Below are 72085 nucleotides of genomic sequence, written 5' to 3'. Positions count from 1 at the left end.
ACGTTCAGAGATACAGTTGTCCCAGGTTATCAACTACGGAACTCCATACAAGCTTTCTGAAGTGAATCATGTCTTGAATCAAGTGAAAATTTTGCATGGTGGAGCTGATGGGCTCTACTATTACTGCTGCAACCGTGGACTGAACTTTCTCAGAGGTCTCCTTGATAAATTGAAGCAACATCACAGTGTTTGGTGGAAACGTCATCTAAATGATGCAAAGAAAGAAGAAGAATAGTGAATAGGTGCACTGTTCTCATATCATTGAAAGCTTTGGCGTTCTCTCAAGGGAGAACGTGGTTCTCATCTCCCGCAGTTAATCACGCCTTTTTCAAATGACACTTCTCCATTCCATGCATAATCGCCTGTCAGTTGTGGGGCCGGGGTTTCTGAATTAGAAAAGGTGTCCAGCAACACATGCTTGTCACCCGAGGTGACTAAATGCATAGGCCGTCAGGTTCGGCGACTTGGTTGATCGCTTGTCATCGTACTCGACGTTTCGTAATAACAATCACTGGTTTGTCTGGTCCAGAATATTTACTGGACGCCGTCATGTGGCTCTAATGTTTCTAAGTGCAGCGATAAGCAACAAACAATGGGCAGTAGAAAATTAACACTGACATGAAACATCTTTCCTTTAGTAATCTTCGCGAGTGCCCACTGGTCAATATCAACCCGTTGTCTTCAGTAGACTTTGATAAAACCTAGTGCACACTTTTGCCTCGGGAAGAAACCTATGGTATGATTTCGAGAGTAAAACTTCACTCGTTAAAATGAGTGAATGAATTTATGTCTTCTCCCGCGGTCATATATGGTGCAGCTATATAACGAGTGAATGTATTTACCCAAATTGGGTCCAGACACACAGCAATGCTGGAGCTGCGCTCAGTCGGGCCATTGTAACCGCCCGACAAGCAAATATTCAACATAGACGTTCGAACTCAAGGGATTGTCACGCATCAATAACACAAGTCCGGCAGAGGGCCCACAATGTTTATTTCGACAAACGCCTGTAGTGTATAAGGCGCAGAAAAAGTCTTAACTGAACTCAGCTGTCAGTTCTCTTTCGTCAATAAATGGAGGGATCTCTCACCCACTATCTTTCATCAGAAAATGTAAGAAACAACACGAAACATGATAAACACATTGAAGGGAGAGAATAATGAAGACTATATGTGGTTATGGTGGGTTGCTTGCATTATAATTACTACTAATTATTTGTCAACCGGTTTTAGCCTCGTACAGAGAACATGCTGGATGTTCTTAAACATATTATGCTGTGGGTACAAGAAAATGTTTTGGCGCCTTTCAGAAAATTGGGTTTGTCTTGCTGACAGAAAGAAATAATCTAAAAAAATCCCCACACCTCGCTTGATAACATTAACTGTAAAGAACGTTTAAAGGGAGGCTAGGCTCCGCGGTTTGGTGCCCGGTTCAAGCATGGATCCGAACACTGTAACCATGTGTCAAACTGGGACATTGATTCTGTGTTAATAGAGTAACCACTAGACTGATATACATTGTGACATTTAAGTTTACGAGCAACCAATATAGGTTTTGATTACTTGAATCAAACACGCTGCCACTGTCAACTGACCCGACCGATGTCCCCGTTTAGAGTTTTGTGTTGAGAGAACGAGTAATAAAACGTTCACATAAAGATGACATTTAGCCAGGAATTTGTTTGTGGGTGACATAGGCACCCTCAGAGTTGACATAGTAGATAAAGATGAAGTATTCTCAACAACAAAAGTTCCTGTGACACCAATATTTTAGTGTATTTTTCAAACACGTAAAGTTTGGTTTTCAATATTGTAGTACATCTATGAAATGTTCTGGAATGTATGGAATGGGTATAAAAAACTTGTGGGTTAACGGGATTCCATATGCATTGTTTAGCATTGTGCTGACAACAACCACTCAGAAAAACAACAAAATTACGAAATGCCACGCCTGTCCGAAAATGAGCGTCTGCGAGCCATTGGTATGCTTGAAGCAGGATCGCGTCAACGTGATTTTGCAAGACAATTTAACGTCCACAGAAACATCATTTGGAGTGGCAGGCCACGCGTAACCAATAATCGACAAGACAACTGGATTCGAACAACACACCTACGAAATCGATTCCAGCCAGCAACAGTGATTCCAAGAAGCATCCCTGGCCTTCGACGAATATCTTCACAAACCGTACGTCGTCGCCTCAGACGTGCAGGGATTGTCGCCAGAAGACCCGCCAGACGTCCCGTTTTGACAGGAAACCACCGTCAAGCACGTCTACAGTGGTGTAGACAGCGTCTCCGCTGGACGGCCATGTGGCGGCCAAGTTCTATTCACTGACGAGTCTCGTTTTCACCTCAGCCACAGCGATGGACGGATTCGAGTGTACCAACGTCGAGGTGAACGTTACGTCAATCACTGTGTCATGGAAGAAGATCGGTTCGGGGCGGCAGCGTCATGGTATGGGGTAGGATTACAGCAAGACAGAGGACCCGTTTGATAGTGGTAGAGGGAAATCTCAATGGACAGCGCTACCGCGACGAGATCATCAGCCCTGTTGTTCTATCGTTTTTGCGTCGTCATGGCCCAGGCATTACCTTTCAACATGACAACGCCCGGCCTCATATTGCTCGACTTGTTCAGGATTCTCTTCAACAAAACAACGTATGTCATCCCCTGGCCGGCTCGCTCACCAATCGAGCACATGTGGGATGAGATGAATCCGCGCCTTCGACGTCAACCACGTGTTCCACAGACACTCCAGGAACTTCGAAACATGCTCCAGCAGATATGGACAGATATCCCACAGGACTTTATGCGACGCCTGGTCCATTCCATGAGACGAAGATGTGTTGCATGCATCGCAACCAGAGGTGGACACACACGCTATTGATTTGTAAATTGACATTATCGCATGTTCATGTTTTTTTATTATTAATTAACGCATTTTCTGAAGTCAGTATGGGAAATTAAACACTTGAAAACCATTAAAACTTTTTAAACCATTTGAACACTTACAGGAGTCTTTTATCTGTTGCAAACCGAAATAGTTTTAGATTTGGTAAAAAATATGACTTTGCATTAAATCTTATTCAATGTCAGAGGAACTTTTGTTGTTCAGTATATATGCAGCTCTCGTCGTACTTGCAGGACAGAGCACAATCCTCCACAGTGTCAACGTTTTTATAATAGAGTATCAGCCCACTGACCCAACGCCTTTCAAAGACACATTCTGGGTAGCCATCTGAAGACATACAATATGTAAAGTCACTTTGGCTACTATGTTACGTGTTGGAAAACGAATTTGTCATGATGTGCCAGTAATATTTACTTATTAAAGTACATTTTGACAACAACGTACACAAACTTCGTGGAATACTGGATTTTCAGCTCCGTTTTGTGATCACGTGACTAAGGACACGCCAAGGGACAAAATGGCTCGCGTCGAGTTCCCTGTTTCCATGGTTCCGTATATCAAGACGGCATCTGGATAAGTATTCGAAATAAACATCTCCCAATTACCAGATGGTTACTGAGAATGTTACAGAGAATGGGAGTCAAGTGGTGTGCAGACGGCTTGGAAGTCTCTTGCTGGATAGAGTGTCCTGAGTCACATGGTTGGCAAGTTAGAATCGTGGGAGATGTCGTACACCTGAACATGGACTATAACGGATTATCTGCCCCGATTGAATAAATGTTGTTAGTTCCGAGAAATATGAAATCTAATTCATGACATCTGGATTTCAAATTGGGATATGTAATGTAATAATACCCAAGAAACAGTATCCAAAGTAGTGGTTTTCCATCGGAAAATATGCATGACGCCTGAAGTTAAATATTAAAATGAATTCCCCGCCAAAACACGTGTTTATGAAATTCCCAATTGCACCAGATTTACCTTTTAAAAACAATATTGTTCACCGAACATCCAGAAGAATTAATTCAGCTATTTCTGGCATCCCCGGACGTGTCTGGCGTCTTGTCGAAACATTCCTTCAGTTGGTTCCTCAACAGTTCGAACACTGCGTCTGTTGGCGAATCCTAGTCAAATTACTTGCAATGTGAACAAGATCTGTTTGACCATCATGATGGATATCTGCCCACACCATCACGCTCCCACCGCCAAATCCACCACCTGCCTGGGGTGAAACATTCATAACGTCAACGGAAGACATTTCATCTACCATCAGCTCCTCTTGACACGTCTTCCCAAGGCAAGGAAGTTAGCTGAATATAAAAGTCTAGTTCCCGACCTTGCCAAACTAGGTCAAGGTTCCGTGGCTGGATCGTAGCGCCACAAGTGGCTATTACGAGTCATGTCCGTTATATGCCCCTACCTATTGACAATCAGATTCATCCTCGATATGATCGATAATCAAGATCTGTATGGTATAAAAAATATATCTTACCTCGGGAGATGCATCAAATTTCTTTAGCGCGTTGATTAAAAACACTGGTCATCTATAAGTCACATATCCCAGGAAATGCCCTCGTCTTCAGATTCGCAGTCTGTGCTGTCACCTAAATGAACAACAACAGGCTGGACAGTATCTGGTCGGATACAGTCTTGTTGCCAATACTCTTCCTCAACTTTGATAACATGTTGGACACAGTTTGCCCAACGTACATCTGTAATTTCTCCCATCCCATTCAAGACAATCTGCTTGACGTCGGCAAGCTTGAAGCTCTTATTTTGCCGTGCGACCATATTTTTCAAATCACCCCAGATTAGTTTGATGGGAAGTCACAATGGTAAGGAGGAAGTCTTAGCACTTCGTGACCGTGTTCTCTCAACATGTTGTCAATCAAATAAGAGGGCGGGGGTTTCTTCTGAAGAACCAGTAGTAGTCAGTTTTTTTGGTTTTCGTGGGCCGGGCAATGAGGTTGTTGTCCAACCACTGACATATCTCACCTTTGGTGGAATTTGAGGTTGGACAACGGTTAATAGGATTTCGACAACTGTGATAGGGAGCATTGTCCATAACCACCAAGGATTTATTAGGCAGTGCTAAGAGGAGCTGTTCCTCAACAAACGCAGTGAAAACCTGACTATTCATCTTGGTATGGTAGTCTCTGCCATCTGTAGATCTGGATCTGAACACTAGATCACACCCAGGGAGGAAACCTCTGTGTGAGCCTGCATGGAGGAAATCAGACGCTCCACTTTACCAGGGGGGATCTTGCGCTGTGGCATCTGGGTGAGACATTGGAAAGCCGCTGGTATGCCGCTGTGTGGCAGGCGTTAACCCAGGTTTCATCCAAATAGACAGGCTTATCATAGCCTTCTTCTCATTTCTTTTTAATAGGGCGCATATAATTTATACACAAACGAATGATATCTGGTCGTTCACACATTGCTAGTTTCGACCCTTTAGTCTTTTTGTAATGATATCCAAATTTGGAAAGGAGTTTACAAATGGTCTATTTGGAAATATCTAAGTCATGCTCTGTAAGGAGAATTTGTTTTAGTTTTCGGGTTGAAATAAATTCATTTTCTCGTGTCACGTCCCTGACAACTTTCTTATCAAAGGAATCTAACTTTAATTTCCTATCCTGTTTTCAGATGCCCCCTAAGGGATGTGCAGGGGAGCATGTGTTTTTATGAGAGTTCAAAATCTTAACTACGGTTTGTTTGGGAAGCTGTAACGCATGAATTGTTCTTTTCATGTACTTTGAAATGTCAAAGAAGAGCGAACGTCTTTCACTTTCAGCCTTAAAGTATTCAAATATTTTAACAACGAAACCTTTCACATCAGGGGAAAGATGCTTGCGCTGTGACATCATGAAATCCAATGCTAGCACCGTATTCGTGCCTGCGTGATTCCCGTGCAACCTTTCGAGTTGAGTTGATTGGTTCAAATGGGTCATATGGCCCTGTGACGCAGGGGTAGCATTATGCAGATGGCTGTTACAATGAATGCTCGTTCCACCCGTGACGAACAGGTCTGGTTGTTGATGAAATATAGTGATAGCTAAATAGACAGATTTTTTATTCATGCACCGATTGTCTTTAAATGTAATATCCAGTTATGTATGACTGTTTAATAATCTCATACCAACTTTGACTGGAGTAGGTCCAACAGTTTTTCAAAACTTGTGGTAAACGTCGGTACCTTAAATTAACTTCCAGACTATAACTGGCACATGCAATAATTGACATTGTAATTTTCTGATGCGTCTTTTGTGGTGGAGTATAGTATTCAAAACGTGTCAAAGTTTTAAAAATGTTACGTTTTGGCATTGTGGCGATATGATAAAATATGAAGAGGATCAGTGTGACTTTGAGTATCCACACAGAGTGATAACGCTACATTTGAAATGCTCTCGATGCATCATACTTCATGGCAGTACCAGGGTTGGAGTGGCTTCACTATTAAGCTAGTCTGTAGGAAGCATCATGGCAGTAAGTATGGCAGAATCTCGGTCTACTGGAGCGGGGCTCGCTGTAACGCTAGTCACTGGGATGCATCATAATACACTGCAGATTTTTGGCTATCAGTACGTCCTTCGCTATAACGCTTGTCTTTAAGAATTATAATCTTTGCAGGAACGTCAACCTCTGGACCGGGCTTCACTATAACGCTAGCATGAGCAAGTTCCAGTGGGGAGACGGGGAAATTCTACACTCCCCTGGAGTTCTATCGTGGCAGGGTGGGGAACCAGATCTATCACAAGGAATGAATTGTGGACCATGGACCTTTCATCTACCGAGTGTCCGAATGCAACGCCTACTGCACTTTCGTGTGTGTCCGTGAAGGTAGGTCGCGTGTCTGCGATGGGCTAGTGTTCAGAATTTGTGACATCGACTGACGAAATTGAATCGCCCCCATCAATATGAAAGATGCATAGATTATTTTATCTTGTCAGATTGCAACGCTTGAACCATTTGTTTTAACTTCTTACCAAAAAGAACAACTGAAGATAGATATTCTTTTGGTGGTATTCACCTCTGGGAATAGATGCCATGGCGCTCAGAAAGGATAATAATAATCTCATACCATCTTTGACTGGAGTAGGTCCAATAGTTTTTCAGATATTGTAGTAGACGTCGGTACCTTAAATTATCTTCCAGACTATATGTATCTCTCGTTCGTCAATGTCACAATTGCATTTTCATCGCAATACTGGTACATCTATGTGTCACTCGATAGTCAATGCCACAAGTTCACTGCAACATTGGTCCGTAAGTGTGTCACTCGTCAATCAATGCCAGAATGTCAATGTCCTTCGCGGACATGCGACCTACCCACAGACACACAGCGGAGCGATGTTACTGTTGCAGTTGGCCATTTGATAGATGAAAGATCCACAGCTATGCATCATCACGACACATTCCATTCCTAGAGATAGATCTGGATGTCCATCCCGCCACGATAGAACTCCCGGGGAGTGTAGAATCTCCCCGTCTCCTCACTGCAACATGCTCATACTAGCGTTATAGTGAAGCCGGGGCCAGAGGTTGAGGATCCTGCAATATATCAAGATGTTTCTTACAGACTAGCGTTATAGAGAAAGCCGCAAAGACAGCCTCGTGTTCTACCATGTATAGTGATGCTTCCTACAGATAAGTGGTTTAGTGAGGCCCTCTCCAGTAGCCCCAAATTTTGCGACGTATTGTGTGACGCTTCCTACAAACTAGGGTCTTTGTGATGCCCGCACCAGCAGCCCCAGATTCTGCGGTGCATTGTGCATTGTACATGCAGACTAGCGTTTAATGGAAGTCCTCACCAGTAGACGGTGTTCTGCCATGTAGCCCTAAATTCTGCCAGGTATTATGATGCTTCCTACAGACTAGCGTTATAGTGGAGCCCGCGGTAGTAGCCCTAGATTCATCCATATATTGTGATGCGTCCCCCAGACTAGTGATATGGTGAAGCTCGTCCCAGTAGCCTGGGATTCTGCCATGTATTGTGATGCGTCCCCCAGACTAGCGTTAAAGTGAAGCCCGCGGTAGTAGCCCTAGATTCATCCATATATTGTGATGCGTCCCCCAGACTAGTGATATGGTGAAGCCCGTCCCAGTAGCCTGGGATTCTGCCATGTATTGTGAAGTTTGATGCATCGAATGCATTTCAAATGTAGCGTCACCACACTATTTGTATACTCAAGATCAAAAGTAACTCTGATCCTGTTTATATTGTTATCATATCGCAACAATGCGATAACGCGACATTAAGAAAATATTGATGCGTTTTGAATGCTATGCTACACCACAAAAGACGCAGTAATGGCCTAGTAAGGTCTAGAATCACTATCTCCTACGTAGGACTTACTATCTCCTACGTAGAACTTAGTATGGACTAGAATAACCATCTCCTACGTTTCCATGGCAAGATGACGCCAGTATGACGTCTTTAGAAGTATTTTTGTGTTTGTATGGGCTTAATGGGTTTACAATTATCGACTATGCATATATCTCCCAAAAGCCGACTCTACATTTTAACGAGGAAAAAAGTTCAAAAGAACACATTGTCCCCGATAAAAAAGGCACTCAGCGCAATTCCTGCACTTACGATCGTATGTATTATACATATCTGCAAATGTTTTCGAGTAGAAATATAAAGGCAGCAACGTGTGTTTCCAGTCAGAAAAAACATACAAACTGTCAGTTTGGTAAATGAGATGTTTACCACTTAATCTCCAAGGTTGCTGCATCGAATTACATTGTCCCCGATAAAAAAGGTACCAAATGCACAGGATGCAATTCCCGCCCGTAAGATCATATGTATTATACATCAGTGCGAATGTTTTCGAGAAGAAATATAAAGGCAGCAAAGCGTATTGGAATAAATTCAAACACACCTTTTGCTTTTTGGCTGAGGTAAAAGGAAGATTGGTTCCAGTCAGATAAACATCTGCTGTGTAAGATATTTACCTCCGTATCTCCAAGAGACTGATGTGAAGATTGTAGCCCTCGGAAGAAAGTTGTAGATGTTCTGTTATTACTTTTGGTATACCAGTGTGATATTAAGAAACTTGAACTTGTCGGTAAACCTGTTTCGCCATCATAGTTCAATGTCGTTTTCAACAATCTCTGCAGATTGGAAAGGTATTTATGTGTGAATGTAATCACAATTCTACGAATACAATGTTTCTAATATACCTTATATCGCTGAGTGTGGCGTGTAACAACGAACAAAAACAAAACCTTCTATTATCGTCAGTACATCACAGGCTGTTTGGTGACGCGGTAGGGTATCCTTGTGGTTAAAGCGTTCGCTCGTCACGACGAAGGCCCGTGTTCGATTCCTCACATGGGTTTAATGTGTGAAACCCTTTTCTGGTATCCCCGGCCTTCATGTTGCTTGAATATTATCCAAAGGCGGCGTAAAACCATAATCATTCACCTACATACCAACTCAAATGTTTTTGTTTTCACTAACTTCCCCCAATCAATCGTTATTACATACGACGGACTGACAATGTAGTGGGTTACACGGTCTCATTTCATCCGCTGACTAGCTACCTTAATAGGTACGTAAAACGCAATTTTGCTTGAATAGTATCACTTCTGATTGGTGAATTAATGCATGTGAGATACAACTTTCTGACACAAATCCCACGCCCCTAGCTACACTATTTCCAGAGGACAGTGCGTCTTGAGAGCGGGATATCGGTGGTCCGATCTTCTGGTCCCTTGTAACACTGAAACACGTTGAAAGCAGGTACTTGTTACCCTATCCGGCGTTCAGCATTAAGGGAATGAAACAAGACCCCAAGACACACACGCACGCACGCATGCACGCACGCGCACACACACACACGCACACACAGACACACGTGCACGCACGCACACACAAATGCACACACAGACACACGTGCACGCACGCACACACAAATGCACACACAGACACACGTGCACGCACGCACGCACACACACACACAAACGATGACTTTAAGTTTTGTTGTTAGTATTCTACACAAAACCGATATATTTATTGTTCCTTATGTACAGCATAGTCTGTGGGACAGGGTACCCTCACCTTTTCGCGAACGCCTGGTGTCACCACTATTTGATAGTGATTCATAAACACATGCTCATGATGTAGTCGGAATCGTACAATCGACTCTGCTTTTATTAGAGATTTTTATTGGATATGGAAAGGGTTTTGTCGTTTAATTATTTGATGCTAAACTTAAGAGGAGTACATTAAAGAGTTAGCATAATGTTGGAATCAAATTCCCTATGTATGCATACAGAAACATTAAATACAAACATCCAACAGTTATCGTATGGACGTTCCGAATGTGGTAGAGTAAGTGAGTATGTTTTTACGCCGATTTTAACAATATTTCAGCAATATCACGGCGGGGGACGCCAGAAAATAGGCTTCACACATTGTTCCCACGTCGGGAATCGAACCCGGGTCTTCGGCGTGACGAGAGAACGCTTTAACCACTAGGCTACTCGACGGCCCTACGAAAGTGGCAGAATGTGATAACACCATTTTAATGTCGAGGAGAATTTGTTTTTAAAATACGGGCCAATTTAGGAAGCATTTACTATGCTGCCAACGCCAGGAGTAAACATAAAGAGTTATATCATGAACACTGCTGTTAAAACAAATGGTATCGATTGATGATTTGTTTGCGTTTGAGTTCAAAAGCCACTCCACTCCTTTCTTGGCAAATTCAATGACAGTTTGTAGTTTGTACCTCAAATACAAGCCATGATCACTCTCGTGGTTTTTGTGCTTTAACCATGTTGGAACGATATTTTCAGGAAGATGTTCTGTACTTGTATATTTTGAATATGTTTTGGATAAAGTAACTATGTATATATCTAATGATTTATTTATTCAGTTCAAAGGGTACGTAGCATTGTGTTCATAGTCATCGAATAATATATGTCATCAAATTACATGGTAAATGTCATGAGAAATATGTACGGCATGTACATGTAACATGACAAGAAGGTCGCTGTAATAATTGTAAGAGGTATCGATTACCTTCATTCCATCAGCCTACTTTATGGTTTGCTCCACAAAACTCTACTTTTTAGTAAAAAAACATTGTTCTGTTTCTTTTTTCAAGAAACAATTCGACATTATTAATGTCTTTCAGTATGTTTCTAAATGATTAAGGACATGGTATTATTCCTTTAATATTTACTAAGAAAATGTGTCTTTTTGCTGATATCAAACCCTGAAGATCAAGGCGTAGAATAGGTCTTCAGCACCCCATGCTTGTTGTAAGAGTCGACTATGCTTGTCGAACGAGGTGACTGGCGGGATCCGTAAGTCAGGCACGCTGACTTATAATTGATGCATGTCATCGTATCCCAGATGCTCACGATGTCAATCACTGGATGTCTGGTCCAGACTCGATTATTTCCAAACCGCCGTCATATAGCTGGAATATTGCTGAGTGTGGAATTACACAACAAACGAACAAAAGCTAATATTAATAAGTGATTCAATAAGACGTGTTGTAAGAATAACATGTCCGAAAATAACATTTATAAAAGTATTAAATTCATCCCAGAATCCTTATACATAAGAACATTCTAAATATACGTGAGCAAAGGTTTCACTGTCGGAATTGCAAAATAAACATATGATTAATTTTTGTGTATATAATTTTGTGAAAGAATTTGAATTGAAATTCTAATTCTAATAGGTTTGTTTCTACAGTAGAGTTTCTATGTTGTTATAATACGTTTCCAATTAATTTGATTGTTAATTTCTCGTTCCTATTTCTCACAAATTTCTGGAAAACTAGATGATGAAATAAAGTTATTGTTAAATATCCCTGAACTTTAGCTTGTCTTAAGCAATGATATTGATGCTGCTTCCGATAAAATTAATGTCTTAGAGTCGTAGAATGTCAAAAAACACGATCTGGACAAACTGAAATTGAACACTTGACGTTTAAAACGTGGCAATCATCTGACGAGCCCATCGTCTTGGTATATGACGTCAAATGCGGAGAAACAATAAATGTCAAGCCTCAGGTATCAGACGACAAGGTTCGAGCACTGAAAGATAGACCACTGATCTTCGAATTTCAAGTCATCGTCAACAACCAAGGGCCCTTAAAGAGACCGGACATTTGGGCTATTTTAAGAATCGAAAGCTTGTCACAAAACCTCGTGAAACTACGGAATTACGTCTCGTACTCAACAGGAAACACCCAAACGTAAGCGAAGCAGGGTTCCCAACATCACTTAAACTGAATTGAAACACACATGGATGTACTAAAACAGACACGAGTAACAAGGATCCATTTGTACCACTGTGAGTGAAGATGAGAAACTAACTTTCCGGGTGTCAAATTGTTGACTTCACCCTTTACCACCGCAAATTCCAAATAGTATGTCTTGTAGTGACATCTGTATATGATTTGTCAGACATTAACTGGATGGTCGTCTACAGTCCCGCAATTTATTATCTGAGTGTGGTCGACTCGCAGGCTGCGTCTGCGTATGTATCTCCCATAGATTCTGCAGAAAAAAATGAAGAACAGAACTACATTTATGCATAATTAACGTGGTTAGGCACATTAAATGATGAATATATGTTTGCTGGACGAGACGCCATCAATGCAGTGACCGCATTTAAATGTAGACGTACTGATCTAACAGATATATTTATTGCAATGCAAGACCTGCTGTAGGAAATATAAATCTGACTTATGTAAAACCTTAGTCATACTGGCCATTGTCCCTCTACGAATATGTATAAGTTCTCTTTACCTGATGTGATAGACAAACCTATTTTAACTGTTGATGTTGGAGTGCAGGTAGATTTAGTTTGGGGAGCGGTTATCAGCATCAGGTGTCGGAAAACTGATGAAGTCATCCTCATCAACTTGACTGGTATATCCGGTCCACGGACAAAAAATCGTTTTGCGTTCTTTGAAGCCTGAGAAATGTGTGTACATATATGTTCTGGTGAAAGGGGTTACCTCAAGAATGATGTTAAAAAACTGGGTCTTCAGTGTCGATTATCGCAGATGATGATGTGTTTATAGGATGTTAGTGAATGAATGAGTGTGATTTTACGACGCTTTCAGCAATATTCCAGCAATATGAAGGCGAGGGACACCAGAAATGGTCTTCACGCATTGTACCCATGTCGGGAATCGAACCCGGATCTTCGGCGGGCAGGATGTTAGACTGAAGGAAGTTCATGGTGATTCTTTACGGCCAGCGGTGCACCTATAGTTAACCATGATCAGGATTGTTTTGAGTTTTGTGCTGGAGGCGTGAAGTTTCAACAAGAGTTTGTAGTTGCAGAATTACAATGGGTAGTATTCTTGGCATGGGTTTCCTGAAGGATTATAGTGGTGAGGTATATGTGAGACGAACGACAAGGTCTACATCTGGAGGTCGGCAAAGTTGTACAAATTGAACACAGGCAGTTGTGCACGGGTCAGAATTATTGATAAGGTTATTGTTCGTGAGAATTATGAGAAATTAATCAAGTGAACTGTTCATTTGGTGCTGATGAGGGTTGGGTTAAGCCAAACAGTTATTGGAAAAACAAGGATATTTTGTGGCTGGAAGTATTTCGGGATGTTCTCGTCAGTGAAGATGGTTTGTTAGGTCAGACAGTTGCGATTACTCATACCATCCATACTGATAGGGCAACCCCTATCAAATTACCAGCTGGGGGGATTCCTTTGACTAAGAAACAGTTAGTAGAAGATAAAATTGACAAGACGTTACAACAAAACATAATATAGCCTAGTAGTAGTCCTTGGTCTGAGCCTGTTGATTTAGTAACCAAATAAGATGGATCCTGCAGGTTCTGTATCAATTTTGAGAAATTGAATGACGTCACATGCTGCCGTTGAATGGCGTGAAATCATGAAAATACGACAGGCTGTAAATAATCGACTTTGGAACATACAAGCTCTTGATTGACATCATGAGCATTACAAGGGGCACGGGTGACCCAGTCGCCTTAGGCCCGTAATTCGCTGTGCAGAGTTGCGTCCCTTGGGCACGTCAGAAACTCATGGTCGTGGGTTCGAATCCCGGTTCGCCCCGTTTATGTTTAAAGGTTTATGAGCACCGTACCCGTGATAGTGGGTTTCATCAAAGTGTTACACGTATGTATCATGTGTATCACCCCGCGTAACTGGTATATTGTTCAAACAGACGTTTAACCCATCTCATTATCACTACTAATGACGTCATGGCAGCCAAGAGGTTTGGCTCGTTGTACCAGTAGCCTGGGTTCAATTTCCCACATTGGTACAGTACGTGAAGCCCTTTCTTGATGTGCCATGATATATCTGGCTATATTGCAAAATTTGACGTGAAACCTTGCACTCACTCACTCACATATTATCTTCCTAACCCATTCACCAAATAAAAGCCGTTTTGAAATCGTTCATGGTCTGTCAAAAAAATGGAGACGGAAGTTCAGGGTGACGCAGGTTGTTGGCGTTTACCAGTTTGGGGAAACCCACGCTCCCAGGTACCATATGTTGAAGGCAGCTCAAGGTTTCTGAGCATCATTGGGTGGCCCAGTCGTATAAGGCGCTGCGATTCGCTGTGCAGAGTTGCGTCCCTTGGACACACCAGACACCTATGATTGCTGGTTCGAATACCGTTTCGCCCCGATTGTGCTTCTAGGTTTGTCAGCACCATACCCGTGCTCGTGGGTTTCACCGAAGTGGTAAATGTCTGAGACCTGCATCACTTCGGGCTTTCCTCCCATATTCAGCTGACACGCCGTGATATAACTGGAATACTGTTAAAAGCGGCGTTAAACCCAGCTCACTCACTCTGAGCATGGTATCTAGACCAAAACGGGTGTACTGTCGAGGTCTATTTGTGTTTTTGTGGTGGTTTTCTTGTGTTTGCTAAGATTGAAATGTCTGAATCGAGGTGGAAAAGCAATAATTCCGTTTCAGAAAGCTAACACTCTATTGGCTAAAGAACCCACGCATCCTCCGTTTAGCTTGGGTGGTCAAGGCTCGCTCATGGTTCACCTGAGGCGAACTTATATGAAGGATCTTCACACACAGAAGCAAATCTGATTATAATGAGATTGTTTGAAGTGAACTTGGACGACTAGCGAACATTGGCAAAACAAAGGGTTGTAACTCTGCACAGTGAATTGTTGTACTTTAGGGCTGCTTTAGTCTGTCGGCGAGGTGTCGCCCTTGACGGTTTTGTTATATGGGGTCAGCTAGCGTTATAATTCATTATTCCCCGCAACGCGTTTTGCGAGGGTATTAAAATGGACACCGTCCGTGAAAGATGTCCTTTCGGATCAGATGTTGAAAACCGTACAATATTTCTTCACCAAACATGGCTAGGTCTAATTGTGAACTGGTTCTCTTTAAATGTTTGGGATTTAAAAAACTTGGCGCATAGATGGGTCTAATGGTGCCTTTTGATAGTTTGGAATCTTTCAAAAATGTATTTTTCCAGTTTCCAAAGCATCAACTTTGACTTTTGCTGGAAATGGCGGTAGTGCAGATCTTAAAAACCACTATTTATTCACCAAACTGGATGGATGTAGTGGTGAACTGGTGTTTTTTTAATGCTTGAGATTTCTTTTTCCAATACTTTTCCAGTTTCAATATTAACAAGTTTCATATATCTATTCACAAGTTTTCACAATTGAAGGGGTTATTGATGACTTTGTCCTCTTGTTCTTTTGAACAGTAGTAATATAACACCAAGGTAAGTAATATTACAATCAGCATCAATTATTAGCTTATTGTATTGCCACATTTGCTATTGCTTGATATAATGGCTGAAACAGGCGAGCTCAATGTTGGTTGTATATCGCTTCAATATGGACAGGGATCATGTCGGGGATGGAGATGAAGATATTTCAAATACCATCTAAAAGTCAATTGATGCGGAATTTGTGGAAAATTACATTAACCATGGCATAAAAAGCACAAACATCTCGACATAACTCAAAGTGAAATGACCAAATCGGATGTTCCCATGACATTTGTTGTGCTATTTACAATTGACACGAAACTTTAAAAAAATAAGTCCAATATCTTTTTTAACTGGTGGTATTCAGAAAGTGTTGTGGTGCTGAGTTCATGAAAAAACTTGATCTTGTGATTCATTGTAAATCGTTTGATCAAATGAAAGTGGCCGTGAATGTGTTCACGATTTGTGACGTCTGTGTCAGTGTCTCAAAGCAAAGGGGTTATATATAACGCTGACGACGTTGATGTTCATGAAATTGTTGAACAACTTAGAAGTCAAAAGGTTGTACATGCCATGCGCGTATTACGAGGTGAGGAACAAGAAGTCATTACCTCTGTTTTGTTAACATTTGACACGCCTCATCTTCATGAAAGCATCATGTGTTTCCAATGATTCTCTTTGTTCCCACAGCTATAAGGTGCTACAATTGTCAACGGTTCCCGTTGCATTGGAAAAGCTCCAGTAGGTAAAAGATGTAATGGGGACCATAAGGTGGAAGATTGTATGCCTGACTGTATCTCAGCTATTGATGTCGTTACTGTAGAGGTGGTCACAGTGCTGCGTACCGAGGAGGTGAGAAGTAGAAAGTGGCTGTCAAGTATATGTGTCAAACACTGTAATACCCAAGTCATCTCCCATAGTTCCAAAAGCTGTTCCATCATTGGTTCATACTCACCCTAGGCACTTCCCCTTAGATATTCCGTGGACTAGTAGTAGAGCGTCCGCCCGGAAAGCGAAAGGTCCGGGGTTCGATCCCCGGCCGCGTCATACCTAAAGACGTTAAAAGATGGTACTTGTTGTTACCCTGTCTGGTGCTCGGCATTAAGGGGCTAAAACAAGGACTGGTCGACTCGGAGTCAGTATACTGTGTCTGAGTGGGGTATTAAACTGCGGCATGGTATCTCAGTGGGCTAGCACCATAAATCGGCATCAGTCCCGACTAGTACAAGCAGCCACACACACACACACGTGCGTGCACGTTGCTATATAAGTGCAATAATCTTGGACGCGACATTAAACCCAATTTCACCACACCTCACCCTTAGATATCCATGACATTTTTGGCTGCTTCAATGCAACTAGGTTATACATGCCACTCGACACATCCCTCGAAAAGCATCTGTCAATTGATCATGATCGAGATGTCTCTCAAATTCGATTCATACGTTCAAAACGACCGATATCTTTCAACGGCATGGGAAAGTTAAAGCCCTTGACAAGTTTAGATTCATGACCCTTGTAACCACGTACAGGGTACAGGTGAGCCAGTACACAATACAGATAACATTTCTCGTCCTGTGTTTTAATATTCATCAGAGAACGTTTGCATTTCAGCTGGCTCACAGTTTGAAATTGGCGCATAAGCCTCATTTGATGGCACGTTTCTGCGCCAATTCAAATTTTAAATGTTGAATAACATTAGGTTGAATTTTCAATAAATAGAAACATAGATCGTGGCCTTCTTGACCCTGAGGAATGAATTCATAATCCCTAGACCGGCCTCCTAATGCTTGACGAGAACAGCAACCCTGCAAAACATCGTTGGGTCTCCGGCGTTTGGCTGCCGAGTCTGCCCCACGACCAGTTTGAGAAGACAGATGGTGACGTTTTAAGTGTGACGTGAGAGCTTTCATCGAAGGAAAAGATTTGGGAGACATTCTACAATTAAACGTTTCATTAGTAGAAGCAGAGCTAGTACTTGCAGATTGAGTACTGTTTGAACCACGGTGACAATGGGAAACATGACTTCTGTTGGTAGGACAGTTCTGAAGAACCGTGTGACAAAATTGACACGTCAAACTATCCAGTCATGTAAATGGTACGTTTTCGTATGCGAATCGAAATTGCCTTTACGATTGAAACTTTTGGAACAGGTATTACATGTAAACGCTTGAGACAAAGGTCCGCAATTTCTCTGATGCCTATAACTAAAACTCGTTTGAAGCTGAATACCTTCTGACAAAACACACAGGTATAAACAGGGGTGGTAAAAAGGGACGACATGATGAAATGCAATAACAGCCAAATAAGAGACCTACAAAAATGTCTAGTTGCTGAAACAGACAAACGTACATATCAAGGACAAGAAAACGAGTGGAGTGAGCACGTGTGTTGCAAAACGTCGTGAACTGAAGACTGTGTTTCACGTTTACATTATTTTCTTTGATTACAATTTCATATCATTAATACCTTGACAAAGTTTCTCAAATTTGGGAGAAACTAGGATAAATAGACGTGATTTACTGCATCGTTAACGTCTGATTGTAAACTGAGAGTTTTGTTTTTCCTGTCTATTTTCGTAAGTCTTATCAGCAGCAGTGTCTACATGCCCATGAGTCACTGTACTGGATCAATTGGCTTTTAAAACTGAACTTCTTGTGAAATACAAAGTGTTCGCGCGCTCTTTTAACCCCTGAAACGTTTGATAAGTGTCATTTGAGTGGATTATAATATCGTTGGATGAAAAGGGTTATCCTCACGATCATTTGCTACCAACGAGACTACTGCTTGGCTGGTCACCACTTCAGTCTAGAGAGAATTTTAGATAAAGTAGAGTGACATTCCACTTCGCTCAGCCATTCAACATAAAGAGCAAACTTGGAATTTGGGATAAACTATTGAGAGCGACACTCCAATTCATTCAATGAATACTTTACATCGAAACAATTTTCAAAATGATAGAACTTTTATTTTCAACACGTCTGACCCCAATCGTGAACAAGTCTCCCAAAGCGGCAGCCTATATTCACGCAAGGATTAGGAATGCCTGAGGTAGTGTTCCCATTTCCTGTAAGACCATTTACGGTCAACAACACGCAAGTGGCATTTGGTGTTTGTGTTACGTTCGTAAGTAACTTTATATCTATCCCAACGAGAGCTCATTCACTTCCAGCCGGTGAAGATCCGGGTTAGACCAGGTCTTCAGCAACCCATACTTCCCGTAACAGGCGACTATGCTTGTCGTAAGAGGCAACTAACGGGATCGGGTGGTCCGGCTTCCCGACTTGGTTGATGCATGTCATCGTATCCCAATTACGTAGATCGATGGTAATGATATCAATCACTGGGTCGTCTAGTCCAGACCCGATTATTTACAGATCGCCGTCATAAAGCTGGAATGTTGCTGAATGCAGCGTTTAACAACAAACAAAATCGTTGATTTCGAGGTCAGTGGAGCACCGTACAATATTTTTTCTACTTGAACCATCGGTAGTGTTGTTTGACTCGCAAGTCAGTGGAGCACCGTACAATATTTTTTCTACTTGAACCATCGGTAGTGTTGTTTGACTCGCAAGTCAGTGAAGCACAGTACAATATTTTTCTACCTGTCCAATCGGGAACGTTAATTGACTTGCAGGAGAGTGAAACAGCGTACCATCTCATTCTACCTGTCCCGTCGAGTGTTCGTCGACTTGCAGGTCAGTGAAGCACGGTACGATATTGTTCTACCTGTCCCATCGTAAGGGCTGATTGACCTTCAAGTCAGTGAGGCACCATACATTATCTTCCTACCGGTCCATCCAAGTGTTGATTGACTTCCAGGTCAGCGTAGCACCGTACGATATTGTTCTACCTGTACCATCGGGAGTGTTCAGCGAAGCCCCGTACAATATTTTTCTACTTGAACCATCGGTAGTGTTGGTTGACTCGCAAGTCAGTGAAGCACCGTACAATCTCTTAGTTTGTGTTACGTTCATGATTTTAGAATGCGTACGAAACGCTTGATGAAGTGATACTAACCATTTCAAAACTTAATGCATACTAAATAAATCATGCTTAACATGATTTAATGATGAGACTTAGCACTCCATAATATAATCATAAAAAATCAAAAGCTATTCCAGCATCATAATTTTGTGTCGTCATGTGAAAGCCTTCATAAATCATGTAATACTCAGAGACGTTCATTCATAATCCCAGTGTCACAATATGGCTGAAATATTGCCGATGTGATGTAAAGCATAAACTCACTCACTCATTCATAATCCCAGCAATAGAAACTGGCACTAGTCCTACAGTCCCTGCCACTGTCCAATAGTTCAGGTATCACAAGTACAATGTTGTGGAGTTCAGGTATCACAAGTACAATGTTGTCGAGTTCAGGTGTTCCTATTTTGGTGAACATCATGAAAAAGCAAATTATTTGTGTTATTAAGTGAGTGAGTGAGTTGGGCTTAACGCCGCTTTTAACATTATGCCAGTTATATCACGGCGTGTCAGCTTAATGTGGGAGGAAAGCCCACGAGCACGGGTATGGTGCTGACAAACCTAGAAACATAATCGGGGCGAACCGGGATTCGAACCCACCACCACCATAGGTTTCTGGCGTGCCCAAGGGACGCAACTCTGCACAGCGAATCGCGGCGCCTTAGACGGCTGGGCCACCCGTGCCCCCTCGGGTTATTAAGGTTATCATGATTATGTTCAAAGTAGTGGCCAAGCCATTCAACTTCTTCCAATGATATAGCAGAATGATCACCCGAACGTATACTCTATAACAAATATTCAGGAGTCTCACTACAAATGTTCTCTATGAAAGGTCAGATATATCCCTTATCATTGCCAGTCAAAGTACCTTCAGAAGTGCTGAGTTCAGCAAAACACCACTTTTGATTGTTCTGATAAGATTTCACCATGTCACATCTGAGAACATGACAGATGGCAAGCCATGAGAATGCTTATCAACAGCCACATCAGAGACTTCTGAGAACCCCTCATCTTTCTACCTGTCCCATCAAGTGGTGATTGACTTGCAGGTCAGTGAAGCACCATACAATATTGTTCTACCGGCAAACGTTTTGCTAGAAGCAACCAATAACAAGAATATAATACTCATATCCCCTGCCATGGGTGCTTTTGTATCCACGTGCAGAAAATATGTTTGTTAAATCATCTGAATAGAATCCATCAGAGCTTATATAACAAAATGACTGATAGTTGAATTATTCCCATTACAAAAAGTTCCAAAGGAATATTTCTCAGAAAAAGAGAAACATCACCCAAAATTCACAATGTGTGACATATTTCATGAAAAACGGAAAAATGAAAAATATCAAATGTCCTGACTGGTTTCTATTGAAACCGGTAACATAAAATCTCCAAGTGGCAAAAGGCACCAGTTCAGCACCCAAATGATATGTGTGCATTGTTTGGCGAGGAAACATTGAACAGTTTTTGAGCTCTGCTTCGGAAATCAAATGTGACGGACAGACAGAATGAAGGACGGACAGCACCCATTCCTATATCACCCTCCCACTTCAGGATCAACCAGAGAATCCAGGGATTGACATTGGGAACACTAACCCACTCTGTTGAGTATGACATGCGAAGACACAGGGAATGTCCACCCAATCATGTGGTCGCCCCTGACAACCAGCACAGGCTGCCCGTCACGAAATCTAACCCGGAATCCCCACAGGGGATTTCAGTCATAAATGTGGGCAGAATACCCTACCTATGAGCAAGATGTCAGGTGTACCCACTTTTAAGGAAATATTTGTTGTTTGCTTGTTGTGTAACGCCACACTCGGCAATATCCCCGCTATATTGGACGGTGGTCCGTAAATAATCGAGTCTGGACCAAACAATCAGGTGATTGACATCATGAGCATTGATCTACGCAATTAAGATACGATGGCATGCATCAACCAAGTCGGTGAACCTGACCACCCGATCCCCCTAGTTGCCTCTTACGACAAGCATTGTCACCTGTTATGGCAAGCATTGGTTGCTGAAGACCTATTCGGATAAACATTGATAGCATTGTTAAACAAGTGTATAGTCGATTAAGTCATCTATATCCCCCGCCTATTTTAACACGTTATGGTCCCAAACCAGGTAACTGACCCAACATTTCTCTTGGCCCATGTCAAAATAGCTGCAAAGGAAATTCTAAAATAAACATTTCTAAAACTCCTAAATATCAAATGGCACCAGTTCTGTTCATATATAGACATGCAATGTTTGGCAAGGAAATATTTCTGGAAATAATGCCCAGTAATACGAATTTCTAGAATTCATAAATAGCAAAAGGCAACAATTCAGCATGTGTCTGATAGATGTAGAAAAATTCCTCCGGAATCGAACCCTACCCGTATTGTTTTCTAAGTCCAACAGTATGCCTGGTAGACATGCAAAGTTTTGTAAGAAAGTATTTAACGGTTTTTGAGTTACGCTCCGGAAATGAACACCACCCTTATAGAACCTAAGTCCAATTTGTTGTCATGGAACGTAAAAAATAAAAATGTCTAAAATTCCTAAATAGCAAAAGGCACAACTTCATTATTTGACTGATAGATTGGCCAAGTTTCCATCAAATACACTGAATTGTTTCCGAGTTCTGCCCCGGAAAAGGAAATGATTACAACTTAATAGACTTCTGTAATACAAAAGATTATCTGATGTGCAGAATGTGGAAAACAAATAACAAAATCACAGTTGTACTGAATTTCATATTGGATTAATCTCGCATCCATTTCATCAATCTGAAAGGCACATTTTTCTTATTGAGATTGAGAAAAAAAAGTCAACAAGAGGTCAAAGTCATCAATATCCCTTGCAATGGTAAATACTTGTGAATAAATATGAAACTTGTTGCCATGGAAACTAAAAGATATATGTATTTATAAAATCCCAAACCCATCAAGAGGAACCAGTTCATAACTAGACTTATCCATATGCCAAGTTTGGTGAAGAAATCTTGGAATGTTTTCAAGATCTGCACCAGAATCGAACAGTACAGCCATTTTGCAGTTGAAGTCAAAGATGTTGTCAAGTCCCCAAATCCTTTTTTTCTACAAATCCCAAACTTTCAAAAGGCACCAGTTCACCACTAGATGTATCTATGTACCAAGTTTGGTAAAGAAATGTACGATTTTCAAGACCTGCTCCGTCTTAATCTTAATACCCCCCAAGCGTTAGAAATTGGCACTAGTCCTATAGTCCTTGCATAACTGCCCAATAGTTAAGATATCATAAGGAATAGTAGAAACTTGCCATTTTTAAGTGTTTGGCTATAATGTTATCATTATAAGGACTAGTGAACAAAAACTAGTTTCTGTCGCTCCCCGCCACAAAATGCGTTGTGGGGGATAGTTATTGGTAGAGCTTACAACACGAAACAGACCTTTACTTGTCTTGGGGTTTAGAATGTGGCTAAAGTCAGAGACTGCAAGGCCAACAAAACCAGCTTGGGATAGGAAAACTCAAACATAGATGTGTAGCACAGGCTATAGAGTGAGGCCACCAAAGAATGTACACTTCCAGTTACCTTCTTGCCTTATCCACCTGAACTGTTAGGAATTTTTGTGATCATTACATATCCCCCCTGAACTGGTGCAATTCGGAAATGGAGTCTGGCTACTTATAACCCACTTTTGGCTCAATATCATTGGATATTCTCAGTTCAGTAAAGAATGCTGTTTTGCAATGTTCACAAAAGTCAACGGATGATGACAAATCCCCAGGGTCATGAACAGTCAAAGGTAAACTTGTTGCCATGGAAACAGAAAAATTATTTTTTGTAATTAAAAATCCTAAATAGCAAAAGGAACCACATCAGTCCTTGATTAATACATGGATGTACCAAGTTCAGATGAAAACTGTTGAATTGGTTTTTTTCAGTTGTTCTGGAAATGACACATACTTCCATTTCAGGTGTCAACTTGTTACCATGGAAACAGGGAAAAATATAAGCAGAAACATTCCTAAATAGCAAGTGGCAGCACTATAGCCCTTAGTTAATACATGTACCAGGTTTGGATGAAAAGCCTTTACACTTTTCAAATTGTGCTCCAGAAACGACACCTACTCCTCTCTTTTGAGGCTAAGTCCAAATTGTTTCCAATTCCATGGAAATCGAGAAGAACAAAAAGGCCAAATAATCTGCAACTAGCAAAAGGCACCACTTCAAGATCTGTTTAATATATCAGCCAAGTTTTTTTCAAAGATATTGAATATTTTTTTTAGTTGTGCTCCGGAAACAAAATCCAGGCCCCTTTTGGAGACATTGGCCCCTTAAGTCCACATTGTTTCAATGGAAAATCAACAAAAAGATAAATGCCCAAAATCTGTAAATAATAAAAGGCATCACTTCAGGATCTGTTTGATATAAATCTCTCTGCCAATTGTTGCTGAAATATATTGATTGTGACTTGGGTTTAACACTGCTTTAACGCTGCAGGTTAAGTATGCATGTACATTTGAGTATGTTTGTCTGCAAATAATCGAGTCTGGACCAGACAATCCAGTGATTGACATCATGAACATCGATCCACGCAATTGGGATACGATGACATGCATTAAACCAAGTCAGTGAGCCTAACCACCCGATTGTGTCATGTTGATCCTCTGGATCAAAGTTATTTTGTTTACTATTGTTCCCCCACTTCTGCCACCAAACAGATCTCTACGGCTTACAACTAAAACGGCACCGATTGGCAAAAACGTTACCTCACCTAGAGCGAAAATGACTACCATTGCTTGGGGAAAACAGCACTTTATTTTGGGGGTTCTGAAATATCTGCTGATGCGTAAATAAACTTATTGTGAAAACATCACATGCTTTGATTACCAAGCTGTCAAGCTGAAACTGAATCTGGCGGAAATGTCAAGAAATTGGACTACAGGTATAATATATATTTAATATTTATTTTAGTAAATGGCAGTTTTATAGATATTTCATATATAACTCCCCATTCTGCCGGCAGCCGACATCACAAGAATGTTTCAGTCGATAACAGACCATGTCCCCACCCAAGGAAATCATATGCTACATGAGATAATAAAGCATGTAAACAGCATAAATACTACATAAATTGTTCTTATCGTTAATAAAAATGTAGGTGCTGTTTTCGTCCAACAAGTAGTCACTGTTTTCGCCAAATGAAATGCCATTTTCGCCCGAGAAATCTGCAATGTTTTAGCCTGCACCCATCTATACCATGCCAAATAATATATTAATAAACAGGGTTACTAAAAACGTGCTGTCGTTTTTGTTCCTAATTTTAATCAGTTGTTTTCGTGGATCTCTCAATAAAAATGTTCACAGAAAACATTGTGGGATTAATAACGTGCATAGATCTATTTGCTAAGTCTAGAGCACATAGGAGTATATATATATATATATATATATATATATATATATATATATATATATATATGTGCGATTATATTATATAAAATGACATGTCAAATTAAAAATGACGCTCAGAAAATGGAGCCTTGGTACATTACCAGAATCCTGGATACACAAGAGCAAAACTGATATCAACATTTTACCAAATCATCGATTTATTGAGTCAAGTGGCTCATTCCAAAAAAGTACAGGAAATTATTTCAAGCAGAGGTCTTAAGTTAGCACAACATGGATAAATAAGTTAATGTTACTTATTTTATAACTGTTCATACAACATGAACGCTAATTAACTTCACAAAAGTTAACACATTCCTGTTCGATGTCTTCGGATGCACCACATGCGCCTACCGGTCACTAGGCCTTGCCTAAATACCGAACAATGGAATGCTGTGTTCTTCGATCGATCTTCCTGTCAACGTCACGAAATCTTTATTTTGCATCTTGATCACCAAAACCTTTACAAACAAATATCCATCGAAAAGTAGAATAATCTTTGAATCAAGTCCAAAATTGTGGTACATATCACTTCAACAAGTCTTCGACGAAAGGATCAGCTTCACATAAAATCACCCGCCACCCGGCCGACCACGTGGTAACCCAACAGGCCGACTTCCGGTTTACGTTTTCAAACAAGTGTCACGTTTAACTGTGGGAAAGTATCAGAATTGTTCATGTCCATGTTGGAAATAATATTCTTATTCCTTTCCTAGTTTGACAGACACGATAACCTCTTCGTCCATAGCCTTGAGTACAGCAGCCATAGTAGGAACGCCATCCTTCAGTTTACTTTCGATATCTTTCTTCAATTCGGGATCTTTATCACCTACCTTCAGGTCATCCCTTATGTTATTCTTGTCGTCCATTAGAGTCAAAAACCCATCACTGTCCATATCAATCAGTTGATATTCTATTCTGCTCACATGCGGGACATTCATATTGTGAGTGGACGGGCAGACATCTTCAAGCTTTTTACTAGTAAACAAGTCCGTACCTACTATGTGCACCTTAGCATGGCCATGTTTCCCGGTCTTCGACGTAGACAAGTCTACGATCTTGCAGGGACGATTCTTAATGAGAACGTATTCGTTCTTCCTCAGGGCAGAACACTGTTTCGGATACGAAGCAGATGCTCCGCTCCCCGCCTGTTCAAAAGTCTCGTCCGCTGCATCCGCCATCTTGTTTTACGTGGATGGGCCTGCTTGACAAACTTGAGGCTGTCGTCAGCGAGAGTGGTGGGTGTGTAGCGATACCGCGTTCCTTCCAGCATAAAATAAAGCAATTTATCGACCCGCTGTACTTTCCGTATCGTGATCCGGAATTTTCTTACTACACACTTGGGTAGAACACATCTACGCTGAAACACACCTAACGTGAGGCTCAATGAACACGAGGTCTTGGTGTAGAAAGTAGGTCGCCAAAAGTAGTTCAGGTGGAGGCGGTACGTGGACTGTACAGTGCGACATGCGTGAGATGGACAATATCCTTGTTCGTGGCTGTGAGGTCAAAAGGCAGGGCCCAAGACAAGCTTAATGATTGTCACACTGCGGTGTTCATGTTTGGGTTGAATACTGGTTTGGTGATAAAACTTAGGCGAGCCAACCCAGCCGTATGGTTAATATTGCGCGCGCCGATCTGTGTCGCACGATATTTTTAGGAAATGGTCATATATGTTATGGATGCGATCATATCCTTTTGATATGGAGACCTATAGATACTATCTCTTGATTTTCGAACGTAGTTTGACACAGACTCACGGAATATGACCACGAACGTATTTTAAGTGTTGCAATTAAATACACAGTGAAATATTATAAGAATTAAACATTGCAACAGTATATATTATTTTCGAAATTGCAATAACTATAAAAATTAATTTAAAATGTCTTGTCATGCCGTATTATATATTTCAATTATATATTTAATAAAGAAGCATGTGTTTGTATTGTTTTGACCACGGACCTATAAACAAGTCCGTGTTTTGACTGAACATTTCTTGCGATATTTCAATTAGTTTTAGCACTCGCCAATGTATGTGTTAGTGGCATTAATGTGAAACTAAGGGTCATACGCTTAAGACTTTGATGTAAAATTTAAATGTGGTCCATCATTTCTAAAAAGGCGTCATTATTATTGTTTACAGTAGAATCTTGAAACGAGTGACTCTTTTTCCTGCGTCCCCGTTCCGTGTTATGACCGCTAACAGACCGGCATTATTTTAGGGGTGGGCTCTAGGTGGGTGTATTCTCTACAGAAATCAAATGGTCGGTCCCTGTTTCCAAACAGTGATAACAAGTGTTTTGAGTTTTTAAGGTACAGCTAATCCGCTTTAATGTCACTGTGGTTCGTGATGTCATTTGTGACGTCATCGGTTACTATGGCGTCACAATCAAATGGTATGCAAAGCATTGTGATGCAATTTCATTGTAGCGATATCTCCCAAGCCATATCAATCTCATTAAAATCAGATTTTAGTTTTCGCTATCGCTTTAGCGGTAGCGAGAACTAAGTTATGATTTTAATTAGATTGAAGCCATATAACCCATGGAAGCCAGTTTGGGATTAATAATTAATTTACCCAGAGATGCAATCCGTAATTATGATAACTCTCCAGCTGAAGGGTGTTTCGAATAAACATCGGTGAAGAAACGCGTGCTTCTTGCAAAACTTGTGTTGTCACAGCTTATATCAACTTCCCTGTGGATACTATTACGCGTGTAAAACAACTTATCGTTTACTCAAACAATAAGCCATGGGTAATAAAAAACATGATAAAGCCCTAAATGAAAAAAAGGCCCCAAGAAGAGGACAGAATACAAATGAAGGTGTTAAAAAGAACCTTGTTGCATATTCAAATACACGTAAAATGTAGTATAATAAAAAGATTGGAAAACATGTTAACAATTGTTGTTTTCTGAAAACAAGCCACGCCGGCCTTGGATAGGCATCAGTTCTGTAAGAATTAAGAGTTAAACGCGCGCGTGGGGATTACGGGTAAGAATATAGGTCCCCGGCAACCTATGCTTGTCGTAAGAGGCAACTAAAGACTTGGTTGATGGCTCATGTAATCGCATCTCAATTTCGTGGGTCGATGCTCATGATGTCAATCACTGGCTTGCATGGTAGCAACTTGATTATTTTAAGAGAGCCGTCATACAGATTTTGTATTGGTGATTGCTGATTTAGAAGAAAACAAATATACTATAAGAAGTAAATATGCATGACAATCTTCTCAGTATGGTTTGTACTTGATTTGACGATTTTGACTTTTCAGTATCATAATTCCCAACTACCATTGTTGGATTGGGAACCTATCTGTTACAAACAGAAGTAGAATAACAAAAAATGTAAATATTGCAATCAAATTACAGGCACCAGATTATATTTTCCAAACTATGACGAACAAACTCAACAACAAAATTCAAATAAAGATTTGACGACAATAGCCATGTCTTATATCGTTTCAATTTGAAATTGTTATTTACGGATATATATCTAGTAATATTAAATTCAATAATTCGAGACAATCCGAATCAAGAATTTTACGATATGTCAAATTCAGTTCTTGTTATCTTGAAATGAATTTGAGATATCTCGAACTAAATTTGGGAGTAGTGTAATCATAGAGTAAAACATACATTTTACACTACTTTTGAGATATCTTAAATTGAAGTCCAGATGTATAGAACTGAATTTGAGATGTCATTGTGTCATTTCACATGTAGAATTAATTCTGGATTTGACTTGCACGGTAGTTTCACGTATCAAACAATTTCCCGACATCCAATGTCTGTGTATATATATGTATATAGAAGCCACTGGTAATCACATATTTCCAGAAGTGGGACAACAATACTTAATATGCGAGACACGGAAACTCTACTGTCACGTCATGTCCCAAAATGTTAAATGTGTTGACTGTTATGTAATAAATACAGTGACCATCAGCGTTACAACAGGGGGAGTGGGTGAGTTTGGTTTGACGTCACTTTGAACTGTATTACTACCGTATTCGACTTAATAAGCGCCCAGGGCGCTCTCAAAATTAGAAAAAAGGGGCTCTTATTAGATTATTATTTTGGTGCAAAAAGAGAGTTGTAAGATAAATTTCGTGGTTTATGCTGACAGCCTGAAATGTTTATATGCGACAGATATATTTTTCCAGAATTTAATTGCGCTTATTACGTCGAATACGCTATTATTGCCTCGTGTTGGCATGATGGACGTCTTACACGTGTTTACCACGTTGGTGAAACCTGCGAGCAAGACGACATTCAGAGGTACACACAGACGTTGAAATATAGGTTTACACCTTTAAGTGGTTTGAATGGAATGCATTGCTATGCATAGTGGTATGATAAGCTAGCAAGAGTGCACGGCCAATTAAAACCAATCGGTATGGGTTGTATTAAAAATAGTAAATGTTAAACGAAATATGATTGATTTAGATCCACCAGAGTAATAAACTGGCGGTTAGTTATAGTGAGTGAGTGCGTACGGGTTTACGCCGCTTTTAGCAATATTCCAGCAATATCACGTCGGGGGACACCAGAAATGGGCTTCACACATTGTACCCATGTCGGGAATCGAACCCGGGTCTTCGGCGTGACGAGCGAACGCTTTAACCACTGGGCTAGGTTAGTTATAGCCATTATCGGTATATTATTACATGTTCAGCATACATGTATTTCTAAAGTATGGCTAAATGCTGGTATGCTTTTTGGTGAGAAACAGGATGTTTCTTTTTCAGTAACTGCTCCAAGACATTCAACCTTTTTTCAGGAAGGTGGAGCCGAACAAGGTTTTTGTTTACAATACGTTATCACCTATGTCCAGCTAACCATTGTTGTTTTGGTGTAAAATCGGAGGGCAAAATTAATGATTTTTTGCAGGGTATTTCTTAACCAAAACCCCGTGTCCATCACCCGTGAAGATTCCGGGGTAGAATAGGTCTTCAGCAACCCATGCTTGCCGTAAAAAGGTGACTGCTTGTCGTAAAAGGCGACTAACGGGATCAGGTGGTCAGGCTCGCTGACTTGGTTGATGCATGTCATCAATCCCAATTGCGTGGATCGATGCTCATGATATTAATCACTGGATTGTCTGGTCCAGACTCGATTATTTACAGACCGCCGTCATATAGCTGGAATATTGCTGAGTGCGGCGTTAAACAACGAACCAACCAACCAACCAACCAACCGTGTCAATCACTGGCTTGTCTGATCCAGACTCGAATATTTACAGCCCGCCACTAATATATTGTTGTGTGAGGTGTTAAATAACAAATGAACAATCCAGCGTCTAAGAATAGCATGATCAATAATGAATGCACCTCAATTCGTTGACCGGAGTTACGTCCCTTATCCATGATCCGCCTGTCTCGGGTTCATATCCTGGATTCGCTCCTATAAAAGTCTCTTGGTCTGATTGTTCCATACCGGGCGATAGTCGGGTAGTTACAGCGTTGGCTCATCACACCGAAGACCGAGGGGCAAGTTGCCACAGGGGCGTGTTTGTGAGAAACCCGTTTGTGATGCCCCCACCATTGTTGGACTACCGGCATACAACAAGCGGCGTATGACCCTACTGTATACAGTATACACATGTGACAAGTCATGTACAGTTGAGTGTTTGTAATTGTTTATAATATCAAATGAATGTGTGTAAAAACAATGTGCTAGTTCTAATGAACATGAAATTGATGATAATACCGTAAACATATTTCACTCATACACCCACCCACCCGACCACCAACCCGACCACACACACACTCACTCACTCACTCACTCCCTCAACCATCCAAAGCTCACCAATCCACTCCCACAAAACAAACAAATGGTTAAACCGAGTTATCGATAATTTTCTTACGATAGTTAAGAGTGGATTTTAACAGATAATTCACAACTATAACATCGAAACATAACGAGTGGGTTGGTAACAACTTTGACGGGGTTTTGTCTGGGGATACGGATCTGCCATCACAAACTTTCAAAACTTTTGTATGAAGATAAACTTTAAAAAAAATGTTCTTCTCATTCAACTTATTACATAAGGCAAAAACTTTAGGAATATTTATGTAGGCGTGAAAAGAATCGTCATTTCTCTCCACCTTTTTTCTTTCTGTATTTCAACCGACTGACAAAAGATTAAAGAGATGTGATCATTTTAATTTCGACCACTGACTCTATTGCCGTTACACAAGCGATGCATAGTTACCGCTATAATATATTGGGCCGTTTCAAACCTGTCAAAACATGTCTGTGAATGTCGCGCTCGATCGATCATGAAACACTACAGCAGAACAAGCGGCCACAATGGCTGCGAAAAGAATGGACTGTATTTCAAGAATTAGCCAGTGAAGGTTTGTCAGTTTCCATCCACTAACTGTAATATGTGTCATATATGTTTTGGACGTAGCGGAGTGGTTTGTTGTGGTTTTTGGCAAGGGGCCGAGTGTTGTGATTCACGGACCACGTCGTAACGTGTCCAAGCACTAGAGTAAACATTGATACACAACACTCACCAACAAAAGGCCTACGTTGTATATCCAAAATACTTCAACTTTGCTTCAACAAAACTCAGATTTTAACGCAAATATGCAAAATAATAACGAATGCATATTTAAAAATTTACTTAAAACAGTTTTAATTTGTCTACTGGGACTCGGATTTGTGTGACGATCACAGTACATATCGTCACGTGACCTTGTCTGTGAGTTATTCTTAGCGCGTCATGTGTATATAAACTCGAACTAGGATGTAAACACAAACGACGGAAGCATAACTCTTAGTGATATACGAAGAATATACGACTATTGGCGAAGACGTTTTTAATATAGAAAAGGTATGTTTATTAGATATGAAAATTGTATGTTTGATGTTTCAATAGTTTTATCTATTATGAAATAACGAGTATATGTAATTTTCATATGATATTTAAATTGCATATTAGACATTTGATTTGATTTACATTATTGCTACTGATTATTTGGTGAACGTTAATCAGGTATTATACATGAAGATAAATAATACATACACGTTGTATATAACAAAATACATGTATCTGTATATGGTATAATATGTTCATTTACGACAGCACATAATATCACATTTTGTAGGAAAACATTAACGGGGTATTATATTTTGTTATAATGAAAATGGGAAATAATCACATCTGTCCGCTCACACACCAAGTCATTGAAGGTATTTCTAATACAGTTAAATAAATGGTGCAGGTTTTATTTTATTTACGTTATTTAAAACTTGGTATTTGGTGTAACCTGTGTGGTATATATTATTTGTATACGCATGTATATCTGATATGTGCCACCCAGTTGTTTACAGTAAACTACGTTTATAACGAACACGCTTATAACGAACTGACGGATATAACGAACCTACTTTTTTGTCCCGACTGTTTGCTGTCGTTATGCTGTATATATGCTTATAATGAACTACGGTTATAACGAACTAAAATTAGTGGTCCCTTTGATTTCGTTATAACCGTAGTTTACTGTACATAATTATGTTACACCTTTGATTTGTCTACACATTAACAATATACCATAATATTCCGTTTGTTTACCAACTAAACAAGTTTATAACTAATTATAGGCACACATTAAATGAACACCACCAGTGTGTGTGAAAAACTGTTGAAAGCAAATATTGAAGTAAGGGCGATCAGCGATTATGTGTTTCCCCGTCATTAATAATTTGAATACAGTCAATCTTTTTGAAAATTGCTACAGACTTGTTTTTGGGAAACTAGAATGAGCAGACACTTACTATTCTTTAGATTTAGATTTAATTCGAGGTAGTGTTTTGTGAAGTAATATACACCTACAATAGAGGCAGAAAAATTGGCAGGAAGCCATCTTTGTTTCACAACGGGTTCGTCTAACAAAAGAGTTAGTCATTTATAACGCGTGGTGGTAAACTCGATTACCTGGATACCATCATGGGTTGAACAGGGTCACTCAACTTATCAGTGAAATGTCTTGCTGGCTAACTCATAGTACTGGGTTCTGTAGCCGGTCTGTAATAAATTGTTTTATTCAGTTATATATGACCCCCCACCCCCCACCCAACACACACACACACACACACACACACACACACACACACACACACACACACACACCGCCCAACACACGAAACCAACGCCAATGGTGCAGCTGTGAAAAAAGATCAATATAATAAACTTTTGTTCGTTTTATTCTATATATTATGTTATTCAGCACCTGTATAAAAACAAGGCACTTTTTAATAATATTGCCCCAAACTGTGCAATGAGATCATGTGAAACTGGCGTTTAATTATTTCTTTTAACATGAGATATCTATTCCTCATAAATAATTTTGATAGAAACAAGCAACTACATTTATATTAAAAAGGAGACCTAGCGAGATGGGAGACTGAGCCTGTGGACAACCTAGACTTGCTTCATTTCAGGCCTTAGCATTACACTAACGGCTGGCCGGAAAGGAAAATAACATGGTTCAAGAACTGTGAGACAGACAAGGGGCAGACACCTTATATGGTAACTTTGCCCAAGGCAAAGTCACTTCGTCATTTTTGTGTCTCCCCGGTCCCGTTCCAGAAACTTTACGCTATGTCGCAAGTCAATATATAGAGAATCTCACCCTCGTGTCTTTTGATATCAAATATATCAACACGAGTTGATAAAAGTGGAAAAATTCCGAGGCTTGCCGAGGATTTTTGCCACTTTTATCAACGAGTGTTGATATATTTGATATCAAAAGACACGAGGGTGAGATTTTATTTATCATCCAACATCATTCTTTCAACTTTTTCAATTTGTAGACAGTAATTAGCAGTGACTTCAGTGTAAAAAGTACTGCTAACAGCTTCAGTAGCAGAGCCATTAGTGATGTCATTTGATTGTGATGTCATGGTAACCAGTGACGTCACAATTGTCTGCAAAGCATTGTGATGTAATTTCATTGCAGCGATATCTACAGTGTAGATATCGCGTGATCTAATCCAAGCGATGTCTCCTGTGGGAGCCAGTTTTGGATGATAAATGGGAGTTACGACCATATCAGAGCTAATATCGCTTTGTGGAACAGGACCCAGGTTGATAATTTGTAGGCCACCCTGAAATACTTTAATATTCGCTACATATATTAATAATGTTTAATTCATTCAAATTGATCATTACTTAATGTATATTCTAGTTATGTTCCTTTATTCTCCAAAAGGGTTCAAGACCAGGCCACCATGTCAGAGGCGGGAGATGTCGTAACGGACGGAGGAGATCCGGCAGGCGCGTCGGCAGGAGCCACTGGACGCAGCTTCATCGTCGACGAGGCGACGTTTGAGGAACAGTTCCTCCGGTGTCAAATATGCCGTGATAAATTTGACAACGAAGAACGACCACCGAAATCTTTACCCTGCAACCATACCTTCTGTCTTCCATGTCTGAAGCAGGTGTTTGACCACAGCCAGCCCGCAACCAGACGCGACCGGTCATGGCTGGATGAGGGTCTACACGGAGCTTTGAAATGTCCGCAGTGTAGGGTGGAGATTTATTTAAGCCGGGGAGGAATCGCCCAACTCCCAAATGACCACAGGGTCATCCAGATGATGGACTTCCTGTCCCAAGCTGTCGCCAAGTCGAAGAATGTGTGTTCAAAACACGAACGCCAGCCTCTCAATTTCTTCTGCAAGAAGTGTTTTCTTCCCGTCTGTCGAGACTGCACCGTGCTGGACCACAAGGAACAACAAGGTCACGTCATTGTCGACGTGAGCGATGCCGTCAGCGAGAGTTCAGAAGAGTTTGATACGATGGAAAACAAGACAAAAGAGATCCTGGACAAGATGAAATCGAGATGGGATTCCTTAGCCAACGCATCTAAACGTCTGGACATCCTCGAAAGACATCTTCGAGTTTCAATCAAAGACACCTTCATTGAATATCGTCTGCTCCTTGAAAGGAGACAGGAAGCCTTGATAAAGATGGTGAAAACTCAAGTTAAAGACAATAAACAAAAGATCAATGCTCGATTTATCGAAGTCAACGAGTGGGGGACCCAGCTGCAGAAGTTGTATGACAGCCTGACCCAATCCCGGGCATCTAATGACCTACAGCAGTTGTTTACCATCAACCAAAAGATCAAAGAGAAGGAGGGAGAATTTAACAGCGCATCTCAGGTCATCGATGACGACTTGTTTGTATCCTGTACGTTTGAAGTCCCAAACGAGGGACAGTTTCTCTCCGAGATGAGCGGACTTGGGGAAGTTTCAGACAAGCCAGATCTAACTTTAAAAGAAGCGGTCCCGGCCCAACAGCTTGTGTTGTATGACATGGAGGAACAGCGTGAGCGTGAACGCCAGTACGACAGGGAGCGACCCTATGACTGTGACTCTCTGATTCCCCCTCACGGGGACCCCGATCCAGATTCATTTGACGAGGAATTCCTAAGAGCCATCACATCCCGTCTGCGGTTGGCACAAACGCGAGAACTGTTAGCCGCAGAAAGTGCCAGCGATGATGGCGAGGATCCACCGGAAATATCCGATTTACCTATAAGCCAAATCCTCGCTCAAAGAAGGCCCCGCACAAACAGACGGCCTCTCAGGGACGATAACTCTACCATCGAGCAGACGATACCCCGGGAGCTTCTTGTGCCTCACTCCCCCAACAGGAGTAGGGGGGATAGGGGAGAGGGGACGAGGGCAGCTCGCGCCAGGAGAAACCAGGACTTCCGAGTCGTCCGCCACCCACGATTCAGCCAGGGGGATCAAGGAGAATCTTGAACCACTCGGCTCATCTCAGTCCAATATAGGACCTCCGCCAACTCTGACAGGAAACCATATTGGATTTCGTGCACGTGACCATCAAATGACACAACACAATCGTGAAATTATAGAACTGTTCAAATTGTGTCCGTTTGTCCTTTTCTGGAAAAAGTGTGTACCAAATTTCTGTCAGAATAATATGTTTTCAAAAACGCCCGCGTGTAATACGAACTTCATGCAGCCAGATCTGGCATTACAAGGTTTACATTGAATGCTTGCAACACCACTACTCCATTGCTGCCCTATGTTAAAATGATTGCGGAACCCCAGGGAACCAAATGATTGTATTGTAAATGGAGATTCAGATACTAAGCTTTAGTGTCAAGTCACATAAAACGTCCATTCAAGTTTCCGTTTGCATAGACATTCACTAATTTGTCTTGTGACTGCTTACATGTCGAGTGATGAATGTGAGTGACTTTAATAGCTGTGTTCAATGTTGAACCCGTCTTTGTTCGTAGTTCTATATTGGGAATGTCAGGAACAGGAGACACCGAAACTGCAGCTGTGTTCAAACTGACAGTTGCATCTATTTCCCCCAAAAATCTGTTTTCGTGGGAAAGGATTACTTTGGCTTGTGACTGCATCTTTCTGGATCGATAAACAAGGGTGACGTTGATAGAGCTGACTGTTGTCAAGAAATCCTGCTCCTTTCGTTTTGATCATAGACATGTGTGACATGTGACTCCCTCGACCATGGTGGACATTCCTCGACATTGGGACCGACCACGTGCTGTATTTTGTAGGCGCGTGTGTATGCATGTCGCCTACGTTTTGATTTAAAAATATTTTATTGCCTGAAAGATGCAAGTTCGCGATCTTAGGGACAGACCACTTGAATTTATGGAAGGGGAAGAGAGTGGGGTGGGGGTGGGGATGGGGATGGGGAGTTATTTGGAAAAAAAGAATATAATACAGATACAATTTGAAAGAAAAATGTCAGGCCTTTTCCAACTAAAATAATTGTTCGCTGGACGCGTTCTGAAAAATTATGTTGTAAGAAGAATTGTTCATCGCAAGCTTCCACATAAAAAAAACCAAACGTCCAGTGTGGTCAGTAGCATCCGTGCCTTCACTTGTTCATGTCGCTTGTATATATTTGTTCATGTGTTTATGCAATGTAGGATAAAGGTCATATTTGTATTCCAGTTGTCATCTTTCTTAGTGGCAGGGTGTGAGTGAAATATTGATCATAGTGCGGCCAAATTCACTCACTCACTGTTTACATGGGCTCAGGTCAGTTACACTGGAAGTTAAACTCAGATCCCGAAGCAGAGTTGTCGACCATATCCATGTTAGGATCCGCTTCATGGTTATGGGTTGCTCCCCTGGATTTTTATTTTATTTTATAGAAAACAGTTTTATTTGAATCATGAAAATACAAGTTGGGGACAAGTGATACTTGTACAAATATTTGAGATGTACATGCGGTGTACATAAGACACGTGGTGTAAGCAGCTCACTAGCACAATATGATAACGTAATTTTGTATCATTGTGTTAAAAATCAAGTCTCGATGTGTATCAATCTCTCTAATTAAGGACTCTCTCTATTTAGGGGGCGGTCGGATTGCCTAGCGGTTAAAGCGTTCGCTCGTCACGCCGAAGACCCGGATTCGATTTCCGACATGGGTAAAAATGTGTGAAGCCCATTTCTGGTGTCCCCCGCCGTGATATCGCTGGAATATTGCTAAAAGCGGCGTAAAACCACACTCACTCACTCTCTATTTAGGTCTTCACAGTGCGGTTGCGTTCACTGAGAACTAATTCTACTACCTGATATGTATAGCTGATAACAATAACTTTCATTAATGTTTAAATGTCGCGCACCTGTTTGCTGCAACAATGTACGTACATGTATATGACCCATCACAAGTCCCGGAGTCTTATATTTGCAGGGAAACAACTCGTCATAACATGAGTTTCTTGTTATACTTTTCTTATCGAGATTCTTTAAGATATCCTATTATTTATTATTTTGGGGGCTGGGATTTCTGTTAGGAATAACATTTATTTTTCGTTTCTGTGACTGCTTCAAAACACTTTTGTCAAAAACTAAGTTCTTTTCAAAACAGTGAATATCTGTATCAATTGTATTCGGGAACAAATTATTTGTATATTTATTTCTATAATACCAGCACATAATGTATAAAATATAACACACGGGTGATATTTGGATATAAACACCCAGAAAGCTCCCCATGTCTGCATGTTAATATGGGGCTTATGAAATGGGTATCGACCGGGATTAGGTGCACGAAATATTCTGTCGGAAAACATAACAAAACAAAAACAACAGTTAATAAAATATAATAAAAAGGAGCCCAGAGACATTCTTCATTTTCAGATACTGCAGTAATCTAGACCTACCCACTACATTAGATTCGCATGGGCTGCATTGGATATATTTGTTTTAGGATCTGACAGATTGGTACCCATTCATGAAACCCGGAAAATGTCCTTAGTAGAAATGTGTACAGTAAAACATGTTTTTTCCCCGAACCTAGCATTGACGTGCGTTTGAAGCACTAGCAGTAGAATCTGAACCCAAATTAATTCAAATATCAACACGTTCAAATTGCAAGCGCAGCTCAGTAGCCCTGTTGAGTATAGACCAAAAGTATTGAGTGTGGCGTAAAACAAACCATCACTCACTCAGTCTCTCTCATATTAGTCTGGGCCTGGTATGCATCATTTGCCATCCAGCTAGTGAGATAAGTATTGCTTTGCCATGTATCAGCTGAATTGGGCATATATTGAGCTACCCTTTGTGACCCCGGGTTAGAACTGGTCTCCAGCAAACTATGCTTGTGCCAGACGACTGAACGGCTGGTGCTGACCGTCACTTGTGTTCATCGTACAACGACAGCGTGAGGTGTTCCTCAAAATATTAATCACTGTTTTTTTCTGGTCCAGACAATTTACACGCACTGTCATATATTAAACATATTAAACAACTAACAAAACAATCTTGATTGAGCACCCTATATGGCGAAACGGTTGTTTACAGATAGAAACTGATAGCCTCGGCTGTCGTGTGCATACCCCAGGCGCTCGCAGCGTTGCTCTATGCCAGTGACAGCACCTACCTATATCTATGTATATACCCTTTAGACATATACACGGGAGCTGTCTTACCATACGGCAGCGATACGCGCGCCCGTGTGCTCACAAGGAGCCATCTTTTTCGTGAGACGAAAATAAATTAGATGACCAGTATGCGGGGGGGGGGGGGGGGGGGTAATATGGCGACCCCGACCTCGCTGACCGGCTCGGTGATTATACAGAAGTATCACTTGTTTGATAACGGTGTTAGAACCTACACCGAAACGTCGCTCCTATATGAAATAAAGAAGTTGTTCATCCATATATCTTATCCTTACTTATAATAGAATAAGAGATGTTGACTGTCCAAAACAGATCGGCTTTCACATAAGCAAAAAATATTGTAGGTTGAAATATAGACGTGCACAAATCTCTGAGGCAATAGCTATTAGTTTGAATCACATAATTTCTGGATTATATAAATAATAACAACAAGTTGTCGGTATGTGGTATCTGGTTGTCCCTGTAAGACTTGCCTATTATGAGGATAGAGCTACTGTACATCCATGGACCTATCGTTCAGTACAACCTTGGAACAAGGCCAGTGGTATGACTGCACACGGAACCTATTATTAGCTCAACTGGTACAGCGACTGTCGTCCATCCCCGTTTTCGTTTCCAGGCGATAACTCAAACAACGCTGGACTTTTCCCCGAATTTTGTGTTCAGAGCGTGACCATGGTGACTCGGGAAAACAAAATCATGATCGTTTCTAGCCAAATCTCTAAGGGAGAAACCGTTTGGGGGATTTGGGTTTGAGATCAGCTTTAATTTGTAAATGTTCATGAGCTCAATTTCGCCCTTCATAAACAGGTGCTCAATTATTTTTCATAAATAGAAATAACGAACTGCATTCTTTCGACACATGTCTGCAGGAAAGGGGCACATTATGTTTTTATTCCTGCAATTCGAGGTATACATGTAATTTCTTTCATTAAAAGAGGGCCAGTATTGTTATATTTTAACCCACACCACCGAAAATCAAATGGTTGCTCCCTACAATGTCATATGACCAGGCTACAGATAACCTGAGACCCAATTTGTAGACTCGGCATATGTGATACAGACAAGTTCAATACGGTCAGATGTCATATGCTAATGATTATAAAAGACCATAGACGAGTTTCTGGCGACAAACTTCAACCAAATTTGGGTTTGAACACCAATCGCCATTAAAATCAGATCTTTTACTCCGATCTTCTCAACATCGTATCGGAGTAAACGATCTAGTTGTATTGAGATTTGAACAGTCCCTGATAACGTTCAATAGGCAGCCCTGGTTAAAAGTTAGGTCGTCAGCGAAATAAATCAGTAATATCATGATTAATGAGGTCATTAGTACATGTCCTGTTTAGGCTGAGGTGAGAGTGGTTTCTGGGGGAAAACTCGAATAGATAGAGATACATTGCATGAATGTGTGTGTGTGGCTGCTTGTACTAGCACAGACTAATGCCGGTTTTATAGTGCTAGCCCAATGAGATGCCTAGCCGCCATCTAACGTGGACACCCCACTCAGACACAACATACTGACTCCGAGCCGACCAATCCTTGTTTTATCTCATCATGCAGTCATGCAGGGTAACAAGAAGTACCATGATTTTTTAACGTCTTTTGGTAGAGGCAGGGGTCGAACTACCGAACTTTCGCTCTGGGGGCAGACACTGTATACAAGGTGGCGGTTGTGAGATCAGTGTGAGATGAAAGTCGAAGTGATGCATGTCTTAGATGTCACTTTGGTGACACCCACGAACACCGGAATGGTGCTGATGAACCTAAAAAGATAATCCGAACGAGCCGGAATCCGAACCCGCGGGCATACGTTATTGGCGGAACGCAACTTGCACAGTGAATCCCGTGTCCCCGATCTAGCGATTAAGATCCTGGTTTTTATGCTTAAGATCATTGGTCAAGTGCTTTGTGTCTGAGCAGGTTAGCTGAAAGTTCGTTAGAGGTCATTCAGTAAATGTCTAAAGTCTGCTTTACATAGGTAATGATACGTTGAGGTCATAAGCCGTCGTTAATCCATATCCTTGATCAAACAACATATGTCACAGTCCCCGCACATGTATAATACATTGTTTCTTAAGGATTGCCGGATAAGCTGCACACTCCGTCACTGTAAGCAACGTTACTTTCTGATAACAACTGAACACATCAGGTGGCACGTGTTGGTCACCGGCCAAGCTTACAATATCGTTACGATACTAGCTTCAATCTTAAGTAATGTTACGTCAGTCTGTTGTGAAAGGGAGCGTTTTGTTAGGCCATAATTAATTATCGTTAGATTGTCACACATCCCGCCCCGCCATGGGAAATCGCTACAGGTATTCCCTTGTTTCTTAACTGGATGAAATACACCATACACTAGTATGTCTCCCAGAACCAAGAGAATGCAATAATAAATCTAAACTTTCAAACAGTTCTGTTGTATAGTTACCAAAACTGACTATAATATATATGTTACTATGTGCATTTTATTATTTAGCAATTTTTATAATTGCAAACTGTTGCAAATGTTTCATAGTGTTCCTCTCTGTGCTGAAGGCATGTTGGAAAGACATTGCCCTGTACAGAGCTATGATGTGAGGTGAGGTGAAATGGGGATGAAGGTTCTCCAAGATTATTGCACTTATATATAGCTACTGCATGGAATGTGTTTGTGGCTGCTTGTGCTAGTCCAGACTAATGCCGATTTTATAGTGCTAGCCCACAGAGATACCATGCCATAGTTTAAGTTGAATACCCCACTCAGACACAATATACAGAGTCTTTGTTTTATCCGAGCGCCAGGCAGGGTAACAAGCAGTACTATCTTTTAACGTCTTTTGGTATGATGCGGCCGAGGATTAAACCCCGGCTTTCCGCACTCCGGGCGGACGCTCTACCACTACAACCATGATGCAGGAGGTAGACACAGATGCAGGAAGTTGAGCTGACTGCTACAGATGTTGCAGGTTTGTATGTTTGTTTGTTGTTTTACGCCACACTCAGCAATATTCCAGCTATATGACGGCGGTCTGTAAATAATCTAGTCTGGACCAGGCAATCCAGTGATTGATATCATGAACATCGATCTAAGCAATTGGAGTGAGTGAGTATGGTTTTACGCCGCTTTTAGCAATATTCCAGCAATATCACGGCGGTGGACACCAGAAATGGGCTTCACACATTGTACCCATGTCGGGAATCGAACCCGGGTTTTCGGCGGGACAAGCGAACGCTTTAACCACTAGGCTACCCGACCGCCCTCTAAGCAATTGGGTTTCGATGACATGCATTAACCAAGTCAGCGAGCCTGACCCCCCGATCCCGAGTCGCCTCTTACAAGCATAGCCACCTTTTAAGGCAAGCATGGGTTGCTGAAGACCTATTCTATCCCGAATCTTCAGGGGTCTACAGGTGGTTCAGTTTCATTTTGTACATTTGTACAGTTATCATCAGGTTACACTGAGTTAGAGAAATCCTGCACCAGTTTGTGATAAAGAGTGATGGATGGTGAAGTCACTTCTGAAAGAGTGAGTGAGTGAGTTGGGTTTAACACTGCTTTTAACAGTATTCCAGTTATATCGTGGCATGAGGAAAGCTCGAAGTGATGCAAGTCTCAGACGCTTACCAGTACGGTGAAACCCACCAGCAGGGGTATGGTGCTGACAAACAAAGAAACATAATTGGGGCGAACCAGGATTCGAACCCACAATCACAGGTTTCTGGTGTGCCCAAGGGACGCAACTCTGTAATGTTGATCAAAATGCTTATGCAACAGTTGTGTAGACGTCAGACACACACATGCCAGACTTCTTCAAAGTTATCAGTACATGTTGTCATGTGCATGGCGCTCATCAAGCCTGTTAGTTTGTCCGATCTTGCAGTCGTACAGTTTGATATACATGTATTGCATGCTGAGGACTTGTTAGTTTAGTCACTTTTTGAAATGAAACAAAATAAGGCTTCTTAGTTTTGATTTATTCTACTTCTGTCTTGCAGTTTGATGTCTTGCATAGGTTTTCCTCTATTCTGTTAATCAGGGGATAGTTAATCAAAAGCCTTTTCCTGTTAAATGTCATCCCCATACTGCCTGTTGATAATGTTTGTGTTCACAACTGGATTTTTAACCAAATCTGGTGCTGATCAATCCAATTATTATCATGGCTTATCGGGATTTGACCCCAATATCAACAGACCCTGGCACATCCAAGGGCTGTAAGTCTGTATATTTACAGAGGTTCCTTATCTATCAGTCATCCAAACATCAGTGGAGTCAGTTGGCCAGTGTGTAAGTCAGACTATGCCATGGCAGCTTTATGATTCAACCGTACCAGCTGCATGTATGAGACCAAACTCTGGATCGATGCTCATGATGTCAATCACTGGATTGGCTGGTCCAGGCTTGATTATTTACAGACCGCCGTCATAATTGTGACGTTAAACACCAAACTCACTCACTCACTCTGCAGCCAGTTGCAGTGCCTTAGATCACTGGGCCACCGTAGAGTCATGGGAGACACAAGTCTGTCACTGCATGAGAACAGATAATAACTCATCTTTATAATAACACAGAATTTATTGGAACAGCAGGATGACTTCAGTGAAGTCTTTATTTTGTGCTGGAGCAATATTTCACACATACTCTGTATAAGCATTCCCATATGAACAGAGTACCTCACACTCACAGTCCATCCTCCATAGTCCAGGGTAGTATATCACCATTCTATCATAAATACCCTGGACCCATTCGCGGACACACCTTTGTTTTAAGTCCAATTTGAATGACATGAGCAAGCGAGAGGAATTTAGTAGTAGTTACTAGGGTGATAGAGATAGTGACATCAGTTTCCAACCGACGATATGGAACTTACATGGTAGTGACTGGATCAAGGGTATTCATAATAAAATAATACCCTGGATAACAGAGGATATCAAGAATCAGGAATCTTACTGTTATACGTAGAAACTTTCATTATTTCATCCTTGTCCATTAAGGAACAGCTAACATTGGTTGTCACTGCCTTTAATTGAACCAAATCACTTGGCTTATCCTCAACTCAATGCTGGAAATGATATCAAGTGGCTGGCATATTCATCCTCAATTCAACAGGAAATGACAGCAAATCACAGGAATCCCAAAGCTCACTAAAAAGGCTGAATGCGTTTTCAAAATATGTATGTAAAAATAAACATAGTTCCAACTGTCCACTTGACAAGGGAGGTCTTCAAGATTGGTAATAGTGATGTGAGAGGTGATTTCAGTATTTCTTCCATTCCAGTCCATCTGGTGGCTTGACGTCGACTTTATCTTTGCCAACTTCTGTCCAGTTTGTACTCAGCACCGTGCCGCCAGACTCGTACTAAAACCAAACACACAGTACAGAACAATGAACTCAGCACCGTGCCGCCAGACTCGTACTAAAACCAAACACACAGTACAGAACAATGTACTCAGCACCTTGCTGCCAGACTCGTACTAAAAACAAACACACAGTACAGAACAATGTACTCAGCACCTTGCTGCCAGACTCGTACAAAAGACAAACACACAGAACAGAACAGAACAGTGAACTCAGCACCATGCTCAAATCAAACAAGCATTATCAATGCAACCTAATGTTCAGACCACATTGTATAAATTTAGATGTGCAGCAAACTGTTGCACATAATGTCTGAAATAACAATACAGTAAACTATGTTTATAACAAACACGCTTATAACGAACTGACCGATATGATTACCCGTTTTTTAGCCCCAGCCATTTATTGTATATATGATGCATATATGCTACGGTTATTGCGAACTAAAATTAGTGGTCCCTTTGAGTTCGTTATAACCGTAGTTTACTGTAACTGTTGACTCACAAAAGATTTCAGCATGGCTCGCTTAACGTCGTCTGTACCATCCGAGTAGATCTGCTGGAAGAGGGAGTTGAGAGCGGCATCGCCCTCCTTCTTCTCCGTCTTCTCTTCCTCGGCCACTTCCAGGGCCAGCTTGTCCCAGTCACGCGACACGGTGCTTGAAGACGGATACTGAGATGTCGTCGGCGCCGTCGCCACAGGAGCTGGTGGATAGAGGAGACAGTTATACGATGTACAACTGGGTTGATAGAGTGAGTGAAGAGTTTGTTTAATGCCACCATAAACAGTATTTTAGTCATATGACAGCATCAGCCATGATTGTCTACCACTTTGATAAAACACTGAATACGTGTATGGTGCTGACAAACTTAGAAACAATCTAGCTGAACAAACAACCACAGTTTCTGGTACTAAGGGCCACAACTCTGCAGGGTGAAATGTGGGGCCTAAGCCAACTCGGAAACCCATGCCTCCTTGAAAGTGTGTGTGTCACCAAAGCACTCTGAGTACTATGAATACCACTAACCTGCCATGTATGCTGTTGGTTCCTTTGGCTGACCTTCACCTTCAAGCTTCGTCCACTGGATGCCCTCCTCCTTCTTCAGCTTGATCTCTACCTGCAACAAGACTGGCCTTCTGTCACTAAATTCTCAGGAGACCCTTGAAGATCTGGGGAAGGATAGGTCTTTAGCAACCCATACTTACCGTATATGTGACTATATGTGTCATATGAGGCAAGTAATGGGATCGGGTGGTCAGACTCACTGACTTGGTTGATGCATGCCATCATATCCAACTGCATGGATCGATGCTCATGATAATCAATCACTGGATTGTCTGTATTGGATTGACACGATTATATGTAATCAGAAAACCAAAGCCTGTTACTTTATTCTAAATGTAGAAATATGTCATACTTGTGTTAAGAAAAGGCATTTTGATTTGTTGTTAATTTCAAGCTCATGAGCACAAAAAGTTCTGTGGAAAGTTAAGTGATACGAGAGGTGGAGATGATGACATCACTTCCAAAGCAAAGCTATGGGTTGGGTATCATAACACAAAGAAGATATGATATGCTGGATAATCAAGACGACTAGTTAACGTGCTAGTTACCTTGGTCGACATGACCTTGTAGTTGGACTGTGCCGGCACGATCGGGTGGGCCAGGTCCAGCTCCAGACTGTAGTCCGTCCCACTGCCCTGTCTGATGGAAACACTGACCTGCAACACACACGTGCATCATGTGTAACATGTACTGAAAGTGGGGAGACACCAGGTATTGGTGCAAACATTTATACCATCAGTGGGGGAGACACCAGGTCTCCGGGTGAGGGTGAGGGTGAGGCCACTTTGAAGAGTTGTAGCTAAAAGTGGAAGGGAACCCCAATGTATGGATGTGATGCTGACAATCTGGGGTTTGAGACTTCAATCATCTGGTCTCAAAAAATTGCCTCACTTCCCATTTACTTCCACTAAGTACAAACCTTCACAACCTCAACATATTAATATACACTGTAAGTAGATGATGAGGGCAGGATAAGAACAGGATCCAGATTCTTCATTATCATTGACTGGCATATATAAATCAACAATTTAACTGGTATTATCATTCAAATACATATAAAATACACATGCTTTTCAAACTGGACATACATCATGATGAGATTCTTCCCAGCATCAATTGGCAGACACATGCTTAGTATGACAGACACAGTTACCTCCCCTTGTTTCATATAGCATAGTGACATCACAGATCATGGGGAGGTTATGCCGACTATAGTAAGAATAAGGTCACAATGACTGACAGGTCACCTAGGAGATTGTATGTCATTGTAACCCCAAGGTGATACTCATCACTGATGACATAATACTCTGGCGAAAAGGAACATTACCGGACACTAATGACAAATATTGGAATGTGTGCTTTTCAAGAAATATCCTTTTTGCTAGTGATCAACATCAATGACTGCGAGCAGTCATATTAATCAGTGCTTGTACCTCGAACCAGGTCAAAAGCATTTTGAAAACATCTGCATGGTTGTTTTGTTTCAGTGCATACCGTGCTCTTGACCTAGTTCAATATTCACACACTGCTAAATATAACCGCTTGCATTTACCAGACTGACGAAGACTTTCCGGATTGTAAACACGTCATCAAAACTAAACGATTTCACTGAACAGTTAGGGGCTGAACTCATTGTTTTGGCCGTGAAAGCATGGATAACAATAAACACTAACATCAATTGATCAGGAAGCCAAATTCAAGCTTTGGGAAGTCAAATCAAAAGGTTTGTCACCATTTGTTGTTTGTTGTTTGTTGTTTAACGCCCCACTCAGCAACGTTCCAGCTATATGAAGGCGGTCTGTAAAAAAATGGAGTCTGGACCAGACAATCCACTGATTGACAACATGAGCATCAATCTACTCAATTGGGATCAGATGATATGCATCAACCTAGTTCGACCCTGTTCGTCGCCTCTAACGACCAGCATAGACGCTTCTTAGGACAAGCATGAGTTGCTGAAGACCTATTTTAAGCCGGATCTGTCACCGATTGAATGAGCACTTGATGCCTTGGAGCTACAGTGACCACTGTTGATACCAGATGAAATTCCAAACACTCAATGTTGACCTCCTAATTCCTTCACTCACTCTGCAGCTGTTTTGTGAGCTTTTCCGCACACACCCATCAGTGACAACTCTAACTTACTGTGTGCTCTTGGATGTCTGCAGTGAAGTCTTCTTTGGCCACATTCTTAATCAGGATGGTCACTATGACATGGGTGGCAGTCTGGTACCAATCATGTCTGAAACACAAAAACATCAACATCACTACACCAACAATACATACATCAACATCACTACACCAACAATACACACACATCAACATCACTACACCAACAATAGACACACACATCAACATCACTACACCAACAATAGACACACATCAACATCACTACACCAACAATACATACATCAACATCACTACACCAACAATACACACACATCAACATCACTACACCAACAATATACACACACATCAACATCACTACACCAACAATACACACACATCAACATCACTACACCAACAATACACACACATCAACATCACTACACCAACAATACACACACATCAACATCACTACACCAACAATACACACACACACATCAACATCACTACACCAACAATACACACACACATCAACATCACTACACCAACAATACACACACATCAACATCACTACACCAACAATACACACACATCAACATCACTACACCAACAATACACACACATCAACATCACTACACCAACAATACACACACATCAACATCACTACACCAACAATACACACATCAACATCACTACACCAACAATAGACACACATCAACATCACTACACCAACAATACACACACATCAACATCACTACACCAACAATACACACACATCAACATCACTACACCAACAATACACACACATCAACATCACTACACCAACAATACACACACATCAACATCACTACACCAACAATACACACACATCAACATCACTGCACCAACAATACACACACATCAACATCACTACACCAACAATACACAAACATCAACATCACTACACCAACAATATACACACATCAACATCACTACACCAACAATACACACACATCAACATCACTACACCAACAATACACACACATCAACATCACTACACCAACAATATACACACATCAACATCACTACACCAACAATACACACACATCAACATCACTACACCAACAATACACACATCAACATCACTGCACCAACAATACACACACATCAACATCACTACACCAACAATACACACACATCAACATCACTACACCAACAATACACACACATCAACATCACTACACCAACAATATACACACATCAACATCACTACACCAACAATACACACACATCAACATCACTACACCAACAATACACACATCAACATCACTGCACCAACAATACACACATCAACATCACTACACCAACAATACACACACACATCAACATCACTACACCAACAATAGAAACACACATCAACATCACTACACCAACAATACACACACATCAACATCACTACACCAACAATACACACACACATCAACATCACTACACCAACAATATACACACACACATCAACATCACTACACCAACAATAGACACACATCAACATCACTACACCAACAATAGACACACATCAACATCACTACACCAACAATACACACACATCAACATCACTACACCAACAATAGACACACATCAACATCACTGCACCAACAATACACACACACATCAACATCACTACACCAACAATACACACACATCAACATCACTACACCAACAATACACACACATCAACATCACTACACCAACAATACACACACACATCAACATCACTACACCAACAATATACACACACATCAACATCACTACACCAACAATAGAAACACACATCAACATCACTACACCAACAATACACACACACATCAACATCACTACACCAACAATACACACATCAACATCACTGCACCAATAATACACACACATCAACATCACTACACCAACAATACACACACATCAACATCACTACACCAACAATACACACACATCAACATCACTACACCAACAATACACACACACATCAACATCACTACACCAACAATACACACATCAACATCACTACACCAACAATACACACACACACATCAACATCACTACACCAACAATACACACATCAACATCACTACACCAACAATACACACACATCAACATCACTACACCAACAATATACACACACATCAACATCACTACACCAACAATATACACACATCAACATCACTACACCAACAATATACACACATCAACATCACTACACCAACAATACACACACATCAACATCAACATCACTACACCAACAATACACACATCAACATCACTACACCAACAATACACACACACATCAACATCACTACACCAACAATACACACACACATCAACATCACTACACCAACAATAGAAACACATCAACATCACTACACCAACAATAGACACACACATCAACATCACTACACCAACAATACACACACACATCAACATCACTACACCAACAATATACACACACATCAACATCACTACACCAACAATACACACACATCAACATCACTACACCAACAATATACACACACATCAACATCACTACACCAACAATACACACACACATCAACATCACTACACCAACAATACACACACATCAACATCACTGCACCAACAATATACACACATCAACATCACTACACCAACAATACACACACATCAACATCACTACACCAACAATACACACACACATCAACATCACTACACCAACAATACACACACATCAACATCACTACACCAACAATACACACACATCAACATCACTGCACCAACAATACACACACACATCAACATCACTACACCAACAATATACACACATCAACATCACTACACCAACAATACACACACATCAACATCACTACACCAACAATACACACACACATCAACATCACTACACCAACAATACACACACATCAACATCACTACACCAACAATACACACACATCAACATCACTACACCAACAATACACACACACATCAACATCACTACACCAACAATACACACACATCAACATCACTACACCAACAATACACACACATCAACATCACTGCACCAACAATACACACACATCAACATCACTGCACCAACAATACACACACATCAACATCACTACACCAACAATACACACATCAACATCACTACACCAACAATACACACACATCAACATCACTACACCAACAATACACACACATCAACATCACTACACCAACAATATACACACACATCAACATCACTACACCAACAATACACACACACATCAACATCACTACACCAACAATACACACACATCAACATCACTACACCAACAATACACACACATCAACATCACTGCACCAACAATACACACACATCAACATCACTGCACCAACAATACACACACACACATCAACATCACTACACGAACAATACACACATCAACATCACTACACCAACAATACACACACACATCAACATCACTACACCAACAATATACACATCAACATCACTACACCAACAATACACACACATCAACATCACTACACCAACAATACACACACATCAACATCACTACACCAACAATACACACACATCAACATCACTACACCAACAATACACACACATCAACATCACTACACCAACAATACACACACATCAACATCACTACACCAACAATACACACACACATCAACATCACTACACCAACAATAGACACACACATCAACATCACTACACCAACAATACACACACACATCAACATCACTACACCAACAATACACACATCAACATCACTACACCAACAATACACACACATCAACATCACTACACCAACAATACACACATCAACATCACTACACCAACAATACACACACATCAACATCCCCACCACCAGACAGTCATGTCTGAAATTTGTTTGGGCAAATTGGCAGTCCCAGTAAGTTTGATTCAAGTCATTCAAAAACCACCTTCTTCATGTTGTCCTTCTGCTAATTTGTATACCGTATTTGACATAATAAGCACCCAGGGCACTCTCAAAATTAGAAATAGGGGGCTCTTATTAGAATATAATTTTGGTGAAAGAGTTGAAAGATTGTAAATTTTATGGTTTATGCCGACAGCCTGAAATGATACAAAAGAATAGTCTGTGCTTATTATACACGACAGATATATTTTTCCAGAATTTAAATGCCTGGAATTAAGGGTGCATAGAACAAGAGCGTATTATACACAAATAAATAAGTCTTGTATACATTGATCAATCAGAAGGGGTGCTCATTGGGATTATTCACTAGCCAATATATTGGCAAATATCGCCGTGGGCGCTTATTAGAGTGAGGCGCTTAACGAATCAGGTCTCCAGGCTTCCAACAACTTGGAATGAAAACTTGCCTGATTTGAAAACTTGGATACATTTTGATTCAACAATTTATAAGTCTGTTAATAACATTGATCTCAAAAGTCAGAAATTTAATATTACATACAGATTTTCCTTTGGCATAAGAAATGACATGGCCAATACTTCATGGGGTTGTGTAAAATAAATAGTCCTTATTTTAACCAATGAATCAAGCCATGGCCTGGTTCCAGCAAGAAGGATGATAGCGAGCACACAGAGTAATGATCACTCAGAACAAATCACACAAACAGTGTTTCTTGTACGATATGTTCAACATGTGCCACAGCATTGTATCAATCTACACGAGTCACTGCTTCAATGTCAGGCTACGGTAGGGATCACACAAAGTTCACGCACGTTGGGCTTAAACAAATATTAGTCTTGGTTCTCAGGCACCAGCAGCATCACCATAAAGTCAGCCACACATTTCATTCTTATTTCTACTTTTTAAACAAAATTTTTAAAATCCTAATATCTTAAAAGATTGTGATCCAATATAGCACACAGTTACTTCCCTTTACATGCGCACTGCTTTACTGCACATCTAGTATTTTGGTCATGGTGGTGGTAGGAGTTTGTATGCTTGTTTATGTTGTGAGGCCCTTTACCAGGTTGATGGTACATAACTGTTTGGTTACATACTAGTTTGAACAAGCCAAAAAAAACCATCGCCCACCTGCACTATATTTTCAAAAGTCATTGCCTGAGAACCAATTCTTTTATTTTTTTAAGCCCAGTAGGGCACATGATTTCCGACAGTTATACACAGCCTCATTACATTACGTGGCTCACAGCAGATACACGTCACTAATAAACTACATATCTGTTGAATTTCGCCACAGGTGATGGAGGAATGTAATGCATACAAACCTGTGACATATTGATAATGAAGGATTGATCGTTCTTGGTACAAACGCTGACATACTTTGTTTTTGGTCCTGATGGCATCTTGACTGGCTCTGCTGGTGGCATTGTCGGAGGCTCCGTTGTTGAATCTGAGGGAGTCTGCGCTGTCGGCTGAGTTGAAGGCTCCTCCGTAGGCTCTGTTGGAGCTGAGGATGCCTGTTCTGTCGAGGACGAGGATAAGGGAGGCAACTCTGCTTCACATTTCTCAAGCCACTTTGCATAGCTTGAATCTGCTGCTGTAGAAACCAAATATAATATGCTTTATTGCCTGCAAGTTGGTTGGTTGGTTTGTTTGTTGTTTTACGCCACACTCAGCAATATTCCAGCTATATAAGGGCGGTCTGTAAATAATCGAGTCTGGACCAGACAATCCAGTGATTGATATCAGGAGCATCGATCCACGCAATTGGGATAGATGACATGCATCAACCAAGTCAGCAAGCCTGACCACCCGATCCCGTTAGTCGCCTTTTACGACAAGCATAGTCGCCTTTTACGGCAAGCATGTGCTTGCAAGTGTATGTGTCAAGTAGCCTATTCCAACATAGTTTCTTGACTGAAAATGCAATGCACATAGGACTGAAACGATACATATGACACGATCTAGCACTTGGTTTTAATAAGAATAAATAATAATCATATCTTAGAAGATATCTGTAATAACGCAGGTCTCAGGGGTGTACAATGAAACTGGTATACTGGCATATTGTGATACGGCTGTCAGCAATACACGCATCGCAATACAACCCTTGGTTATTGATATTTCCAAATACAGTCACAGAAGAATTAATATATATATATATAATTATATAAATTATATCTACTACAGGGTTAGAACTTAACTCTAGCCCACTAGCCCTGGGCTGGAACAAATTCCTGCGGGCTAGTACAAATTTCCAAATTTCTCCATTGTTTTAACATTACACAGGTTTCACCCGGGCTAGTAAAGCTTTTGAGTTTAGTTCTAACCCTGTACTATCTTGAGGCATTTGGATGGACTGGGTTCCTAGCTAAACCATGTTAACAGCACACTCTTTACGCTGTTTACATTTACATTCAATATGATGAAATAATAGGTACCGGTAGTCTCATTTATCCATACTACCATTCTCAATTTGAATAGTACAAATGTATATAATTTGGGCCCCAATATGTATTGCAATATGTATCGCAATACAGAGAGCATACGGACAGTGAACTGACCCCCGACATGTCCCCAACAGAGTTTACGCCAGAGACTGAGCATCCGCCACCGTGGCCCAGCCTGGGGTAGCTATTCAGGCGGAATGGCGGGCAATAACAAGGGCAACCATATCCAAGTTAATCAACAGTATGCCATCTTGGTGTCATGCATGAATCACCAAACATGGTAGGCACATCAGATATTGATCTACACGCCCAAACTAAATTCTTAAAACATTGATTGTGATTACACCTTCATTATAATTTGAGCCGTTCCCTTATGTTCTGGTTGGTCGTACATTGGAATCCTTAGATCCCCCAAATTTTCATCCCACAACATTAGAAATATGACAAGGACACTTTGACTTTCATGCCTTATTTTGAACACTGTCTTTGTTGCACAAGCACTTACAATCTAGGGACTGTCCTTCTCGGAAAGCATCAATAGCATTTTTGTAATCTTTAAGATGGAAGAGTGCAATTCTGAAAAGAAAACATTCATATATATATATACAAGTACACACATTTTGATAATCAAAGCCTAAAATAAGTAAAGGATTTGCATTTACGGTACAAAATTTAGTTTCAGAATTTTGCTAAATCAAAATGTAGTGGATCGTACATTGACTTTCTGGGTCACAACTAATGGCTGATAAAAGGCACCAACCCACTCTGTGTGCACATGGTGACATGACAAACATGGGGTAATAAGGTTTTGCCAGTTTGACCAAATATTCTAGTATAAAACAGAGTGAACTGGATTTCAGAAGGCTGCCCAGCAACACCTATTCCCAACATTCCCGACAACTGCCTCATTCATTTCTGTCTCCTTCGGCTAAATGTTGCCATTCTGACACCAAGACACCAAATTTGACCACCCAACATAAATAGTGAGTGAGTTAGGTTTAACACCGCTTTTAAAATTATTCCAGTTATATCACGGCGTGTCAGCTTAATGTGGGAAGAAAGCCCAAAGTGATGCAGGTCTCAGATGAGCACGGGTATGGTGCTGACAAACCTAGAAACATAACCGGGGCGATCCGTGATTCAAACCCACAATCATATGTTTCTGACGTGCCCAAGGGACGCAACTCTGCACAGCTCTGCACTGCGAATCGCGGCGCCTGAGACGACTTGGCCACTGCAATCTCGGGACTGCATATAACAATTTTTTTTTTAAATGTGCCTTTGATATGACACGATATAGAACAATTTTTAAAATGAGAAAGCTATTTTAATCATGTTTCAGCTAAATAAAAGAGTACTTACCCTTTCCTCAAATGTGCTTTTACATTCTTTGGCTTAATCGTACAGGCCTTGCTGCAATCATTATAAGCCTCTGAAAATCAAAGTTGAAAAAGGATGAAAAACATATTTGCCATTTGCCATAAAAATTAATTTCTAATACCTGTTTGGAAACCAGGGGCCCGTTTCACAAAGAGATCTTAGCGCTAAGACGGTCGTAAGTCTATGTTAAAGTATAGGAGTTACGGTAGTCGTAGCGCTACGATCGCTTTGTGAAACGGGCCCCAGACCCCAAAGGAGTCTATCAAACACGACTACACAAAAGTTGTCCTCCATCATTGTCATAACAATCAGTTCTTTTATTCTGATAGGATACCTCGCTGCAGTGACAATGCGACAAATCCTCCCAGCAGGTGAACTTCCATCAGCCAATCAGCGTCGAGACTTCAAAATTTTGTGCAAAGTTCTTAGAGCATTACTGTATTTTATATTTCTGTTACTTGAAAATAAACAGCCAAATTGAAATAATAAAGGCTGCATGTATTCTGTGGACATTTTATATATATTGTTGTCTCTGAGCACCATGGCATCCAAACCCAGCTGCAGTTACCGGATCCCCTTCTCTGTTCTTCAATTAAAATACTGTAACTTTTACATTAACTTGTGTCTTTATATACCTAGCAAATCTCACACTGTGCATTTCTTCCTTCTTCTTTTGATCATATGTGGAAACGTGCTTGAACAAGGTTTTCAGCTTTTAAAAAAAAAAATCACCTGAACACAACCTAGCATCACCATTGTCACCACCCAGGCAAACGGTTCACACACTGTAATCCCGTGCATAACGACCCACATGATGTGATCACATGACTATCGCTGCCGAATCATTTTCTTTCTTAGAGCTAACAGGCCAGAGGAGCTGTGATGTGGGGATTGTTGGGTGGGCATATAGCGTGTGAGAAAGGATAAGTATATAAGTATATCACTGTATATAAATATACAATTTAACTTAACATTAACTAATTTTTAAACTTATCCTATCTCACACTCCGCTTTAATTCCACGGTTTAGCTGGTGCTAAACAGTGAGATAAATAAAATAATCTATAACACTGCCTAGTATTGTAAAGACAAGAATGAGCATGCTACATACTTTCAGGTATGACGTAACATAAACGACGGTGTAGCTGGAAAGAACAATCAATACAGCAATCCCCACCCAATCGATTCTACAACACAGGTCTCATCTCTGCTCGGCATCTCTTCTAACACATCGACAAAGCTATCAAACCGCCTAAGGGATTGAAGCATGCTAAGATAAGAAGAGGAACGATCGTCAATATCCACAAGAGGATCTTTGAACCAATACCTGGACGCACATGCCTCAAGCAGCGGTGACCTAGTAAGGATTCGGGACGCTGTCGAAACGGCCACGCCTTTGGCTACTTAGATGTTGAAGACCCAAATCTCTACCTTCATACCTGGTACACAGTCTGAGAACCTGACTAATGACATACAATAAACACAGGAGTTGATGTTCCGGGATTTATTCTGTATATACACCGTACATAGTATGGTAGCGGGTACATGCATCAACTATCTGCGCTGGTGTGCTGTCGACAGGACCAAGGGACTGATTTGGTGTAGACCCTGAACATTGGTGACTAAGATGTCACCTAGAAAGTGGGAAGTGAAGATAGCAGGAGACTTCCAAAATGAACACCCCCATAATGGCAGACAGAGTACAACTGCTGCGCTGGGCCGTAGTAGAGGTGACAGCTCACGTCTCATGTGGATTGGATGTACTGGAGGCAATCCAGTGAAGGTGTGGGCTCGGAGAATTGTCGAGCTGAGCAAGTGGTATGGGAGACTTCCATGGTGGCCACTGTGGAAAGTGGGATGAAGAATCTCTTACAAGTGCATTCAAGTGAGTGTGCAGCCTTTGGGTAGATGCTCTAACTGGGCACAAGGAGATGTCTTCATGGTCATCTGGGTTGATGGGCGGTCCGGTAGCCTAGTGGTTAAAGCGTTCGTTCGTCAGGCAGTCGACCCAGGTTTGATTCCCGACATGAGTACAATGTGTGAAGCCCATTGCTGGAATATTGCTAAAAGAGGCGTAAAACCATACTCACTCATCTGGGTTGAGGATTGATGCCAACGACAGGATGGTATACAGACGGTCTGCGTGTCGCGGAAGCTGATACTTCACGAAGTCCCAGAAAGACCTTCCCATACTGTGTCTTCTCAAACTGGACCTGGTTAACATTGAGAATCGAGAACAGGGATGAAGAGAGGCAGTAGTCGGCTTGGTGATATCACAAGCTCGACAGTAGGCTTTGAAACGCATTCCATTCATGGTTGTATGGGGTATTATGGGAGGTATGGTGAGTCTCAGTGATGGTCTTTGCTACTCGGCGGAAAGGTGTAGACGTTTTGGTACTCCCATGAGATGGCAAGGGTGTCGTCGTCCCATGCCTGAGAATCTGGGATGGCAGAAATGAACTTTGGTAGCTGAGCGTAGAACTTGGTTGCATGGCCATCAATGTCTGGAATTGGGTAGAGGTGGCAATTCACCAAAATTGTCAAGTGTTGGTGAAGATTGGTCTGGTCCAGATAGGGAGTCAGCTAAGACATTGTGGATCCCGGTATTGTGCCTCACACGGATCTGAATGTTCTAGGAGCCGATCAGCCGAAATTGAACGTCAGTGATAGGAGGGATGTCGGCTTGGTGGAACCCATTTGTTGATAAACAGAAAGTCTTGGCACTGAGATTGGAGCCATAGGAGCGGTATTGATTCCGGCGACGACAAGGATCTGCATAGCATGTAGACAGGGAATGATACCAGGTTGACTATTGACCCACGGAATCTAAAAAATAATCTTCTTCCGAAAGACGGCGATCACCATGACGAGTAGGAGTGGTCTGTGACAAAAAGGTGGCAGCCATGCGAGATCCATCAGTCAAATGTTGACATGAGTAGGTCGATCCATGTCAGAAGCATGCGATCGATCCCATCTACATCGATCCTTGTTAGCGGTAGATGACAAATTCATACAAATCGATCTGGGGCAGGGTTGGAATTATCACCATCAATTTGGGGACAACTGTATCCTGGGATGAAGTGGTGGGTTTGATGCTGACTGGACAACGACTGGCGTTGATGATCGGGAACATCCTTAGAGAGAACCATGCAGACGTCCAAAGCTGCAGGTTGCTCCACTGAGGTGTGGACCTGGACACACTGGGGACAGGCGGAGGATGCTGTCGGGTACCCAGTCTTGGGAGCTGAGTGCCGTCACAACATCGAGGTCGAACTAGAAGTAGCAATCCAGTCACTTCAAGGTAAAAATAAATATAGATCTACATGTGGCCCCGATATCAATGTTGATGCCAGCCCCAATGCTGAGACGGAAATTGATGGCACAAAGTCAATCCTGAGGTTGCTCCCAGGTTGTGGGTCTGGGTCGGAAAATCAAGATCAGCCAGGGAGGATAAGAGCTGGATTGACGTTGTCACAGCTGCCAGCACACGAGCCGGGAAAACGTCATGATCCAAGACAACGTCTGGAGACAGTATAAACCTCAGGTTCAACAGAAACTGCGGAACCGGAGGAGCGACATGCGCAGGAGTCTAAGTGTTTTTTGGAGGTGGAGATGACGACCAAGAACAACAAGGAGAACGGCAATGCATATGAGCGTCTGTTGGTGATGAACATCTGCGAGAAGGAGAGGGGTGTTGAAGCTCATCACGGTGATGGTGATCAAAGGGTTGATCCCGATGAGGAGATGGTAGTAATCAGCACGGGAGCAGAAGATGATGCATTGCTTAAGGGTAGTTCGCCAAACTATGTGGGTGGTCTCCATAATCACTGTACCGAGAGCAACCCCAAGCGCGAACGTCCTGTTGATGATGATGACAATCATGCTGTGTAACTGGAGGACAGAGAGCAACACAAATCTGACGAACGCTCAGTCAAGTCAGTATAATCGTCATCCTCTGAATCACACCGAACAGGAGTGGTTCGTGATGAATCGGTAGAGTCCTTGCAAGAGTAAGAAACTATAATCAATTGCATTTTTTCTGTATGTGGAAAATCTTCGAGTCCATTTCTCTTTTAATGCTAAATTGGGTTTTAAAATCAGTTTTTTGAAGAAATGACAGACAGACTAAACTAAATGATCGTCTTGATGTAATAATATATACAATAGAGTTCCGGCAGTGTTAAACCATGGATCTGAGTTCAAGAAGTCCTGATCGTTGGTCAACCCATCTCACCTGTGTACTTCTCAAGCTTGAGGTAGGCCTGGGCTCTGTTCACATAGAAGTCATCTCTATCATCTTCTGCCTGGATGGCCTCCGAGTAAAGCTGAAAGTGATACAGAGTGAGTGAGTGAGTGAGTGAGTGAGTGAGTGAGTGAGTGAGTTGGGTTCAACGCCGCTTTTAACATTATTCCAGTTATATCACAGCGTGTCAGCTTAATGTGGGAGGAAAACCTGAAGCGATGCAGGTCTCAGACGTTTACCACTTCGGTGAAACCCAAGAGCACGGGTATGGTGCTGACAAACCTAGAAACATAATTGGGACAAACCGGGTCAGGTTGATGAATTGGTCCACACACAACATTTGATTTCAACACACTGTACACATCTTCTGATGAATGCAATAATCTTGAAAAGTGTAAACATGGCGTTGGCCACCAACCAGTGATCACCATTTTTCATGTTTTCTATTGGAAATACCCTGTGCATTAAGTTGACTGTACAGATAAATTTTGTATGTGAAACTATAAACAATTGCATTTTTTCTGTATGTGGAAAATCTTCGAGTCAATTTCTCTTTTAATGCTAAATTGGGTTTTAAAATCAGTTTTTGGAAGAAATGACAGACTGACTAAACTAAATGATCGTCTTGATGTATTTTTGTTTACTCATGAATTAGCCACGTGATACCCTTTTCTAAAGTTGATTATCTGTTTGTGTGTTTTTTCATAATTCCTGGTATGAGTCAATATAAATATGTCTCTCTTCGAATGAGGTGAGGTGAGGTGAGGTTAGGTGGGGCTTAACATCGCGTTCACGATTATTGCACTCATATAGTGATGTGCATGCACGTGTCTGCGTGTGTGTGGCTGCTTGTACAAGTCCGGACTAAGTTTATTGTGTTGCCCACTGAGTTACCATAGCGCAGTATACACACAGTTACTCTGGACGAGGTCAATATGCAGCCAAGGTACAGTGTCCTAATTCACTAGCAAGGTAAGGCTATACATTGTAGTTATACAAGGCATAATATCACATTTATTATCGTAATGATGGAAGATAGTTGTGGTCAATATGACAAAACATCCTGTATTTGGCTGTAATCTGAGTGTGGCATTGAATTCTAGTGCTGCGTCCAAACCTCATAATGAGTATGAGTGAGTACGGTTTTACGCCGCTTTTAGCAATAATCCAGCCATATATCATGGAAGGGGACACCAGAAATGGGCTTCACACATTGTACTGATGTCGGGATTCGAACTGTGGTCTTCGGCGTGACGAGCGAACGCCTTAACCATATAGGCTACCCGACCGTCCCTCCGAACGTCATAAAACATACAGCAACCATGTAGTTCTCATAGAAGGCCATGTTGTTTTTTAAGCAATCTTTTTTCGGAAGGAAACTTTGACATTCTTTCTCAAATAAATCAACTTGTTCAGTGACAGATCATTGTCAACAACGAGACCTTTTGTCGTGTAGGATTTCTCAATGATATCGATTCATAACCTTCCACGAATTCGGGCAAATATTATCAAATATGCATGGTCAACCAGCTGCATCATTCTCTCAACAGTCCAGTTATGAAATATAGAACTTTTGTAGGAATCTAGCAGCCTACATGCGTCACAACATGTTTGTTTACCTCAATAGCTCTCTGATAATTCTCACTGACGAACTCTTCGTTTGCCTTGCTGCAAAAGAGAGTACATGAGATATATAACTGCTGCATAATTCACCGCACTGTCAAATTCATAAGTGACAACAAAAATGACAACACCGGTGTGTCCTTCTTATCGTGGCCTACCTAAACAGTTCAGCCGCCATGTTCTTCTAGAATTTTCTGCACGACTCAACTCTTTTACAGATGTGTTCCAAATATGCATGCGCCATTTTGAGGATCTCGTATTTTAGTCGCAATTATGCAAGATCAAAATCTAATCCATATATTAGTCATTACCGAAGTATCACACATGAATGGGGAATGCTGAGGTCTAATTAACAACATTGTTGAACTTAACAATATAGGTTTAAGCTATTGTAGGAGTTAAGCAGATTTAATTAACTTAGTTGTTCAACATATTAGAGGTGATTTTACATTATGCCTTAGGGCAAAGTAGGTATAGTTATTGTTAATTAATAGGACTGCAACCACCTCATTTCTGTTTCCTTTTATTTAGAATCCAATAAACAAATTAAATTCGAACTACGTATGAAGACCAAATGAGTTTTTTGTGACAATATATAATTATTAGCAACAGAACAACGAGAATATTGTAGTCTTGTATTACGATTTTCCAACAATATCGATTCATAGATTTCCAGACTCTTCCCAAAATGTGCACCGACAGGCTGATGTAACTTTTGTATAATGGAATTCTTTTCAAACAAAAAGGGTAAACCAAGACCTTACTTAATTGTTTTATTTTCATGCCTGACTTTTGGCACCAATATAGCCGATTTGAAGTTGTGGCCGAATGGCCTTTTCACCAAATGGTTTCAGCTCCATATGAGACGAAAGACGGAAGTTATAGAGGATATTTCATGTGTCGAGTGAAATATCATATGTTTTGAAATGTAAATGCTCCCTACCAAACGCACAGGGACGGTTCACCGTCCCTTGCATTTGAAACATAAATAGTAGTTTCGTGTTTGAAAATTCTTAAAATAAAAGTATAAAGAGACATTTAGGGTCAATTCTTTATCACACATTTAGATATGATTATATGAAAAATCAACATTAACAAAAGCATATTCTTTAAAGCTACGAGACCGCTGTTAAACGCGAAAGAATGCCTGTTTAGGTAACAAAAATGTCGCTTTGCGAAACGTTATGTTATTCCCTACGAAGGCAAACATATCGGGATTCATAAAAATCATTTATTACTTGCCCGTGAAGAGATCACCCGTTTAATAAACATACAGCTGTATTACACATTGTGTAATACCAAAACGCGTGCTCATGTACTCTCGGAAAACGTTTCGCGAACAAATATTGAAAGCTCTCAACATCCCTTGGCTTATTCAACGACATTTTGTGTGGAGTTGATAGATCACTGAGAGGAGCTTATGCACACTCGGTGACCCCAGCAACCTTGTTGCTAGGCTGACGTCACATGGCATTGTTTCGCCGATGGATCTTGCAACAAAATTCCACAAATTACGTCATCGGGTATTGTGACGTCATTGTAAACTTGGAGATGCAAGGCCCGTTCCACAAGGCGATCGTATTGTAGCGCAAGGACAGTCGTTAGTCTAAGTAAAGTATGTGAGATGCGATAGTCTTAGCCCTACGATAATTTTGTGAATTCTAAAGGTGGACCGTTGTATGGTATTAAATTCATACGTTTCAACTTTTGACGTGTTTGAAGTATTATTCTGTTAAACTCAATTGGACTATGCCGTGGATCGTGTGGGTGTCAGCCTTTTTAGTACTCAGCAGTATAATTAAAAAAACGTTATAAATGGCAAGTTATAAATAAAATACTAAACTCGCTCCCGTGTAAAACCAATTTTATGAAACTCGTGAATAGTTGTGGTATCTGACGAGCGAAAGCGAGTCAGATACCAGAACTATTCACTCGTTTCATAAAATTGGTAATACACGGGAGCTCGTTTAGTATTCTATATATGTGTCCCAGTGTCATATCACGTCACGAGACAACAGTGTATTGTTTCCGTCATCCGGACGGCATTGCTGACGTCATTCGAATCTTGTTGTGAAATGATGTCGAAATGACGTCACACTAGAAACGACGTCATAGCTGAAGATTGTTGACGTCATTCGACAAATAGAGGTTATGGCGTGATAACCTCTTTTTATTACTTGCCCGTGAAGAGATCACCCGTTTAATAAACATACAGCTTTATTACACATTGTGTAATACCAAAACGCGTGCTCATGTACTCTCGGAACACGTTTCACGAACAAATATTGAAAGCTCTCAACATCCCTTGGCGTATTCAACGACATTTTGTGTGGAGATGATAGATCACTGGGAGGAGCTTATGCACACTCGATGACCCCAGCAACCTTGTTGCTAGGCTGACGTCACATGGCATTGTTTCGCCGTTGGATCTTGCAACAAAATTCCACAAATTACGTAATCGGGTATTGTGACGTCATTGTAAACTTTGAGGTGCAAGGCCCCGTTCCACAAGGCGATCGTACTGTAGCGCAACGACAGTCGTTAGTCTAAGTTAAATTATGTGAGTTGTGATAGCCTTAGCACTACGATAATTTTGTGGGACGAACGCCTGAATTCTAAAGGTGGACCATTGTATGATATTAAATTCATACGTTTTAACTTTTGACGTGCTTGAAGTATTATTCTGTTAAACTCAATTGGATTATGCCTTGGATCGTGTAGGTGTCAGCCTATTTACACTCAACAGTATAATTCTAAAAACATTATAAATTACAAGTAATAAATAAAATACTAAACTCGCTCTCGTGTAAAACCAATTTTATGAAACTCGTGAATAGTTGTGGTATCTGACTCGCTTTCGCTCGTCAGATACCAGAACTATTCACTCGTTTCATAAAATTGGTATTACACGGGAGCTCGTTTAGTATTCTATATATCATAATTATAATGTCAATCCTCAATTCTGTGCTTGAAAATCGCTTTCCATCCCACAAACATTACCGAAGCATTGCAAGTTTACCTGGAATGTGCGCATTAATATATAGTACGTCAGCTTGTAAGTGATGTGCTGTTGATACTTGCTATACACTAAAGTTCGTCTCTGCATGTAGACATCTTCGTCGGTAATAAATAGTTAATCTCACCCGAGTGTCTTTTGATATCAAATATATGAGTGTTGAGTGTTGATATATTTGATATCAAAAGACACGAGGGTGTGATTTTATTTATCATCCAACGTCAACTTTTTAAGTTTGTTGACAGCTTCACAGTAGCAGAGCCATGAGTGATGTCATTTGATTGTGACGTCACAATGGTCTGCAAAGCATTGTGATGCAATTTCATTACAGCGTAGATATGGCTCGGGAAATACCGGGACTTAGACACTCGTGTCGCAAACAGTACGATATGAACACTCATATAATAGTCTCTATATATGACGTCATTCATTGTTCATGACGTCACAGATAATTGCCATTTAAAGGGTTCACTTTTCATACGTTTTTCATTCTTAAAGTATCAATGATTTGTTTGTTTGTTTGTTGTTTAACGCCGCACTCAGCAATATTCCAGCTATATGACGGCGGTTATAGTATCAATGAAAAGCTACGTAGATTAACCTACTCGAAACTCGGAATTGCGGAATTTATTACACCAGTTGGTATTACACATTGTTCCAAACCCCAAAGCGCGCGCTCATGTATTGCCGGAACTAGTTCACTAACAACTATTAAAAACTTTCAACATCGCTTTCACCCACTCGTACTACACGGGAGCTCGTTTAGTATTCTCAGAGACCATAAAATAAAATATTATTCTAGGTATTCTATATATCTGCCCTGAGTTAATGAATGGTGTATGTCCCGAGCCTGTGATATTTCCTTATTGGTTCGTTCGAGTGTTCTATAACGTATCACACAGGGTATACGGGAGTTTACGAGCCGAAATCTACCGATATTGTTACATCGGTTTTAGAAATGAACCATGTGCTCGGGAATGTAAGCCGTTGGGAGTTAGCTCCCTTCCCAAACATCTTGGCGATGTAAAAACTAGAAGCTCACATGATAGATCTATTTCGCAATATTTGTAAGCTTTGAAATGGCGCTTGAGGACATTTTTGCGAGAGGCATTCTCTTGAAATATCTACTGCCAGTTGTCATTGTCATAGTTGTCATTGCATTTTCCAGAAAGAAACTGCACCAACTTCGCATGCGACTAATCGCATGGATTGGAAATAGGTTTTTGAAGAAAATGCACAAAAAGATTCGAAATGAGAAAGCAAGTGTGTTTTCTGAATTGAAATCACAAGCAAGCAAAGCAAAACGTCCTTTGCAGCTTTTAGAAATCGGTTCAGGAAGTGGAATGAACTTCAAGAACTTTCCAAAAGGCTCAGAAATAATTTGCTTGGACCCAAATCCTTACAACAAAACTTACTTACAAGAGAATCTTCATCTTCGGAATCCGGATGTAAGCATCAAGAAGTTTGTGGTGGGATTCGCGGAAAGTATGCCTGAGGTAGAAGATAGCAGCTGTGATGCTGTTGTCTGTACCTTGGTGCTGTGCACTGTCAGGGATGTCAAGGCCGTTTTAGGAGAAGTCCTAAGAATATTAAAACCAGTAAGTACTGAACTGATGTATTCTGTACTATGTTTGTTACTATGTTTGTTTGTCATCAATATTTCAGCTATGTGATGGCAGTCTGTAAATAATCGAGTCTGGACCAGACAATCCAGTGATTGACATCATGAGCATCCATCTATGCAATTGGGATACGATAACATGCATAAACCAAGTTAGTGAGCCTGACCACCCAATCCCGTTTGTCGCCTCTTACGACAAGCATGGGTTCCTGAAGACCTATTCTACCCCAGATCTCGGTACTATGTGGTAAACATGATTTTACTGGACACCTATCTACCATATTCTACTTGATGTTTCTCATATAGGCACACAGCAGCATATTACGCCTACTATGTTAACAAATGTCAAAAAGGTTAAAGATATGCAGATAAAAATTACCCCGCTTGCATTTGAATGGTTGAATATGATTGAACCTGGAAAATAATTATCAAAGCAATTCAAAAACATTGAAAATTGGAAAAAGTACATCATGATGATTATAACACGTTAATGAAAACATTGCCATTCTAGTGTTCTATTCTTAAAGAGAGTTTTGGTATTTTCAGTATACAAACCTTCCCAAATAGGGCTCAAATGGCATGCATCTATGATTATGAATGTTTAATGCGTGGGATTATTGCAATATTTTTGTGTGACAAAGTTGCAACTGCAAATATTATATATTTTGCCAAGGTAGTGTACCAAAGTAGGCATATTATAAACGGCCATGTAGGTGTGTTCGTAGAAGTTGCAATACCCTAAACAATTCCAGAACTTATTCTATTTCCGGCATGAAAGATTGACCGAGAAGTTAACCCTGCAGTTCATAGATAATAAAGATAATGAACCAATTAACCCATACATCGATAAACGCAAACACTTCAAAACTCCACTCAGTGGAAGCAAACAATTATGTTTTCAAATTGGTATTTGCCATTTGCAATATACCGTGTTCTCTCAATTAAATCAAGGAAATACGGTCGTGCATTCAGGGATTTATGAAAACCTGTTCAGAGGCCGATATTCGGCCCCAAATCTGCAGGAAACATCTGTAAAAATTCCCAAATTGGAATTACAAATTTTATGATTAATGTTATATGGTAATAACTAATCTTATGGCTTTGTAGAGGTGACTTGTATTTCACTGACCAGTTTGAGCAAAACAACAATTTTTCCCCAAAGTGCTTGTCAAGGAGTCTTGAATAGATCCCTGGCATTGCATTCTCACGAAGGATCATCCGAAAGCGTTGAGTTTTCACCAGATTCACGACCCATTTACTGGAATACATTGCACATGGTTTATATGAATGCTTTAATAGCAAGATGTGTGTTTTTAGATCGCCAGGACAAGATTCAGCATGAGCTTTTATCATTACTTGATTCTGCTATCTCATTATCTGCTATCTGATTGGCCAGTTGCCATATTGTAAAAATCTCAACAAGACAGCTGACCGGCCTGTACCAATATCATGTTGTCATTAATATACATTACTAAACAAGTCCCCTTTAAACCATTTTTATTGCAGCAGGGTGCTTTTCCATCCTTTAACACTCAAAGAGGGACTACAGAGCTCCAGATAACTTTTTGAGCAATTGAGTTTTTACTCAAAGGTTTCTATTTTAATTGTGTTATTACATTTTTCATTGGGTTACCAATAATTTTTCACACTGGCTGTCAACAGTGGAGTCACGGACAGGTTGACCAATGGTTGATAGCATGAGAACCGATCACTGACATGCAATCATCCAAGTTACCAAGCCTGACCACCTAATGTAGGTAAGTCGCCACCTACAAAGATCCTGGTTGGAATAGGTCTTCAGCAACCCATGCTTGCCATAACAGCTGACTGTGCTTGTTGTGAGAGGTGACTTAAGGGATCAGGTGGCCAGGCTCACTGACTTGGTTGATGCATGTCATCGTATCCCAATAACGTAGATGTTGTTCATGATTTATCAATCACTGGATTGTCTGGTCCAAACTCGATTATTTCCAGACCGCCGTCATAGAGCTGACTAGAGTTTAGTTTCATCTTCACCAAGCAACAAAGTGGAGACGTTGTTTCCTGGGTCCACACAGGGCGTCCAGACTGAAAGTACAAGTTGCTTTGCGAAATGACACCACCTAACCACTGATCTATATTTGATTTCAGAATGGAATCTTCTACTTTGTTGAACATGTGGCAGCCAGGAAGGGCTTGTTCAAGAGGAAGCTGCAGAATTTGATCAACCCGCTGTGGAAGAAGATGGCGGACGGATGCAACGTGAACAGGGAGACGTGGAATGACATCCGTCAAGCTGGTTTCTCAAAAGTTGACCTCACAGATTTTGATGTAAACATGTTTAAAACTCACACTCCAGGTATCTATGGAAAGGCTGTCAAATAAAGTGGAAAATGAATACGTATGATATCTGTTATATCAGCTGGTTTACTGCCAACACTCAATGACAAGGCATCTTTAGTTTAGTTTTCAAATTTTGAATCTAGAACTTTGTCAAAATATTTTGCAAAGCATTTTCTGAAATGGAAATCATCTGTTTCAAACAAATGTCACAAAGCTCTATAAAACTGCTTTCTGATAGGCTAATGTTGACTTCTTGCTGGTCATTTCATTGGCCAGTCAAAGTTTATGAAAGGTTGTTCTTAGATTGTTAAGTCGCAATTGAAAATACTATAGCAGAAAAACTCAAAGAATTCAGTTTATTTCTAACACTGGTTTGAATATTTGTTCCACAGTAGATCATTGATGTGTTTCAGAAAAGTTTTTGCCAGGACATTTTTGTTATCAGAGTTTGAAATTACATTCAACGGGATCAGGTGGTCAGACACGCTGACTTGGTTGATGCATGTCATCGTATCCCAATTGCATGGATCGATGCTCATGATGTCAATCACTGTATTGTCTGGTCCAGACTCGATTATTTACAGACCGCTGTTATATAGCTTGGATATTGCTGAGTGTGGCGTTAAACAACAAACAAAGAAACATTCATGTGTGTCTTACAACATGTCCTGAGCCAGCTCCAGTTTTGTTACAAACATCACGTCTCCAGCATGAAGATCTCTCATGGGGGTCACAAATACCGTCCATATGGTCATTAGGTGCAGCCAATCCCAATTGACTTGTGTTGTGAAGATTCACCAAGGTTGTGAGATATATCGGGAACTGAAACATGACGATACTATAGACGATTATCTTCCCGAGGCAAGAGTGTCCACTAGCCTTTTTATCAAAGTCATGTTTTTCCACCCTTGCCACATCAAGCCCACTTTCCTGTGCTAGATATGATTGGACTATCACACATATCTAGTCCTTGTTGATCTAATATATATGATTTCAACCTATCGGGATTTGGGGTTTTGCAAACTTGGCTATTGAACGGTTTCCACTGTAAAACTGTTGGTTACTTTAGAAATTGAACCGAGCCTGTGTCCAGGCTAATTGGTGATTGATAGCAAGAGCCCATGATGTGATCAATCCTCATTAGTCGACGCTTACAACAAGCATATGGTGCAGGCACCATTGTCTCATCCTGAAGTGCAAAGAACCGAAGAAAAAAAAAACTTTCCAGGGGTAATTGTAACAAACTACCTCTATGGTTATAGACAACTCATCGAACTTTTTTCTTGAAGTTTTTGTCTCATTTGAATTATTTTACTGTTAACAGCTGTTGAATTTATGATTTTTTGCATCAAAATGTTGATAGAAGTTGATGAAATCCAATGAAGGACTCTTGTTGTGCGGAACAGTCATTTAGTAAAGATCAATGTTAATGGTGTGTTTAACCAAAGATGATGTATACTATAAGTTGCTGTTATGTGTGATATTGTACTTATTTTATGATGACATATTATATATATATATTTTATTTACAAATTTTCATGTTAATTATGCTAAAATTCAGGTCCATGTACCAAAAATGGTATCATGAAATAAAGAGGAAAACAAAAATGATAGCATCTGGTCTTTCCTGTTGTGTTCAGACTCTGTGTTCAGACTCAACGATATTTTAGTATTTGTGATTAAATGATCTGTCTTGTTTTTAAAAAAATCTTTAGTTTAAAAAAACCCTTTTCCCGTGAGGTCGAGTGATAACCAAATATGGGATAATAGTCTCGATCCAAATGTTACAACGCGTACACTTGAGCAGACTCATGAATATAACTCATGAATATTTATTAGACCGTTCACTACGTTAACAGACCGTTATTATAACAGAAACAAACGTATGTTTTCCATGTAAATCTAACATGATATTATTTGTTATTAATTGTCCGGTGAATTAAACAATTTAAATTGAAACAATTCATAATTCATCATATTATGAATACTTAAACTTGTAATGTGTGTGAAAAGTCGTACTCAAATACGCTATTTGAAGGGGGCGTGGCCTAAATGCAAATGTCCGATTGGGATTTTAAATTTTCCGGACCCCTGGTTCAGAGTGAGTGAGTTGGTTGTTGTTGGACTCTTCACACTGCTCAGCACTCAGTACCACATTGTGATACAGGACCTGTGAAGATGGGTCTTAAGCAACCCATGCTTGCTGTCAAAGGTGACTATGCTTATAGTAAGAGGCCACTAACAGGATCTGGTGGTCAGGTTCGTTGATTTGGTTGATGCATGTCATCATATCACAATTGCGTTGATCAATGCTCATGATGTCAATCACTGGATTGTCTGGTCCAGACTCATTAATTTACAGGCTGCCGTCATATAGCTGGAATATTGCTGAGTGCAGTGTTAAAAAAACTGTGATACAGCTCGAATATTGATGCCATTCACTCAATCCCACAACTGGCGAATCCTGACATGGCTCAGCATAGCCAATTCTTACAAGACAGAACATCAAGTGATGTCTAGTCAACCTAGTGATAGGACAATCTTGACATTTGCCCAGATTTTTGTGGACGCACACACTCTCGGGACCCTAGCACTTTCAGCATGCCTCTGTGTGGTGTAGAAGTATTGTGTGATATAAATGGTTGAAATATTAGTATTGTTTTAGGTCCCCAGCGACCTAGTGGGTGGCTGAAAAGTTCTGGACCTTATTAGATGGAGCTACCTGCTGGTTACTCATTATGTTTCAGCATTCCCTCCACAGACCACACATTCTCAGAAAACTTCCCCTGGTGTAAAACGTCCTCCAAAGCAGAAATGACTTAGTCATTTGCCTAATGGTTGCCAGACAGCAGCTAGTTGTGGGATTGAGTGAATGTCATCAATATTTCAGCTGTATCACAGTTTGTTTGCTGTTTGAAGCCACACTCGGCAATATTCCAGCTATATGACGGCGGCCTGAAAAACAATCAAGTCTGGACTAGACAATCCGGGGGTTGACATCATGAGAATCGATCCATTGGGACACGATGACATGCATCAACCAAGTCAGTGAGCGTTAAACAACACACAAACTAAACAGCAGATTATCCTAATATTGGCCATTGATGGTCTGACCTTTCCAGACTGACAGACAACCCAAGCCGTCACCTTGGCACCTGATAGAAGGGACTTTGTTTCTGAGGAGATATTATATGTTTCTTCTGTTTTGACTGTTGTTTAGTCTCTGGCTGATAGTGGTGAACCCAAGACTCATGGTTACAAACCGATCAAGAAAAGTACCTTGATCTGCTTCAATAAGAAACAAGATACAGTGATTACAGGAAACAATATAAGACATGTTCTTTACAGTTTTCATTCCGACAAAACTGGTGAAGAGAAAAAAATATAACAACTGAAATAATAAAATGTACATGGGAAGCTAAAACATATTTACAGTAGAATAGTTACAAAGATATTACAGGGGAGAATCATTTATCTTAATTACATGTAGACCATTTGCATATTGGACCTGACCAGTTCAGGAGAAAGCTGCAGAAATCTATATGATTAAAGTGGCCTCATAAAATATATATTACCGTATTCAACGTAATAAGCGCCCTGCTCTAATAAGCGCCCACGGCGATATTTGCTAATATATTGGCTAGTGAACAATCCCAATTAGCACCCCTTCCGATTGATCAATGTACACAAGACTTATTTATTCGTGAAAAATACGCACTCGTGTCTTATATGCACCCTTAATCATGGGCAATTAAATTCTGGAAAATACATATGTCGTGTATAATATGCACAGACTTTTCTTTTGTATCATTTTCAGGCTGTCAGCATAAACCACGAAATTTACGATCTTTCAACACTTTTTTTTCTCACCAAAATTATATTCTAATAAGAGCCCCCTAATTTTAATTTTGATAGCGCCCTGGGCGCTTATTACGTCGCATACGGTAATCTTGAATCATGTGCAGCCTGTGACCATAGCAAGTATTGTACTTAATACATGCAAACTGTTAAAGGTGTACT

General features: G+C 40.7%; 4 protein-coding genes across 5 annotated transcripts; 2 read left to right on the top strand and 2 right to left on the bottom strand.

Annotated features, from left to right (window-relative positions):
• Positions 1-25173: 25173 nt before the first annotated feature.
• LOC124147559 (eukaryotic translation initiation factor 5A-like) lies at positions 25174-26591 on the bottom strand. Its single transcript, XM_046518198.2, has one exon. It carries the CDS (start codon positions 26213-26215, stop codon positions 25736-25738), a length of 480 nt encoding a protein of 159 aa, XP_046374154.1. The 5' UTR covers positions 26216-26591; the 3' UTR covers positions 25174-25735.
• Positions 26592-31284: 4693 nt separating this feature from the next.
• Positions 31285-36397, top strand: LOC124147560 (tripartite motif-containing protein 54-like). Of its 2 annotated transcripts, none has more exons than XM_046518200.2 (2): positions 31285-31398; positions 34261-36397. In XM_046518200.2, the coding sequence occupies exon 2, from the start codon at positions 34280-34282 to the stop codon at positions 35816-35818; it is 1539 nt and encodes a 512-aa protein (XP_046374156.2). In that variant the 5' UTR covers positions 31285-31398; positions 34261-34279; the 3' UTR covers positions 35819-36397. The 2 variants fall into 2 exon arrangements, with proteins under 2 accessions (XP_046374156.2, XP_046374155.2); XM_046518199.2 differs by lacking the exon at positions 31285-31398 and adding an exon at positions 31753-31880.
• Positions 36398-43506: 7109 nt separating this feature from the next.
• On the bottom strand, positions 43507-61356 carry LOC124147561 (protein SGT1 homolog). Its single transcript, XM_046518201.2, has 11 exons — positions 61265-61356; positions 61103-61151; positions 59475-59565; positions 55224-55293; positions 54367-54437; positions 52792-53008; positions 47521-47617; positions 45924-46031; positions 45337-45427; positions 44814-45013; positions 43507-44309 (listed from the first exon to the last, which is right to left on the bottom strand). Exons 1-11 carry the CDS (start codon positions 61282-61284, stop codon positions 44208-44210), a joined length of 1116 nt encoding a protein of 371 aa, XP_046374157.2. The 5' UTR covers positions 61285-61356; the 3' UTR covers positions 43507-44207.
• A 3749-nt stretch (positions 61357-65105) lies between these two features.
• On the top strand, positions 65106-68120 carry LOC124147564 (putative methyltransferase-like protein 7A). The gene is made up of 2 exons (XM_046518204.2): positions 65106-65720; positions 67874-68120. Exons 1-2 carry the CDS (start codon positions 65202-65204, stop codon positions 68105-68107), a joined length of 753 nt encoding a protein of 250 aa, XP_046374160.2. The 5' UTR covers positions 65106-65201; the 3' UTR covers positions 68108-68120.
• The last annotated feature ends 3965 nt before the right edge of the window (positions 68121-72085 follow it).

The sequence above is a fragment of the Haliotis rufescens genome, unplaced genomic scaffold (genome assembly GCF_023055435.1).
Source record: "Haliotis rufescens isolate VD_foot unplaced genomic scaffold, xgHalRufe1.0.p SCAF_7, whole genome shotgun sequence".
Lineage (NCBI taxonomy): Eukaryota > Metazoa > Mollusca > Gastropoda > Lepetellida > Haliotidae > Haliotis > Haliotis rufescens.
This window is presented reverse-complemented; position numbering and strand designations above follow the sequence as displayed.

Bases quoted from the DNA above. Each gene is read 5' to 3' on its own strand.
- LOC124147559 (XM_046518198.2), bottom strand. From the start codon at position 26,215: ATGGCGGATGCAGCGGACGAGACTTTTGAACAGGCGGGGAGCGGAGCA.
- LOC124147560 (XM_046518200.2), top strand. From the start codon at position 34,280: ATGTCAGAGGCGGGAGATGTCGTAACGGACGGAGGAGATCCGGCAGGC.
- LOC124147561 (XM_046518201.2), bottom strand. From the start codon at position 61,284: ATGGCGGCTGAACTGTTTAG. The intron at 59,566-61,102 runs GTAAACAAACAT...TATCACTTTCAG, and splicing joins ATTATCAGAGAGCTATTGAG to CTTTACTCGGAGGCCATCCA. The intron at 45,428-45,923 runs GTAACTAGCACG...GTCTTGTTGCAG, and splicing joins ACAAGGTCATGTCGACCAAG to GTAGAGATCAAGCTGAAGAA.
- LOC124147564 (XM_046518204.2), top strand. From the start codon at position 65,202: ATGGCGCTTGAGGACATTTTTGCGAGAGGCATTCTCTTGAAATATCTA. The intron at 65,721-67,873 runs GTAAGTACTGAA...ATTTGATTTCAG, and splicing joins TCCTAAGAATATTAAAACCA to AATGGAATCTTCTACTTTGT.